We start from the raw sequence: 72,089 nt of genomic DNA, 5'->3' as shown, positions 1-72,089 counted from the left end.
ATCGAGTCATCATAATAATTGGACTGTGTACACTTGTAAATCGTGTTCTGCAAAGCGTCTTGGTTCCCGAGGAGCTAAAATGTATGTACGAGGCGAGTACAAAGGTCTCCGTCACGTACAGTCCACATAATAACCCGGTGTACGGCGCGGCAACAGAGCGGTGTAATAATGCACAGCCAAATAGCTGCAGCTTTCTTGGGTATTTTCAGACCTGATGTTCTTTTTCAGATGGTTTAACTCCTTAAAAACCTAGGAAAGAACTAAAAAAAGGGGGATATATATATATATATATATATATATATATATATATATATATATATATATATATATACATATGTAAAAAAGGGATCTGTGGAGCCTCAGTTGTGAGTGTCAAAACACGGGAATAGCCAGATATCCCTCTCTCCAGAAAAGGAAGCCTGTTCCCAGGGGCATAGCTAATGTCTCTTGGGCCCTGGTGCAAGAGGTCAACTTGGGCCCCCCTTTCCTTGACCAAGTGATGCTATTGGTATATCTCAAAACCTATATTACCAATAATACCAGTATATAGGAAATATTATCACCATACATATTACCGCCATACTTTTACTAACCAAATCCACTGCTACTGACTAACACCACCGCTGCTACTAAATAACGTCCACTATACACAGGTCACTATCACCTCATCCAGTCATATAGAGGCTCACCCAGCCCTACACAGGTTCTGTACACCATATACATTACAGTGCAGTAATATCAGGTGACTCACAGGGGACGTCTTCTCGGATCAGAGTTCTTCCCTTTTCATCTTCTTCTCCATCTGCCCAGGGCCGTTATGAGAACTTCGAGCCACAAATCCACAGAATCTGCCAGACAAACATATTAGGCTCCTCAATCTGGCACCATCCTTATATCTATACACACTCCACTGTATTGGCCCCTTTGTGCCCTCATTTAGTGGGTAGGCTGACTCTATGTGACCCCCTTATAGTACATACCAGTATAGTACATCTGTGTAGACTACTATAGTACATGCATCTCTCTGTGCATGCCCTATTGTATACGCCCCCCATGTATCCCCCTTATAGATTCCCCTCCTGTTATCCCCCTTTAGAGATGGCCCCCATGTATCCCCCTTATAGATGGCCCCCATGTATCTCCCTTATAGATGGCACTTCCCATGTATCCCCCTTATAGATGCCCCTCCAGTTATACCCCTTATAGATGCCCCCATGTTATCCCCTTATAGATGCTCCCCCATGTAACCCCCATATAGATAGCCCCCCATGTATCCATCTTATAGATGCCCCCCCGATGTATCTCCATTATAGATGGCACCCCCTTGTGCAAAGCAGATAAGAAAAAAAAAACACTCACCTGAAACTCGCTCCCCCACCGTGTCTCTCTTCTGTAGGCTCGGTCCCCTCCCCGGCTGACACGCGGCTCCCCGGCTCGGGATCGGTCCTGTCCCCCGCAGCCCACGCACCAGTGAGCTCTGTTTGCGCTTGGGATGTTACTACCGGCTCAGGGGCGCTTGTTATAGACGCCTTCTGCACCGGAAGTACACCAGACCACCCTGATATGTAGCCCTAAGACCAACTAAACACAATGTTTGTGTTTTGTAGTTTTTTTTTTTCATTGCCCCTGATAGCCAGAATCCTGCTCCACACTGACAAGGGGCAAATACCCCGAAACAGTGGATGAATGCCTAGCCTTGGTAACTCTTGTCTTATGTCATTACACTCGCAACAGAGTTAAACTTTGACCTATAGGGGCCCCCTGTTTTTTTCCTATTGAGGTCCCAATGCTCACAAAACTCCTTCCTCCCTGCCCAAGCCTCCCCTGCGCTTATTATAATAAAGTTCAGGACCTGTGTATGCAGCGTAAGTGTCACACACAGGGCCGGAGCCTGATTTGTGGCTGTAGGTGGGGGCTGTGCTTTCTGGGCGCTCTACTCCGGCTCCTGACATGTCAGGACGTTCCTCACAGTGCAGAGCTGGCTGCTGGTGTCCCCCTCCCCCTTACTGACCACACTGCTCCTGCTACTGTTGGTGTCCTCCTCCTCAGCTGCTGATGCTACTGATGTCATCCTCCTCTGGGCTGGTGCTGCCTCCGGACTGTGTGGTGAGTGATCATGATGGGGTCATGATCACTGCACATGAAACAGAAAGTGCAGATTCCCTGCTCTGCTCCTGGGACACAGTTTACACCCTGCAGCCCCATGACATTCATTTAGGCCCCCTTCACACGTCCGTGTCAGTTTTTACCCTGCCACTGCGCCCCCCATCGTGTACCCTGCCACTGCGCCCCCCTCGTGTAACCTGCCACTGCGTCCCCCTCGTGTAACCTGCCACTGCGTCCCCCTCGTGTACCCTGCCACTGCGTCCGCCTCGTGTACCCTGCCACTGTCTCCCCCTCGTCTACCCTGCCACTGCCTCTCCCCCTCATGCCAGGTCATCCTCTTATCTGTTGCAGAACTACAACTCCCATTATGTGCTGTGATGCATATTACCACACAATGATGGGAGATGTAGTTCTACTGTGCCCCTGCCTCCCCCCTCCTATACTGTGTCATTCTCTAATCTGTTGCAGTACTACATCTCCCATTATGAACTGCCAATAGGTCATGATAGGGGTTGTAGTTCTGTAACAGGGAGAACAACAGGTTGCAAAGCTACAATTCCCATTATGGCCTGTCAGCAGACCATGATGGGAGTAGTAGTTCTGCAACCTGAATGGCCACATGTTGCACAACTACAACTCCCATCATGGCCTGTCAGCAGGCCATGATGGGAGTAGTAGTTCTGCAACCTGAATGGCCACATGTTGCACAACTACAACTCCCATCATGGCCTGTCAGCAGGCCATGGTGGGAGTTCTAGTTCTGGGCTGGAGGTGGGTGATCTCACCTGTCCCGGTGTCCAGTCCCAGAGTGGTGGCGTCCAGGAGGGTTGGCCGGCAGGCTTGCAGCGGCGGCAGCAGGTGGTGAGTTGCAGGGCAGTCCCGGCGGACATCCGCTTCACAAAAAAATCCGGAAGGGTGTCCGTGTCTAATGTAATCTTATGGGTCCGGAAATCCGTCCGGATTTCCTGATAAGAAATCCGGGTGGATTTTCCGGACGTGTGAAGGGGGCCTTACTGTGTGTTCCCCTCTTCATACTGGGTCACCATTACTGGGAAGCTCAGACTGTGGTCAGGTACAAGTGAATAGAGCCATCATTTATTGTGAGACACTGTCCTGTCTCAGTAGGGCACTTAACCTGATTTTGTTGTCCCCCATGTAATATTATCATTTTCTTAGGGTCTAATGTATTTGGCATTACTAATGTGGGCACAGTAAATTTTACTGTTATACAACATGTGTGTGTTACAGTTCAGGGGGCACATTTTGTCTGGCACTATTATAATCAGAGGACATGGTATGTGGCAGCATTATATTCTGTGGGCACAGCATTTGTCACTATTATTTTCAGGGGATGTGGTAGGGGGCACAGCATACGGCCCTGTTCAGGGGACAAGTTGTATCTTACACTATTATAATCAGAGGGCATAGTATGTGGCAGCAGCGTATTCAGGGGTTACAGCATGTGGCACTATTCAGGGGGGACCATGTGTGGCAGCATTATATCCAGGAGTTGCAGTGTATGGTAGTATATTGAGTAGGCATAGTGTGTGGTGCTATTACATTTCCATAACTTACATTGAGGTGAGAGGAGCTGCATTGTAATACCGCATACAATCTGAGGACAGGGGTGGCGCTATTTTTGCAAGAAAGCAGCTGTGCCTAAATCTGGATAACACATTTAACTTCATGATGGTTACCCACACATTCCTTTTATATTGGAAAAATTGCAAGCAACATCCAACTAATGGCCACACAGAAACTGCTGCTGGCTGATAAACAAGAGGGGGGGGGGGGGGGGCGCCATCGGCCCTGATGGCTGTCTGGAAACATGTAAGGAGGCTGAATATCAAGTCTGACAGGATTACTGAGGTGATGCAGGGAGGTTAGATGTGAATCTGGCAAAGCCAATGTCAACTGTCAAGACCGCACAGCCCTCTGGGTAGAAGGTCGGTGGAGCCAGCTTTGCCCTGGCCAATCACTAGCGTCTGATAGGTTGCAGGGGAGGAGCACTGATCAAGCTCAACACTCGTTTCATTGGAGATTAATACATAACAACATATTAAATAAACATATGGCAGAAAACAATATCACTGCAAGAGAGCTAGGAAAGAGAAACAAATCCATAGGCCCCAATACAGACAGTCTAGGGTTGCCAACAATACATCTCCAGACGCCTGACAATAAATACCGTTCAGGGCCATTACAGATGTCGCTGCTCATATCCTTCTCTTACTTCATGTGATCTCTGGATGATGTTGAAATCAGGGCTCTGTGGAGGCCATATCATCAATCCCGGGACTCCTTTTTCTTCTTTATGCTACAGATAATTCTTACTGACATTGGCTGGATGTTTGAGGTCCTTCATTCAGAGATCTGCTGTCCTGCTCTCTAGATATCTTTTTTTTTTTTTTTTTGGTTTAAAGGGGAACTCCACATAAGAAAAATGTGTTTTCTGTTAAAAGTACATTGCATTAAAAGTTATATACAGTAGATGTGTCTATATAATGTATTACCATTAGGGATGGTCCGAACCAGCCATAGGCTGTATCCTAGTTTTCCAGGCGGTTCTCCCACTGTATCCACCCGCTCCACGGAGCGGGCAGACAGCGGGAATCTGATGCCGAGCGTTCGGGTTCGGACCATCCCTAATTACCATATCTTTACGGTTCAGCCACACTGGTGGCTGATAGAAATCCAGGACATAAAGAAAAATGGCCACTGTGCCAATTCACATTGTTTCCTGTTCCTTCTGCTATCCCCCCCCCCCAGGAGACAAATATTTCATGCCTCTGTCTCACATTGTGTGTGTGTTTGCTAATGATGCAGACAGGGGGAAGGGCGTGATGTCACAGGAGGCTTGAGAAGCAGGTGCAGCACTAATTTTACTGATTGTGATGGGTGGGTTACTGTGATGATCAGCTGAGAGAAAGCATTGCATTCTGGAACCAGTACTGCATTATGGGAACTACTCAACCAGGAAGTACAGAAACACAATACAGAACAAAACCCCCAAGACAAATGGATTATTGGTCGTTTCAAAACTGGGATAGATAGATAAGTAATGTGTCATGCTTCTGCAGGAGTATAATTTTTTTTTTTAACCTCTACCTGGAGCAAATTACCAAGGCTAATGCACTTGAGGCAGGCCCAGCGCCCCCAGTGCATCAATACCGCCTCCTATCGCTGTCGCACCTCACAATAATTGTAATGACCTTAAAAAAAAAAAAACTTCGCACTAGTAATTGCATACCAAAACCAGAAAAACTATTCAGTTTTGCAGAGCACGCTCTCTGGTTATTACTAACATGCATGATACAAAAGGAGGAGAGTGTATTATGTAAGCGATGTGATGTTTACCATTAAGTCTGATATAAAATCTTACAAAAAAAGAAAAACTGGAAGCGGTAAGCGTTAAAAATGAGTTAACAACTCTGTACCCTAAAATTGTACCAATTAAAAAAAAGCCATCCAGCCCAAAAAATAAAATAAAATATAAAATATAGCAACACAGAAGGTCATTAAAAGGTGTATTTATCTTGTGGCATAGTTGTAGCACATAAACTATATAAATGTGGTATAAACTTCATCATACTGACCTGCAGAATAAAGATATTGGGGAAGATTTACAAAGCTATCATATAGTAAGCAAGTCAATCGCACAACCAATCACAGCCCAGCTTCAAATATTGATACATTATGTAATGGTAAAATGAAAGTTGATCTTATAAGACAGGACCATATATCTCCCCCCCCCTCAACAGTGTCCTTCATACCGCCCAGTGAATGCCCAACTTTTTTACATGATCAGGTCAGATTTTAGCCATAGTATTGAGACTATTTCCAGTCATCAAGAGCAAATAGAGACTGTGAAAAGGATGAAAAATATCAACAGAAGATTACTGTAAATATATAGATCTCAGGCTTGAGGCTTTAGGCTATGTTCACACAAGGTATATTTTCAGTTATTCACGGCGTTGTACAACGTCCGTGATTACTTCAAAAATATACGTTACCTCTCCGTCTATGGGATCCCGCCCGGAGCGTATACACATAGTATACGCTCCAGCCGGGATCCCTAGCGGCGCTGCAAACAACTGATATGTCAGTTTTCTGCGGCCACTATTCAGCGAATAGAAGCCGTAGAAAAAGCTGTTAGTGCACACTGTGGAGCAAGCGGCTCCGGCCACTCGCTTCATAGCGTGCAGTGGAGAGTTCTGATGCAGGCACGCATGCAGGTCCCCGCATCAGAACACTGCAGCCGAAAAGATCATACGCCAGTGGGCACTTTTTCAACACCTTGCTTTACAGTAGCTCTTCTGTTTTACCAGGCCTGGCAGATTAGCCTTTTGTAACTCCATGTATCAATAAATCTTGACCATGCCACCAGTCCACATAATGCTTACACACCTCACAAAAACTTTCAAATTTTTCCTGCTTCCATAAAAATGAATTTCATTACATAATTTGGAACCACAGACTGCTGGAAGGTGAAGAAGATGCCGCTTATAACTTAATGCCCTACCAGAACACATACTGGCCACATGGTCATAGAGGCTCAAGTACAAGTTGCCCCTTTGCCCCTTCTATACTTCAATACTGATGACACTTATCTGTGCTTAAATCATAGAAAAAAATTTACATTGGGCTTCCCATGAGCACATTATGAATAAGTGTGAGCACTTTCTCCGCTAACAACACCGATGACCTTTAGAATCATTATTAACATTGTGGCTGTGAGAGCTTTATTACATTTTCATTTGCATACTCTTAAAGCTTTAAAATGATATACATTTGCCGGATACTTTTAACACTTGATATGTTGTGGTCATAAATAAATTTCTGTAATTCCCACATAGGATACATTTAGTTCTGTTTATTGCATCCAATGTCAACCAGTAAATAGGAGCAAGTTAGTATGTGAATAAATTGAGCGTCGTGATGTTCAGCTTGTTTGTCTTATGGAGTTTATTTTACATGTTATGGCCCATACAATGGCTATAAAGCTGTCTTCAGAAAGCCATATAAATGTTCTCCATGTCAATAAGCACTAATCTGGTCAAGTTGGCATTTTAAGGGCACTATATGGTGGTGCTTACTCTACTCTACATTAATGTATATAGACTTTTGTAGTGTATTGTGGTGGTAGCACTTCATACCTTTTTTTTTTTGCTCACATGAGACTCTATGGCAGGGACGGGAAAACTTCAGCCTTCAGGCTGTTGCAAAACTACAATTCCCAAAACAAAGCTTTGGCTGTCCAGGCATGATGGGAATTGTAGTTTTGAAACATCTGGAAGGCGAAGATTCCCCATCTTTGCTCTATGGTATGGTCATTTATATCCTCTTAGGCAGTGTTGTCAAGCTTGTTTCAAAACTATAATCCCCATCATGCGTGGACAATGTTTTTGATATCCCGGTCTAGGTATAATGGATATTGTAGTTTTGGCAACAGCTGGAGGGTTTGCTCTGGAATCATACATTTGGAGCAAACACCAGCAGAAGATATTATACAGGGCACCATCCAAAAACAAGGTACCCTGGGTCCAGTTAAGTATTGTCCAAATGTCCTTTCTGTCTGTCCTCTACTTATCTACTTATGAGTACAGCCGCATTTCGTACGCCGCCGTACATGTGCGGCTGAAACTACGGGCAAGGGAAAAATCAACATGCGGCCGGATGCTTACGAACCGCGAACATACGCCCGTAGTACAGTTATGCTTCCCTAGCTTGTTTCAAAGCGATCTGAAGCAGGTCATTTACTTGGAAATCTTCGCCCAGCCCCGTAAACCACACAGAACCTTTTGGATCGAAAAATCAAGTTCAATTTGGCTGAAATAAGTACTCCGTACGGGACCGCATGGAAATCCACGGCCGTGAGTTGGAACATTTCCGTCTTTAAACAATGGTCTTGTTCATTTTTCACGGCCCGTATACGATCCGGCAGTAAGCTCATACGTAGTGTGCATTGTGCCGGCGTATATCGCATACTTTCAAGTGAACGCATCAACCTCAAAACTACGTGCGTATATTCGCGGTTCGCACTACGGCTGGACTCATACGCAGTGTGAGCATAGCCATAGGTTGCAAATCATTGGAACGCTAACTGTGGTGGCCGCTTCACTTAATGGAGCACCATGGACCCTTTGGTGGATGCTTCAGCACCAACTAGACATTCTAGGTCTATTTACTCTATCTGCCCCATTTATGGTCATCATGCAAGCATGCCTTTAGGGTACGTTCACATGCACGGGAACCTCTGCGGATTTTCTGCTGCGGATCCGCAGCAGATTTCATCTAAATAACTGAACACCGCATCAAATCTGCACCATCAAATCTGCTGCGGATCCTGTACGTGGTAACACACCCTTAAAGAATATTAATGAGCAAACAGAAGAGAAATTAGGTGATTGTATGTGTTATACAAATGAAAGCAGCATTTGCAGCAGTGGGTTTTCAGTTCAGGTGCCATTGAAGCAGAAATGAATGTCTTTTAACCTATTTGGCTTAAGTACTCCATTGTCATGGTTGCCTTCCATCGCATTGAGCAAACTACTGTACTTAAAAATAGTAACCACAATGGGTGCAAAAACTCTTGTCAGTCAAACTCTTGTTCAGTCATCTGCTCTTCCTTCAGATTTCCTGTACATGTGTAGGAAATCTGGAGCTCACCTGAAGTATGTTCACCCAAGGCCGGCGTCAGCACAAGGCTTACCTGGGCAAGTACCGGGACCCACAGCATCTCTAGGGGCCCAGAGAGGGAAAGGGGCCCATTTTTTTTATGTTCGGCCTGCTCACTGTAGTGCAGGGTGAGAACTGAACATCAGAAGACACAGGAGACGGATCAGGACCTGCACAGAGAGAAAAAGGGATAAGGACCTGATCACATGACCTACAGGTCCTCAACCTTACAGTGTGGAGAGCACCCGACAGAGAGGAAGAGGGAGAAGACTGAGCTGTATCTCTGTGTCAGTGTCTGAATGTGTCAGTCAGTCAGTGTCTAAGTCAATAGTGTATGTTTGTACATGTTAGTGGTGTCTCATGTTACTGTGCATAGTGTGTAAATGAGGGGCCCGCTGAGGCTCTGTCGCCCAAGGGCCCACAAAAACCTGGAGCCGGCCCTGTGTTCACCTGAATGTGTTTGTTCAGCTGAATGTGTGTGTTCACCTGAATGAAAATGCAATTAAATCCTAAAAAGAAAAGTAAAACTGTCCATATGGATAAGATAGAGTTTTGCCAAATATTTGATTGACTGGCAGCTACATTCTCCTGCCCCCCCCCCCCCCTACATATGCATGCCTACCAGTGGCTAAGCTACCATAGAGGCAGGGTGGGCAGTTGCTATGGGGCCCGTGCTTAAAGGGGTAGTGCGGCGCTCAGAAATTATTCACAGAATAACACACATTACAAAGTTATACAACTTTGTAATGTATATTATGTCTGTGAATCTCCCCCTTCCCCGTGTCCCACCACCCCCACCCGTGTACCCGGAAGTGTGGTGCGCTATACATACCTGTCATGTGCCGACACCAGTCTTCTATCTTCATTCAGCGACGTCTTCTTCGGGCGGACGGCGAACAGCTCCGACTGTTCCGAATGCCGTCCGCCCTCTGCAGCATCATCCGATGCTCAGCCGCGATTGGCTGAGCATAACTGTGCTCAGCCAAGTGCGGCTGAGCACAGTTGTGACGCGGCGGAGGGGGGACGGGCGGCAGCGACTCGGCCGTCCGTCCGAAGATGACGTTTGGCACAAGATGACAGACAGCCCTCGACACGGATCAGGTAATGTATAATGCACCACACTTCCGGGTACACGGGTGGGGGTGGGGGGACACGGGGAGCGGGGCGATTCACAGACATAACATACATTACAAAGTTGTATAACTTTGTAATGTGTGTTATTCTGTGAATAATTTCTGAGCGCCACACTACCCCTTTAACCCCTTATGTACTGCAGTGTGTAAGTGACCCAATGTGAAGCAGAAGACAAAGAGATCTCTGCTTCACTGCACTGATAACCTCTGTTCTCCAGCTGCTCAATAAAGTAGGAAAAGAATATGTGCTGAGCTCCTGCAGAGGTTAGAGGTTATCAGTGCAGGAGAAGTAAAGCAGATATCTCATTGTCTTCTGAGCTTTGGGTCACTTACACACTCCAGTACATAAGGGGTTAAGCAGAAGGTAGTCTGCTCCTGCACCTATGTATTTAACCATAAGGGCTCCTAAAGGGTCCTTATAGGTAAAAACATTGGACTATCATAGCAAGCATCCATTGGCTCTCTGCCAGGATTCTGCACACACACACACACACACACACACACACATATATACTAACGTTCAAAAGTTTGGGGTCACCCAAACAATTTTGTGTTTTCCATGAAAAGTCACACTTATTCACCACCATACGTTGTGAAATGAATAGAAAATAGAGTCAAGACATTAACAAGGTTAGAAATAATGATTTGTATTTGAAATAACATTGTTCTTACATCACACTTTGCTTTCGTCAAACAATCCTCCTTTTGCAGCAATTCCAGCATTGCACACCTTTGGTATTCTAGCTATTAATCTGTTGAGGTAAGCTGGAGAAATTGCACCCCACGCTTCTAGAAGCAGCTCCCACAAGTTGGATTGGTTGGATGGGCACTTCTGGCGTACCATACGGTCAAGCTGCTCCCACAACAGCTCAAAGGGGTTCAGATCTGGTGACTGCGCTGGCCACTCCATTACCTATGATAGAATACCAGCTGCTGCTTCTGCTGTAAATAGTTCTTGCACAATTTGGAGGTGTGTTTAGGGTCATTGTCCTGTTGAAGGATGAAATTGGCTCCAATCAAGCGCTGTCCACTGGGTATGGCATGGCGTTGCAAAATTGAGTGATAGCCTTCCTTATTCACAATCCCTTTTACCCTGTACACATCTCCCACCTTACCAGCACCAAAGCAACCCCAGACCATCACATTACCTCCACCATGCTTAACAGATGGCGTCAGGAATTCTTCCAGCATCTTTTCATTTGTTCTGCGTCTCACAAACGTTCTTCTTCCAAACACCTCAAACTTGGATTCCTCCATCCACAACACTTTTTTCCAGTCTTCCTCTGTCCAATGTCTGTGTTCTTTTGCCCATCTTAATCTTTTTTTTTTATTGGCCAGTCTCAGATATGGCTTTTTTTTTTTCCACTCTGCCCTGAAGCCCAAAATCCTGCAGCCACCTCTTCACTGTAGATGTTGACACTGGTGTTTTGCGGGTACTATTTAATGAAGATGCAGTTGGAGACCTGTGAGGCGTCTGTTTCTCAAACTAGAGACTCTAATGTGCTTATCTTCTTGCTTAGTTGTGCAATGCGGCCTCCAACTTCTTTTTCTACTCTGGTTAGAGCCTGTTTGTGCTGTCCTCTGAAGGGAGTAGTACACACCGTTGTAGGAAATCTTCAATTTCTTAGCAATTTCTCGCATGGAATAGCCTTTATTTCTAAGAACAAGAATAGACTGTGGAGTTTCAGATGAAAGTTCTCTTTTTCTGGCCATTTTGAGCGTTTAATTGACCCCACAAATGTGATGCTCCAGAAACACAATCTGCTTAAAGGAAGGTCAGTTTTGTGGCTTCTGTAACGAGCTAGACTGTTTTCAGATGTGTGACTATGATTCCACAAGGGTTTTCTAATCATCAATTAGCCTTCTGAGCCAATGAGCAAACACATTGTACCATTAGAACACTGGAGTGATAGTTGCTGGAAATGGGCCTCTATACACCTATGTAGATATTGCACCAAAAACCAGACATTTGCAGCTAAAATAGTTATTTACCACATTAGCAATGTATAGAGTGTATTTGTTTAAAGTTAGGACTAGTTTAAAGTTATCTTCATTGAAAAGTACAGTGCTTTTTCTTCAAAAATAAGGACATTTTAATGTGACCCCAAACTTTTGAACGGTAGTGTGTGTGTATATATATATATATATATATATAATGTATGTTTGCTACACCCTACTCTGGATATTGGGAAGTATTGAGGAGTGTATACTCCTAGTGCACTACTATTCTGATGCTCCGGAGAAATGCAATGTGTAAATAGTACGTAGGCTCTCAAGGAGTAGGTCCTATATGTCTAACGTCTGTGGAAGGCGAATTGATTGCAGAGACGTATTTAACGTTTAAATAAAAAAATATATTTTAAACGTTAAATATCTCTGCAATCAATTCGCCTTCCACAGACGTTAGACAAATAGGACCTACTCCTTGAGAACCTACGTACTATATATGTGTATATATATATATATATATATATATATATATATATATATATATATATATGCGCAGTGCTTTGTGTTGTGCGTAGGGGAGGAGGGCCCCTTCAAATTTTTTGCTATAGAGCCCCGTGAATCCTAGCTGATGCTCATCTTGGTGTTGTGGTATGCCACTGTTGTGGTGGCGTGACCGGTCACTTGCCAGATGGTGAAGTGTGATTCCACTACAGTAGTGGTTGGACGGGGAATAGCTCAGCCAAATGTTAGGTTGTCGTGACTCCAGTGCCGGCTAGGCACACAGGTATGGGAGCACTGCTTTTAATTTTGGTAGGCTGGTTATACCCTGTCCACTGTGGTCGGTATCTGCCAGGTTGTTTGAGCGTCCCTTGGGCGCTTATCACGGTGGTCAGGAGTGAAGTTATGACCCACCCGGACTATTCGTACCGCCACCCACAGAAAGGGGAGATGACCCAAGGAATGTGCAATGGCTGTGTAGGTGCTTTGCGAATAACCACTGAGTCCAGTTAAAATAAATAAACTCTTCTTTACTGCGGGAAGGCTTTATACAGTGATATACAGTAGGATCTTGACTTGATAATATACTTTAATCTTTAATGACACGACCTGTGCTGAGAGCTTAAAGAGAGGTACAGTGGTGCAGACTGAGTTGCATGCTGAGAGGTAGAAGAGGTTCAGAGAAGCAGAGAGGAGGATGTAGAGAGAGTCCCAACCTAATGTTATAATGTGCTCTGCCGGGACTTTAGAAGGATAATATATAGAATACTTGAGAGTTGAGAGAATACTTGTGCCCATGTTTTGTTTCTTTGCACCAACTATTGCCCACTAGTGTCGGGCGACCCGTCCTAGAAGGTTATACAAGCCCCAGAACTTGATACCTGGGATGAGCAGAGTGGTCAGAGTTCTCTGATGCAAACTAGAGTACATAGACTTCTAGCAACTTTGCTTTATCCGGATCAGTTCCTCTTGCTTCAGGATAAGGCTGGTACGATACGCCATGTGAACATGGCCTAAGTGTGCGTTCAGCACTGCATAGTGTATAGAAGTGCTGCTTTCAAGAAACAAGTGCTAAGATGTCTCATGTGCATCCGTTCTCTACAGAGACCAAAGCAAGACTCCACAGAGGACCTGGCATAAGCCAGGGCCCTACTTGGCAACGACAGGGACCGTTCTGGCTTGCAACCTTCCTCTACTAAAGCCAGAGTAAAACTCACTTAAGGTGTGGCTACACTTCCTCTCCCCATGTGACTTCCTTCTACAGCATCTGTAATGTGTTCTGTGAGTGGGTGAGAAAAGACCCCCACCCCCACCCCCACCCATTCTACTATCATCTGTTGAAGGAGACTACCCATTCACATAGGATAGCCAGCTGGTCTTGCCAAAATTGGAGACTCTTCTCTAGTGTATATGATGGAATCTTTAGCGTAGATAGCATGTAAAACAGTGGTGCAAAACCTGTGGCCTTCCATCTATGGCAAAAATACTATTACTATGATGCCTGGAAGACCTAACAAGCTCTGATACCATAAAGATACATGATACAGTTAGGTGAATGACCCCCCCCCCCCCCCGTCCCCCCCAGAGCTCTTGCTCAATTTGCTCAAATGTTAAATCCTCCTCTGAAGAAAAGTTCTATAACATTTAAGTCACAAGAATTTATTCTAAGCCAAAGCCATATAAATAGAATGTAAACCACGATGACTCGCAATTGGCATTTCTCTACAGCAAGTTTGACGCTAGATATATTCACACTGAAAGCAATAAATGTGTACTTGCCGGTGGCGTATTACAGCTAATATTAGATAATTGCCTGCAAGCATGAGTGACATTAAACTAACCCAGATCTGAACTGACACTTCGTTCTTATCACTTTATGTCCAAAACACTTTGTTACTGGTTGTATTTCTAGTTTCTTTAGATGATTTTGTCTCCTTATTCCATCTGACTGTAAGTAATGTGACAGCTGAGGTTCAGACATGCTGTATATTTAGGAACGCAGTGGCCGAAGTTTGTTCCGACAACTTTAACGACGATACAGAACATTTTTAATTAGTTTAATCCTCCTAATATTTATCTTCTAGATCTATTTCAGTAAAGTACAGTACATACTGGCTAAGGAAATGATCACGAAATGTTAGACTTGAGGACAAGTAGATGGAGACTCATGGGACTATGGAATTAGATAAATATTTCGGATGATATGGCTATAGGCATATATGGGTCACTATATATAAAGTCACTATACCTTACTTTCTTGATGATTTGGTATATATATAGGGTAGATTGGAAGATGCTTTTCTTCAGCTATTCATAAATTCAGTGTATTTCTTTATATAGAGTGCAGATCAAGATTAAGGGCAGGTTTACATATATATGACGATCTAGCAGTGTTTCCCTTAGGCCCAGTAGCAGAGCGGATCTTTAAATTAATGTGAATTTATGTGAATGGGTCACTAACACTTTCGATTCATTCTCTATCTTTCCCTGTATCTATCTAGTTGTTTGGCTATCTGTCTATCTATCTATCTATCTATCTATCTATCTATCTATCTATCTATCTATCTCTTTTTCCTCTCAATCTGATACAGAGTTCCTCTCTCTCTGAAGTCCTGCAACACAATGAGAACCTGCCTGCGCGCTCAGGCACTTCCTGGTGCTGTGGGGTGATGTCACACATCTTGATTTTCACAGAAAACCAGGATACAAGGGATTATAGGAGTAATAATCCCTTGTATCCTGGTCTATTCTGTGAAAAAAGTACAGTTTTGCGTCACCGTTGTTGTTGTTTTAACCAGATTCGTAACAAACTTTTGCAAAGTTAGTAATAAATCTTGTTCGTAACAGTTCGGTTCGCTCATCCCTAGTTGTGATAGCTAGAGTGAATTCTCTGTACCTATGGCACCTGATCAACTTAGTCAGCAATGATAATAGTGTACTTTGAAGCACACCTTTATACAGTGCCCAGCCATTTCTACCTTGAAACACCCTGGTGCAGCAACTAATGGTGATCAGTAGGTCTGCATACTGGATATTCTGCCACTACCACAGGACATTTTCATAGGTCATTTAGAGTCCAGACGGCCTGGGTGGATTGATTACATATCAGGTGAGGATTTGATGATATGGCTGATGTATATTGGTGTGAGGCATGTATATTCTGCTTTAATGCCGCAGTAGTCATACATTTGCCTTTGAATAAAGAATCTATATTTAGGTTTGCTCACAATGTACACGTATATTTCCCACATATGAATAGGATCATACTATACATAATATAGAGATTGACCTTCTAGCAATCATTTTGCCTAAATGGATTTTATTGTATTTACTGTAATTAAATATAGAGATAATGGCAGTAAGTGTATATATATATACTTTTTTACAGTTGTGAAGCAGAGTCTCTATTCTTTGCTGACCTTTACACTTTTTCTAATGACTTGAACTCCATAAAATGTGGGATTAAAGCAATGTTTGATTTCAGGCCTCTTCAGAAAGCTTCTGCAGCTTATGGGTTTTAGCTCTTCTTTCTTATGTCCTAAAAAGCTTAGGAAAAGTTATATATATATAAATGATACTGCTGACAGCCATGTGGTTCTTTCATTGATAAATTAGCTGCTGACTGCTGCTCTCTGGAAACAGAAACATGTTACCGTGAGATAAGTGCCCATCCCAGTATCCAGCTGGAGAGTTGCTGGAAAGTGCACACATAACGGGGATAGAAAAATAATTTAAAAAAGAAAATCATAAAAATACAAATGCACAATGAAATTTATATCAGCCACACCACCCACTAATAACCAAGTACAGAAACATTTACTGAACAGTAGTAGTCATGACCAAGGACTAATTCACAAAAGTTACATTCTCTGAAAAATTAAAAAAAAAAAAAAAAAATTGGAGATGATTTTTGGATATGGAATGGACCCTCACTTTCCCTTAAAACTGTTTCAACTACAATTAACACATGAAATAAATGCACAAAATACTTTTTTGGGTGTCCAGATGGCTTTGTTTAAATCACAGAACTAAAAAAATTTAAGGAGTCAGGTGAAGTGCTAGAATATTAGGATTCTTGTATATTGTGAGACCTCAATCTTTTCAGTATACAGCATCTGGCTACACAGCAATAAAAGTACAATGCATTCTGTAATTTAGCAGAGTCAATACTATTTAAGTTCACCAACAACCCTACTCAAAATATCCTCATTTCTATGTTTAAAGGGGTATTCCGTTAAAAATATAAAAAACAAAATGCTCCCAAACCTAGCTGGTCTTACTCACCAAGTCTCCCTATGTATTTTGAGCCATCTTTCATTTTTCTAGCTGCCACCATTTCTGAGTTACAAGTTTTTCTAAAAGCCGGTCTATATCCAAGATGGCGCCGACAGGGAGACTACATTTCCCATCATGCAGTGCCTATTTCTGATTGGTCTATTCATATATTCACCCCCTTAGCTGCAATTGAAAGTAAACAGCCCTGACAGAGCAGACCAATCCCCAAATCATTGTAAAATATAGTATTATATACCTTCAAAGCCTTCAAAACCTTTCTGGCAATACTCCTGCAACACCTCCTTTACTTATTCCATTACTTATGCAACACCTCTTGCCATTACTCATACAACATCTCCTGTTATGTGGTTGGGGGTGGAAGTAGAGAAGGGGACAGAGGGGAAGGGGCAAAGCAATAAGAGGCACAGAAAGAAGCCCAGTGAAATGATAATCCATGTTGATCAAGTTTCTCATGCATTTACAATACAACCCAGAACACTGCAAAGACGGAGAATGTAGTCGCAAAAACACTCAACTCGTATTACTGCTTACTGGTGACACGGTCCATTGAAGGTGATGTCAGTGAGTCACATGTCCTTCGTCTCTTCAGTCAGCAGGGTTATAATGGCTAACCCAACCCCTTGAATAAACGGAGGACACATGATTCACATCTCGGAAGGTAGGGGCCAGGAGGAAGGAGCGAGATTTAGAGGACTCCATTTAGCTATTTTTTTTGCATCCAGAGGTGCTAAGTCAGCAGAAAAAGTGCCAAAAAGGCACAAAACACATAATTAATTGCTTTGAACAATATGTGAAGCTATGGGTGGGCTATTACACAATGTAAAAAGATTTTTGACATCTGACATCCATAAAGGGGAACTATCAGCAGGTTAGACAAATCTAATCTAATGCGCACAGGGCACAAAGGAGGGAGGTATGTCTGTTACCTTCCTCCTCTGCACCATTCCCATGCAGTTAGTAGTTGAATCGACAGCCCAGGACACCATTTGGAGCCCTGCTCCGCCCCATTGTGCCAATCCATCCCGTCCGTCCCATTGATATTTATTAAAAGAAGCTGGTCGACTTAGCGTGATGGGGCAGGGCCATGCTCCTAATGGTCCTGCAGACCATCAATTCAACTATTAAGTGCAAGAGAACTAAGCTTAGGAGGAAGGTAAGACATGTACCTTCCTCCTCAGTGTCCCAGTGTCCCCTTTAAAGATGTCCACTTCCAAGGCTCAGACTGTTTGCTAGCATGAAGTTTAACATCTTCTATTAGTAAAAATTAGTCCTTTATAACCTGCAGATAAACTTCACTGGATAGGTGATAAATGTTTCAGAAGGCAGTACTTCTGTAAGGGGTCAAGCATGACACAGAGATTTAATAGGACATAATAGTCTCATTTGATAGAACAATCTGTCCTTGTATAAACATTCCTCTTCCTAATAAGTGTAAAGAACTTATCCAAATACATTTTTCAGAGAGAAAACAGCAAAGCCAATAAATGTTGCAGGAGTACTCATGCCCTAGGATTGTGGACTGCCCTCCGTCCCTCTTCCCGCCCTCTTCACAGGGCCGTTTCTATGACCGGGTGGGCCAAGTCACCGCACGGGGTGCCGAAGGCTAGAGGGTGCCCAGTGGGGCCCGACAGCGCCTGGCCACCCGGACCCATGGCATCAACAGCACTCCCTTTTCCGGCGGAGGCCTCCCCCACCCCCTTCCCTGAGAGCTCTTCCTCTCCCCCCAAGCTCTTCCTCAACCCCCAAGCTCTTTCTAAACCCCCAAGCTCTTCCTCTCCCCCCCAAGCTCTTTCTCTCCCCCCCCAAGCTCTTTCTCTCCCCCCCAAGCTCTCCTTCCCCCCAAGCTCTCCCTCCCCCCAAGCTCTTCCTCTCCTTCTCCCCCCAGCTCTTTCTCTCCCCCTACCCCCCAGCTCTTCCTCTTCCCCAGCCTGCTCCAGTTCCCCTCCCAGCTCTCCCTCTGCCCCAGCTTGCTTCAGCCCCCCCAGCTCTCCCTCTGCCCCAGCCCACCCAGCTCTCCCTCTTCCCCAGTCACCCCCAGTCTGCCCCCAGCCTGCCACAGTCACCCCAAGCTGCCCCCAGCCTGTTCCATTCACCCCAGCCTGCCTCAGCTGCCCCCAGTTTGTCCCAGTCACCCCCAGCTGCCACCAGCCTGTCCCAGTCACCTCAAGCCTACCCCATTCCCCCACAGTCTAACCCACGCCTGCCCCAATCTAACCCAAGCCTGCCCCCTAGCTGCTCTTCCTCAGTCACCCCCAGCCCTAGTCTGCCAGTCACCCCCAGCTGTTCCTCTGCCTCAGTCACCCCCAGTCTGCCCAGTCAGCCTTGCTGCCCCAGTCTGTCCAAGTAACCCCCAGCCTGTCCCAGTCACTCTTAGTCTGCACCAGTCAGCCTAGCTGCCCCATCCTGTACCAATCATCCCCAGCCTGCCCCAGTCCCCCCAGCCTGCCTCAGCTGCCCTCAGTCTGTCCCAGTCCCCCCAGCCAGCCACAGTCCCCTGCATTCTATTTCAAGCCTTCCCCAATCACCCCCATCTTTCCCTCTGCCCCAGTCACCCCCAGATATATGACGGTACAAGCGGTTGGGGGAGGGGTCAGATTGTGGGTGCAGAGTCTCTTTGAAGTGTTAAAGAGTTTTTCCGAACTTAAAAAAAAAAACATGACCGCTTTCCTCCAGAAATAGCGCCACTCTTTTCTTTTCTTTTCAGGTATGGGGTGGGTTTTGCAGCTTAGCACCATTAATGTAAATGGTGCTGAATTGTAATGCCACACATAACCTGCGGACAGGGGTGGTGCTGTTTGTAAAATAAAAAAGCTTAAATCTACCAGAAAGGACATTGCTCTTATAAAAAAAATATTTCTACTCATGAAGGAGGTCCTGGGCACCCGCTCCTTTTTCTTAATTTGGGTGTATAAACAGAGATCTAGATTTATATGCCACACTTTTTAGTGTTGCATATTAAAATACAAAAATAAAGCACTGATATAAATAGAGGAGACCATCCTGTTATTCTGTTTTCTATTATTTTGGGGCAGTTGCTATGTAACTGCCTAACAGCAGACTGATTACTCTGGATCAGCTGGTCATGACACAATTCCGTGCTAGTTTACAAATGGAGTTCTTGATTGGTCAGCCTTTATTTAAAGAGACCCAATCACCTAAAATTAACTGTCCCTATAATAAAAGTTTCTCTCTCCCTAAGTCTATTCCTGAAGATACAGACTGCATTTACAGTCTGTATCTTATACTGTACCCAATCCTGTATAGTAGTAAAAGTATTGCTGGGCGCCGCCATCTTGATGACGTCACTTGCGTTCCAGCGGTGCGTTCCAGCAGTGGAACGCAACTGACGTCATGAAGATGGCGGTGCCCGGGAATACTGCACCGCTATACAGGATTAGGTAAAGTATAAGATACAGACTGCAAAGGCAGTCTGTATCTCCATAAGGTCTACTTATAAAGATACAGACTGCCTGTGCAGTCTGTATCTTATACTTTACCTAATCCTATGTAGCAGTGTAGTGAGCCGGGCGCCATCTTGATGACTGGAACGCACCGCTGGAACGCAAATGACGTCATCAAGATGGCGCCCGGCATTACTGCACCGCTACAAAGGAGTAGGTAAAGTATAAGATACAGACTGCAAAGGCAGTCTGTATCTTTATAAGTAGACCTTATGGAGATACAGACTGCCTTTGCAGTCTGTATCTTATACTTTACCTACTCCTATGTAGCGGTGCAGTAATGCCGGGCGCCATCTTGATGACGTCATTTGCGTTCCAGCTGTGCGTTCCAGTCATCAAGATGGCGCCCGGCTTACTACACTGCTACATAGGATTAGGTAAAGTATGTAAATGCAGTCTGTATCTTCATGAGAAAACTAATAGGTTTAATTAGGACAGATATACACAGCGATCTCGCGCTGTATAGCGCGAGATCGCTGTGTATTTACAGAGCGGCGGGCAAAGGCTCATGGGAGCTCTTCCTGCCGCTCTGCATGCCGGGAGCTTCCTGTCACGCGCCGGCTCTTTTGAAAAGAGCCGGCGCGTGACAGTGAAGAGAGACATGAATAAATTAAAAACGCGGACAGAAAATTCCTTAATTCTATTTACAAATATTAATAAAAAAGTAATTTAAATAGAATTAAGGAATAAAAAAAAAAAAAAAATCTTCCGTGATTGGTTCTCTTTAAAGATCTCTGGCTTTTGGAGTACAGTATAGATAATAGCATTTGCACTGTGTTTGTTGCCAGCATGCTTTGTATTTTCTATTTCCTTCCTTGTAGGGATGGTCCAAAACTGCCGAGGTTCAGGTTCGTATGAACCCGAACCCTCGGCATCAGATTCCCGCTGTCTGCCCGCTCCGTGCAGCGGGTGGATACAGCGGGTGGACCGCCTGGAAAACTGGGATACAGCCTATGGCTATGGCTGTGTCCCAGTTTTCCAGGCAGTCCTTCCGCTGTATCCACCCTCTCCACGGAGCGGTCAGACAGCGGGAATCATTGCCGAGTGTTCGGGTTCGTACGAACCCGAACCGAACTCTGTTCGGACCATCCCTACTTCCTTTGTCTATTTTTTTCCTAGTATCTTTAGCTGGTTCCTGCTTCTTTCTTGTTTAGCTGTTGTGTTTTGAAGTTGCTGCTGTGATACTGAATTTAGGATATTTGGTTCCTGTAATCAAATTTTCAGCTCAATCTTGCATTTGACTTTGAGTCCTAGTGCCTGCTTTCTGTTCTGCTAGGGAAACTTTGTATATCTAATTTAAAATATGGATACTTACAGGGACAGTGAAGCCTATGGTGTCTGATTAGGTAAAGTCCAGGGAAAGATTTAGGGAAAGACTAGGGATAATTGTGTTGTTGTTTTTTTTTTGCATTGTCTGTTTGTCATGAATGTGCCTGTACCGAACTCCGTGCGCCCCTTGGCTCGTGCTGCGCGCCTGAGATGGCGCTGATATTCAGTGTTTTTGTATGTTTGTGCAGTGTCCTGAACCTTGTCTGAACACTGCTCTATTTCCTTCTGTGTTTGTTCAGCCACACCCGCTTTGCCTGAGATACTCCTGGCCACTCCGGAGTTAACTCTGATGCTGGTTAGCTAGTCTGATAGACTGTTCTCTCTGCCAGTCAGGTTGCTCTTGCCCCAGGTGTTCTGAGGAGATTAGGGCTCTGGTCCTATCAGCTCCTGCACTGGACCTCTGGTCTCCTATATAGTGTCTGCCAGCCTGCCTCTCACTGCCGGATATTGAGCTTGTCTCTGCCTGGTTCTGTTTCTCTCGCTCTGTTTATTCTGACTCTTCTGCTTTGTATTTCTGACCATCCCTGCTAGCTGCCTGCCCTGACCATATTGCCTGTTTATATACCTTGCCTTTGGATTGTGATTTTGTACTTTGCTGCCCGATTGTTGTGACCCGGACTGTCGACCATTCTTTATTGTGTTTTGTCTGTCTGTCTTGTCTTTGTTTCCCACCTAGCCAGTACAGGGACTGCCGCCCAGTTGCTGCCCTGGGGTTTAGCCTAGGGGGGCAAGTAGGTAGAGGACAGTGGGCGGGTCTGAGCTTAGGGCTCACTGTCTCTGTGTGTCTGGTGTCATCGGTTCCTGACACTGTTCATCAATTCTTGCTTCATTCCCAAATTCCATTATCATTATTTGTTTGTGCCATCATCCATTCTTGCCCCTGTCCCCTATTGGTGAATTGCTATTCTTTATATCACCTGCCATCACTGATACTTATTTTTATGCTTTTTCTTGCTTCTATCAGATTTGAATACAGTTCAGCTTTGGAGTAATGGGAGACATTGGTTGGACCCAGAAAAGGCTATTTCTATAGATGACGAGCAACTCCGCCTTCTAGTGACCATAAAGTTTTCTTAATAGATCAAGGAATATTTTTTAAGGTTTAAAAAATAATACTTTCTGCATATTTGGATGTATAATATCATAGTACAATTATATTATGTATAGAACATATATGTTATAAAGTGTGCATCATAAAGTAGTGTGTACAGACATTTCAGGCTCAAAGGTGTTAAACATTTTACAAAAAGTTTAGTGAGTGTTCAGTGGGTGTATGCGCCCTATGGTGTGTCACGCCATGTCCACAATAAAATGATTTCTCATGCTGGATCAAAGATTAGGATCATCTAAGTAGGCTTATGTTATGATCTTCACAGGAGAACACTTTAAGAGAAGAAAAGAGGAACACTCTGATTTTAATCTAAATGAAGAATTGTCTCTCCAGGGAGGGAAGATATGCTGACTCTATTTCATGCTCATCAAAAACGCTCTTGGATGTCCGCCTGGTATTACTGCACATGTCGCTTCCAGTGGGAGAAACCACATTACCTCTGGAAAAAAATAAATTAATAAATAAGGAACAAAAAGGTTCATAATGCAGTACAAAAGAATAATTATAAAATAAACATAAAAAACTATAATTGCAGCATAGGTAAAAAAGAGTGCAGTCTGCACCAGACACACCCTGGTCATTCATTTACAGGATATAATGGAATTATCTCTTTGTGTGATATTTTTCAGTAGATTATATGGGTGGTAAAATGGACGTTTTATCGGTTCTCGCACTTCCTTTCTAAGGATTTTTTATATCATTCTTTTGGTGGCATAATGTGTCCTGATTGATAGGAAAAATTAAAGGGACTGTACTGGTTAGAAACACTTTATTATTTCAATTTTTGTTTACATTTTTGTGTAGTTTATTTTTATAATTTTTACATGTTACACATCATACCCATTTCCAAAATGCTTAAACTCCTGCCAAAGGTCTCCTTTATTCTTCTAATCTTGACCTCCCTAGACTGTAACATGGCTTTCATCTTTTCAAATCCCCTGATGGAAATTAAATAGTCTTTTTTTTTCTCATTATTGTATCATTTTTAAGGCTTTGTTCACACACAGTATTTTTGCTCAGTATTTTGCAACCAAAACCGGAAGTGGATTGCAAACACAGAAAGGCTATGTTCACACACTGTTAAAATTGAGTTGATGGCCGTCATTTAATAGCAAATAATTACTGTTATTTTAAAACAATGCCCAATATTTGCCATTAAATGATGGACACTCAATTTCCACAGTGTGAGATCATAGCCTTTCTGTGTTCTCAATCCACTCCTGGTTTTGGTTGCAAAATACTGACCAAAATAGTATTGCATTTCCATCAGGGGATTCAAACCAGAGAATTAACTGCTGGCAGGTCTCTAGACAGGTGAGTTACCCCTAGACCACAGCTCCAACACATTAGGGAGAAGAGATTCAATTATACCGGAGTGTTTCTTTCAGACATAAACTGCCTATAGAGGACTGATCTGTAATCTGACAGCTGAGCGAGCAGGAGGCCGGACAGCATTGATTATTCATGAAGAGGGAGGAGGATGCATGCCAGAGTGTGGCACGAACAACTGGTCTATGACTCTTTAGTACAATAGGATACATAAGATTGTACATAATGTGCTGCACGGAAAATTACCAAAAAGGCACCATGCTCACTGGGGGACTGCCAGCTACAGCACACTGTCAGCACCTTAGGTAGGGATCAGGAGCTGACAGATTCCCTTTAAACTGCTCATGACTTTATTACATTTCTCTGTTGTCCTCCATGCTGCTTCTAGCTCTTATGGTATGCTATGGAGAAATAGAGGAACAGGATCCCCTCTTCTATTTGTGCATGGTAGATAGAAGACACCTTAGCAGCTAGTCTATACTCATTAGCTAAGGCACAACTTAAAACGAGCTGTAGAGTGAAAAGTGATGCAAATTTCATACACAGGCTACCAGAAATAATTCTTAAAATACACAGGTCAATTAATACTAAATAACCTGAAATGACTGGTATGTTTTAAAAGAGTAAACAAGAAAAGATAAAATTGTTTTTTTAAATCAACTGCTGTCAGAAAGTTATACAGATATGTAAATGATTTAAAAAAAAAAAAAAAAAAAACTCAAGCCTTCCAGTACTTGTCACCTGCTGTATGTCTTGCAGGAAGTGGTTTATTATTTCCAGTCTAACACAGTGCTCTCTGCTGCCACCTGTGTCCATGTCAGGAACTGTCCAGAGCAGCAGCACATCCCCGTAGAAAACCATTCATGGACAGGGGTGGCACTAGAGAGCACGAGGTCAAACTGGAAAGAATACACAACTTCCCGCAGGACATACAGCAGCTAATAAGTAGTGGAAGACTTAAGATAAAACAAAACAAAAACAAAAAAAAAAGTAATTTCAATCTGTAGTATAACTTTCTGACACCAGTTGATTTGAAAACATTTTTTCCCTCTGGAGTGCCTTTTAAAGTGGAAAGTGCAGCATTATCCATTTACTGTAGCTAAATTTCCAGTCTGAGGTAAATTAACTTTTTACTAACAAAATACATATATAAAAATATATAAATGTTGTACTTTGTGAGCAGTTCTAAGACATCCCTTCCCTTGGGCCAAGTCTTCTCAATAAATCTGTAAGACCCCATGATGTGCATGAAATAGAGGAATATTATGTATTTATAAGGTTGAAAGTGAACTTCTGAGAACCTTTCCACTCTGTTTGTTTATTCAGACCTCACGGATGATACGATCTGTAGTCAATGAACAGGGCTGCGCCTCGGTCTCACACTGTTTGAATATATATCTGTCAGAATTTCGCAGTCCACCCAGGCCTACCTATAAATGTTCCTGCATACCCACAGGCTCTGCTTGGTGGATGAAAACAAATGAAAGGGCTTTGAAACTCCTAAAAGCCAAATTCCCAAAATATTAATTCACCCGAGTTGAATATTTGCTGAATAATTGTCAAATCTAAATAAATAATATATCAGAAAAATATATTTCTCTCAAAAAAAAAAAAAAAAGACAAAAAACGACAAACAGTAATAAAATACAAAAGTGAATGCAAAACATAAATCCTATTAAATTTCAAATTTAATAACATTAAAGGATATGGCCGCCTTTCAATTTTTTTTTTTTTATTTTATTTACTTATATAACTAATCTACATAAAAGTTTACATAAAGTTTATATAAAGTTACAAACTTTCTAAACACATTAGATTTTATATCTGGAATAATGTTGAGTGAGTGTGCTTGGTCAAGCAGAATGCTCGATCGAGCATCCGGGTGCTTTTAAAATATTCATGCTACTGTACTGACACAGTGTGTCAGTGCAGTAGCGCACATATTTAGACATTTTCGAAGCTCTCAGCATCATTATTCATGATGATGCCGGGAGCTGTGAAACCGGTTAAGGGTATAGAAGAAACAAAAAAGCAACCATACTATCCTGTCTTTGCTTTTCCCGATGCCCATAGGTTTTGGCTCCCGGTGCATTGACAGTCTGCTCAGTCTTCTCAGTTTGCTCAGTCATGCGTATAGGCCCCGTCCCCTCAATAGCCATTGGTGTGGGCCGACCTGGAGGGGCTGGGGCCTATACCTTTAGTCCCCCAGCTCCAATGGCTGTTGAGGGACGGGGCCTACGGTGGTGATGTGGGAGGGGATAAGTGGCACTGTGACCATTAACTTTTTACTTGAACAAGCACCATGGCGTATGATATAAAATAAGGTATGAAAACTGTAAAATTTACTCTTTACACCTGTGTAGGGAAGTGATAATGCTAAAAGGGGGTCACAGTGTCACTTTAAGTGCTCGCTCAACACTAATCGTGAACTGATCCTCAGTTACAGCCTATCCAAAACTTTATTTACAAATCTGCAGGTTTTGGAGCTGAGTGCTCCCAGCATTCTTGCTTTACACATTGTACTGTTAGGCTTGCTTTATTTGCTAGGGTTTTTGGCAATCCTTCTGACTTTTGACAATCCTCCTGTTTTTATTGTAAGCCTACAGAATTGTGAATGCAGCTCTGGAATAGTAGGTAGTCTAGCCTGGATAACCCATTGCATGTACCTTCCACATCCAGTGGAAACATGGCCTGGCACCGTTAGCTAGAGAGTAACTTTTCTCAACTTTATTCAACATTTTATGTAGATTTATACCTAAAGGACAACTCCAGCGGGACCTAAAAAAATAACAAAAAAAAAACACAGACACACATGCTTCAGACTCACCATCCCACCAGTGATGATCGCCACTTGAATTGCCCGCCATCCGCGTCTCCATCACGTCCGGCCGGTGTCTATGGGACTTGGAAATCAAGATTCAACCACTAGGAGGTCACCAAGTGCCCAATGAAACAGAGTTATATATTGCCCAGCCAGTGATATGAATTGCACATATGAATATATATATATATATATATATATATATATATATATATATATATATATATACACACTTTCAGTATTACACCACTATCACAGACTCAGACAGAGTCAGACTCAGACAGAGTCAACTATAGACTCCAAACACAATATAACCGCTTTGTATAATGGAAAAAATATTCAGACAACTTATTTCCTCTACATTAGCGTGGACAGAAAGCTAAATATTGAGCAAAAGAAGATTTATCATGCAGCCATTTAAATCACAAAAAGAAAAGTTAGTGTGGGGATTACTTTAAACAGCAATAGAGTCTCTCTCCCCATGCTGTTTAGCCAAACAGTAGTCCTTTTATTTTTTGAGGCAATGGAAAAGCATGCAATACGTGGGAGCAGTCGTCCCAGCCGTCACTTTGACTGCTCCAGTAAATCCGGACCCGTATCTGTCCTCTAAAATGGCAAATCGTATCTTCTCAGGCCTATGAGTTGAGCTCTCGAAAAATTAGCTTGAGGCCCATGAGGTTAGCCATCTAAAAATTAGCTTGAGGCCTATGAGGTTAGCCCTCGAAAACTAGCTTGAGGCCTATGAGGTTAGCCCTCGAAAAATTAGCTTGTGACCCATGAGGTTAGCCCTCGAAAAATTAGCTTGACGCCCATGAGGTAAGCCCTCCAAAAATTGTATAGAGGCCTATGAACTTTGGCCCATGTAGTGAGCCCTCAAAAAAATTATATAGAGGCCTATGAACTTTGGCCCATGAGGTGAGCCCTCAAAAACATTGTATAGAGGCCTATGAAGTCAGCCCTCAAAAATAGAGACCTATTAAGTGAGCCTTCAAAAAATTGTATAGAGGCGTATGAAATTAGGCCCACGAGGTGAGCCCTTAAAAATTTTGTGAACATGGTCCTTCAGGTGAGCCTTGTTAACTTTTTTTTTTAAATGGCCCATTTCTATGGCAGTGGAGGAAATGACCTTGAGCTAAAACATGCAACTTTTCTTCTCAAGGCTTTCAACTGGTGGAGAAGCAACGTTTGGGTCTATCCACTGGGCGTTCATTTTGATGAGCGTCAGCCGGTCAGCACTGTCAGTTGACAGGCGGCTGTGCTTATCTGTGATGATGCCCCCAGCTGTGCTAAAGACTCTTTCGGACAGAACACTGGTGGTAGGGCAGGCCAGCACCTCCAAGGTGTATAGTGAGAGTCCTAGCCACGTGTCCAACTTGGAGACAGAATACGTGTAGGGTGCCGAGGGGTCGGGAAGGACAGGGTTGTGGTCGGCCATGTAATTCCACAACATCCGCCGATACTTGTCTCTCCTGCTCATACTAGGCCCTACACTGATGGTACTTTGGCGAGGGGGTGCCATGAACGTGTCCCATACTTTGGAGAGTGTTCCCCTGGGGACCTGATGGATGTTGTCCGGTTTTGGGAGGAACTCTCTTCTCTGCTGCCAACAATGGAAGGTGGGAATATCTCCATCATATTCTGCAGCAGTTATCTCTGATACTCCAGTAGTCTGGTGGTCCTCTCCTCTACTGGAATGAATGAGTAGACATTATCTTTATATCGGGGGTCCAGTATTGTGAAAATCCAGTATTTTTTGCTCCCCATTATGTGGACAACGCGTTTGTCTCTCGCAAAGAAGCCCAACATAAATTCAGCCATGTGTGCAAAGCTGTGAATTGGCAACACATCGCTGCTCCCAGCAGAAGTATCACTCAACATTTCCTCTTCCTCCTCTCCCTCCTCTTCGCTCCTCTTCACTCCATCCTCGCTGGACCAATGGGACGCACACAACTGCACCACTAGCCTCACCGACAGTGTGGCTAACAGCCTCCTCTTCCTCCTCCTCCAGTAATCGATCCTGAGAAGCTGACAGTAGTGTGGTGTGACTGTCTAGCTCCTTCACATCTCCTCCTATCCCGGCCTCCGGTGCATGCAAGGCATTCTCCCTAATGGTGATAAGGAATTCTTTAACAACGCATAGGAGTGGAATGGTTACGCTCACTATGGCATCATCACAGCTGTCCCTCTTGGTGGACTCCTTGAATACCCTTAAAACTTCACATAAGTCTGCCATCCATGGCCACTCATGGTTGGCAAACTGAGGGAGCTGAGTTGAAGGCACCCATGGGTTTTGTAGCTGGTATTCCATGAGAGCTCTCTGCTGCTCACACACCCTGGACAACATATGATATGTGGAATTCCAGCAAATGGTGACATCACACAACATCCAGTGTTCTAGCAAATGTAGGTGTTTTTGGAGCTTTTTTAGGCTAGCAGCTGCCACAGTGGACTTCCGAAAGTGGGCGCACTTTCACCAGTAGCTCCGGCAGGTCGGGGTAAGTCTTTAAAAAGCGCTGCACCACCAAATTAAAAACATGGGCCAGGCATGGAACGTGTTGGAGTTCTCCAAGCTCCAGAGCTGCCACCAAGTTACAGCCATTATCACATACAACCACGCCTGGTCCCAGCTGCAGCGGTGACAGCCAAATTTCTGCCTGCTGCAAGATGGCATCCTTGACCTCTGGGGCGCTGTGCTTCTTATCACCCAGGCTGATAAACTTGAGCACGGACTGCTGACGTCTCCCCACGCCAGTGCCGCAGCGTTTCCAGCTGACCGATGAGGGCGATTTTATGGAGGAGTAGGAGAGGGAGGGGTTGTCAGAGCCCGTGCTGGCAATCTTAGGCGGGGGGAGGAGGGAGGCTGTCCCTGCCTGAGACCCTGTACCCGTCTCCACAACATTCACCCAGTGTGCAGTGAGTGATATATAGCGTCCCTTGCCGCAAGCACTTGTCCATGCGCCGGTGGGCAAATGGATCATCGAGCTAAACGCGTAACTCAGGGCCCGCTTGATGTTACGGGACACGTGCTGGTGCAAGGCGGGGACGATACACCTGGAAAAGTAGTGGTGGCTAGAGGCGGAATACCGAGGTGCAGCAATCAAATGCCTGACTGAGAGACAATTGCACTGAAGAGGCGCATGACGGAGCAGGCGAAGGAGCAGACGCCGGCGAAGGGGAAGGTGAAGAAGGCACCAAAGGGGCCGAAGCACGGGCAGAAAGCAAAGTGTCCTGGCTGGTGGTGGTCTGGACTGTAGCTCTAGCAAAGAGAACAGGCCAAGAGTCAGAAGTAGCAATGCCGGGGGAAGGTTCTCCTGCGCTTTTATATTCCCACTGAGCCCAGTGATTTGCTTCCAGGTGACGCTGCATGGCCGAGGTGGTCAAGTTGCTCTTCTCCGAGCCTCTACTCAGTTTGGAGTGACATAGCATGCATACCGCGCTCAGCTTGTCATCCGCGCAAACATTAAAAAACCTCAACACCAAAGAATTGTGTGACCTCAAGTGGGGAGCTTGACAGGACTGGCTGCTTCGGGGGAAAGCTTTGGCCCTGGTGACTCTGGCCTGCCTCCGCTGACTCGTCTGTCCTCTACCTCTGGACATCCCTCTGCCTCCTTGCGCCTTTTTTGGTGGGCACGGGGCTCCACACCTCCACTACTTTCCCCCCTGGACATCAACCCTTGCCAGGTGGGTGTCGTTCGCTTCATCATCCAGCACGAAAATTGGGCAAGGGTGGGATGACTATGGACTAATTGTGCAGGTTTGGAGACATGAGTGTCAGACTCATGGCTAGCCTCGAGACTGGAGTGAGTGGATAAATGACTGGAAGCACTCTCCGCTATCCATCGTAACACTTGGTCAGGCTGATTGGGCCTCAACAGTTGTGTACCCTGCCTCTTGCCCAACTGTCCTATAAAGCTGCACTCCCTCTGAAGTACGCGCTGTATCCCCAATTACTTCACCGCGGCTTGAAACCACAGCAGCATTTCCGCGTCCCTGTTCTTTTCGCTTTGCCCTGCGCATTGTAGGAGCCGTTTAACTCTTTTCACTAGTATACAGTTTAGCTGTACCCGATAGTTTTTAATTTATCCCACACACTGTATACAGCCGTATACTTGGTATAGAATTGTTTTTACAACAATAGAAAAAAAAAGGACTGAACGGTGCCTTTAGTGGACTCAGACTTTGCTAATTTGGGGTAGCAAGATAAAAGGTATTATCCCAGAGTTACTGTATATAGCCGTATCCACTATCAGTGGGTCTACACACTGTGTATACACACTGCCTGTCTCACAACAGCTTATACAGTGTAGACACACTGCCTGTCTCACAACTGCTTATACAGTGTAGACACACTACCTGTCTCACAACAGCTTATACAGTGTAGACTCACTGCCTGTGTCACAACAGCTTGTAAATGTCTTTTTTACATAGTTTCAGCCCTAACAAGAGCTTTTGAGGGTCCCTTTCCTACCTAACTTCACCTAAAACATTCCTCTCCCTGCCTTACAGCCTGTCCCTCTCTAGTACCAACCAGCAAGGGACATGAATCTGAAATCACTATTCTTTTATTCAGGAGGTCACATGGTTTAGTCAGCCAATCACAGTGTTTTTTTAAAGTTCTGCCTACTCCTAGTAACTGTCCCTACCCCCTGCATGTTTATTGGCTGAAAAAAACACCAGGGGATGTGGGAGGGCAAATCTAATTTTTACTGCGTTTTAGCACGAATGTTCAACTGAGACCTGTTCAATCGAATAGTATTCGCTCATCTCTAATCTCAGTAGGAGCTTGAGTGGCTGAGAATACAGGCACTTTAAGTCAGCTTTGCCGCTAAACCATGCACATAGCTCTGTCCTTTGTATATATAGGGTCAAAGGGATACTAGTTCTTCTTAAAGAGAGTCCATCATAAAGACATGTGGAGACTTACAGGCCATTCCTGCTCTACTGGGAATACTGGGAAAAAATATATGCAAAAATATCTCTCATACCTCTTGGGCAAAGACATGTCCCTTCAAGTCAAGTCTTTATGATGGACTCTCCTTAAGGAGATCTAGTATTTCTTTGACCCACGTTGATAGGCCTCTAACTAGACAGCCAAACCCCTGCTCTGCACTTAAGAGGGGCAACAACCCTGAAACAGCTGTCTGCAAATAGGAGGTCTTTCCTTTTGGAGATATTGTTTGGCTTGGCATAAAGTCCCCAGTCAATGTTCTAAGCCTAGATAGAGTGAGACTTGACTTGAAGGAATATCTCTTTGCCTAAGAGGTGTGAGAGCTATTTTGCATATCCTTTCTTCTTTGTTTATATATATATATATATATATATATATATATATATATATATATATATATATATGTTCCATAGCTCTTGAAACAGCCAACTGGTGGTGTTCAACAACAATCATTTTTAGTATTAAATAACGGCCGCGGTTTAGCTAGAAGATTATTCTCATTCTCGGAACAGATGGCCCTTTTGGGTATGTCTTTAATTGAAAAGTCCATTGACTTTAATACAAAGGATAGTGAAAAAATTCAAAGTGTATTCAATGTACTGTGTGGGAACTATAAAAAAATAATGGCCGCTGTTCATGCAATAACGACCATGAATAAGGAGCATTAACAACAGCCGTTATTCAATACACTATCTATATTGGTCGGCCATCATTACATTAACTTCAACAGAGATAATTATAAATAGGTAATAACGGACGTCCTTTAAAAAAAAGGAAATAGCGGTAGTAGTTCTCCTTTTTTTTTTTTTTTTTTTTTTTTGCATAGTGTGAACATAGCCATTTACTGCTATTATTATATATAACATCTCCAAATACTTAGTAGTAGTTATTATTATTATTATTATTATTATTATTAGTAGTAGTAGTAGTAGTAGTAGTAGTAGTAGTAGTAGTAGTAGTAGTAGTAGTAGTATTTAAACCCCTACTCTCATTTCTGGTGATGTCTCCTTAGTCATTGTCACACATACCCATGCCGCCATTGCCTCCAATATACTTTATAGCTACTTCTATATGATTTCTAAGCAAGGACATAGATTTATGGTAAATATTTATTCATGACTGTGGTGAATGTTTTCCTCCAGAACGGACATTAATCTCAGCTTTATGAGGGCAGAGTTACTTAATACCCAGGAATGAAGTTCTACAGTAGGAGTCAATGGTGATAAAGCATATTAATCACCACGACTCAGCAGATATGCCTGAGTTAATAGATATGAAATTACTAATAAGAGATCACTTAGCCTTTTAAAATATCTGATATCAATAACACAGCACAAAAAGTGAAAAAAATCTGCCCGAATCATCATTTATGTTATAGAAAAAAAAAAAAAAAACTTGCAGATTTAATTTTATCCACAATATCCCCAAAATTTTGGAAAGCTAAATATAATGAAAAACTTTGATAACTGCTGCAAATAAAGTTTGTATTCACACAGGCCCAATCTCTGCATTATAAATTGCACATTGTTTTATGCCAATTGCCGTTTTTTTATGCTTTTTTTTTACGTTACCTGCAAAACAGAATCCCAAAGTGCAAACCTAAACTACTTCATTGTAGACCTTTGGGCTTTTTGACTTCTATGTATGACACTCTTTTGGTGCACACAGAGGGGAGTAATTAATCAATGGTTTTTGTGTAGATTTTGGCGAAAACTTTTGGGAATTTCCGCCCGTACTACAGCATTGTACTACAGAGTATGAGCATGTGCAGTGTACAGGAACAGATGTGTCACTGCTAGGTAACTATATTTTGCCAGTCAGCACCAAGGTATTTTTGGTAAATGCTCTTTTGTTGCCCTGTTATTTGTTTCAGACCTGTAGTATTCACTTTTGGCCACAAGTTGCCACTAGAGATTCAATAGGGAATATTGTATTTTATATGTTGTCTATTGGTGCAATTACAGTATATAATTGCCAGCCATGTACCACTGCCCTGGCCTACCAGAGGCCCCTTCTAGAAAGTTCCCACCAATGGGACATCTACAAAGTTGTCTCACAGTTCCTCCATCAGTGGGGGTTTAGTCTCAGCTTCAGCCCTTACATATAAAGAGTAGTGTTTAGTTCTGTAGTGTAGCTTAGTGTAGAGTGTTCCTGAAAAGTCTTATGCACAAGAGAGAGTTACCTCAGGACCCGGCCCTTGTGGGCAGGTGCTTGTTCCTGCCAGAGACTGTTTCCTGTCTTTGATAGGATTGTGGCCTGCTAAAACTCTAAAGAGGGGCAACTGCCATTAAGGGGTTTCTACAGTCATTCTACAGCTGGGTTGACTGAACGTTCTCTTCAATTATTCTCAGGACATCCTTCAACTGTCCAGGACTGTCCCCAGCATGTTGGTTAAGTTGCACTTAAAGCCAAAGTACCCCATTGTCTACTGCTTGATCGTCTTGGGTTATCTCGAGCGATTAGTTCCACCAGGTTGTTTAAGCCCTCGATCTGGCTTACCGTAATCTCTTCTGGCAATAGATGGTATTCTCCACACCTTGAGTACAGATATTCTTCTATCAAGCCCCAATCCTTGATGTCACCCTTACAGAGTTCTGACAGGTCACCCTGGTAGCCCCCTATCTACTCTGCAAGCCTCCTACTTAAAGCCTACTAAAGAGACTTTTTCAAGTTAAGCCAATCATGTCCAAAACTATTCTTAAGTGTTCCAAGTGGCAATCATATTAAAGTACAAGCTGCTGTATTCAAACTTGCTCTTAATGGTTACTTTGTACTGTCACTTTAAGAACTGTTCAGTAAATCATTCAAGTGGTTACAATAACCTAGACTCCGTGGTTCATCTACACTACACCTACAACCCTTTTAAACAGCGTGTTTTTGGGACCCAGGGAAAGCATGCACAACTTAGGCCCTGCGACAGTACTTAGCAGTACACCAACACCTGCCCTTGCAAGATCCAACTGGCAACCCCTGGTTACCACACATGGGCTGCAATATGGTTCCCCCATGCAGTATTTTTATAATCCCCTCCTAGGAGGTGCCCAGTGTGTTGTTTGCTAATACTACAGTGTATGCCATAATTGTATGTATTTTACAGGATCACTATCTCAATGGCTCTGCAAGGCTTTTATATGGCCATTAGTATGATTAGGGATGGTTCAAACCTGCCGAGGTCCGAGTTCGTACGAACCTGAACTCTCTGCAATGATTCCTGCTGTCTGCCCGCTCCGTAAAGAGGGTGGATACAGCGGGAGGACCGCCTGGAGAACGGGGATACAGCCATAGCCATAGGCTGTTTCCCAGTTTTCCAGGCGGTCCTCCCGCTGTATCCACTCTCTCCACGGAGCGGGCAGACAGCGGGAATCATTGCTGATAGTTCAGGTTCGTATGAACCTGAACCTCGGCAGGTTCGGACCATCCCTAGGTATGATGCAAAAGGCTATTTTCATCTGTGCTTTTTATGTATTTTTCCAGCTTATGTATGATATTTGATAAGATAAGGGGCCCCAGCTCCATCCCTTTTGCTGGCTACCACACCTTTATGCAGAATGCCTGAATGCAGAGGCAGCTAGAATTCCAGAAACAGACAAGCTGTTGGGTTCTAGCATTACCATAACTCTCAAAGAAGTGACTAGAAGTTATTGAAACAGAGGAACATGGTAAGGTCATCTATTCCTGTAATCTGTGCCATTGCCATTTACATATCTGCCACCAGTGGGCATAGCACTAGCTGGGAAGGTTTTGGGGGAGCACCATTACAGAGAGATAGGACCCACATCTAACTGACCTTTATGACATACTGTGGATTAAAAAAAAAAATCAACAATTTTCCTGTCTTTGTTATTAAATCACACAGGTATAATGGCCCATAGGAAACCAACAATAGAGCAGAAACACTTGTGAGCCCCACATAAAAACCTATAATATGGCCTCCCACCAAGTATGCATCCTTTATTAAACTGGTTCCCTTGTTATAGAAGAACTGCTCCTCCACATGGGGGACGTATGACTGGCTGTGTGGAAATCCTGTTAAATTGCTCTTGGGAAACTTTAACATATTGCACCCTGGGAAAAGTATGCAAAACGTCTCTCTACTGCCACCTATAGGCGGTTACCCTGTATGTCAATCTCTATAAGAGCCATGGCCTGGCTTATAAGTCTAACTAGAGACACCTATCTATAGCCAACCTAAACATCCTAGTAAAGCCCCTATAACATGGGGCAATTCAGAGGAGCAAGCCAGTGCTGGCAGCGCTGTTACATGCACCAACAGCGAGTGGGTAAGCGCTGGGGGGGCCACGGGGAGCTGCGGGATGTGGAGGTGTGTGTGTGGGGGGGGGGGGGTGAGGAATGCCCATAGAACATAGTGGCCGTCTCCTGCCGCCGCTCCTATTGTGCTATTGTCTATAAATAGTTGTATTTGCTTTACCTGCATTATGTTCACAGCTCTTTAAATACGATTTATCAATATAACTGTAACAACCTATTGAATTACACTTTATAGATCTCAATAGCTTTGCTTTGTATTAAATATTTTATACTTAGAATTCCCCCATTTTTTCCCTTGGCAGCTTAGAACAATTAACTAAGTAGAATAATGTCTTTACATAATAAGCATTGTCTCATAATAACAGACCTAAAGTCCTGAAGCATTGAGTATACAGCAGCTAGCTGACAGTTTTCTATGCCTAATTTAGAATGCAAAATCTTTACAAAATTGTTTCCTAATGTTTCCTCTAGGTATGAGTTTAACATAATCCATCTATAGCTGTCAGTCAGGGAGCAGAAACATATAATTGACCATTACAAATTAAAATGTAAAAAAAAAATTATAATCCTCCGAGCAATAAAGTTTGACGACCCAGTCTAAATAAGTAGCTTACAAATACAGGGGGAAATATAATATATATATATTCTGATTGTTTTCCAGATAACCACCATTAGTTTCTATAAAAGAAGCTTCCTACTTGCTGAAGCTGATACATCTGGAACTAGGGACGGTCCGAACCTGCCCACTCCGTGGAGAGGGGGATAAAGCCGGAGGAACGCCTGGAAAGCTGGGATACAGCCATAGCTAGCCATAGGCTGTATCCCAGTTTTCCAGGCAGTCCTCCGGCTGTGTCCACCCTCTCCACGGAGCGGGCAGACAGCAGGAATCATTGCCGAGAGTTCAGATTCGTACAAACCCGAACCTCGGCAGGTTCGGACCGTCCCTATCTGGAACCCTTCTTCTTTAAGCCTATCAGGGCTTTGCAAAAGTCACCTCACTCCCCTGAGCCAACTTGTTACCTTAGGTTGCCTCCACCAATGGAATGCAAATAGAAAGAGGAAAAAACAAGGGCACCGACGCCTCGTGTCTTACCGAGATGACACTAAAATAGGGGGAGTGGGTGATTCCACTCACCTTTGTGCTCCTTGGGCTGTAGGCATATCACCCCTCTGGGGTAGCTGTAAATCCGTAAGGATATAGTAATAGGCAGGTGGCTGGGATCCAGGACTGCAAAGCCGAAAATACCGAGGACGGGATACTCCCAACAACAGGGCCTGTAAAGTAACAGCAAAACACAAGAAAAAAATGATACTAAATACATCGCTGTCCCAAAAGGAATCCAAATGTGCACCTTAAAAAACTTTAAATATATCTAATTTATTAACAAAGCACAAAGTTTATGCGTTTCAGGAGGTAAGTGGGTCTCCCTTCATCTGAATAGTGCACTGTTCTGATGAAGGGAGACCCACTTACCTCCTGAAACGCGTAAACTTTATGCTTTGTTAATAAATTAGATATATTTAAAGTTTTTCAAGGTGCACATTTGGATTACTTTTGGGACAGCGCTGTATTTCGTACCATTTTTTCTTGTGTTTTGCTCCAGCAATGGAAAACATTCCCTGAAGTACATAGGAGGTGGTCAGCCTAGAGTTCTTTCTGTTGTACTCGTCAATTTTTCAGCTTCTAGTTTGTTCCAGTTTCTACTTCAGAGAGAGTCCACTTCCAGAGGCCTCGCTGGTGGCAAGTGCCTGCCCTGTACTTTTTCTTTACTGAGACTGTTTCTTGTGTTCCTGAGATCCTGTAGCATGGTTGCTAAAACAACATAGGTGCAACTACCACTGAGGGCCACAGCCTAGCCACACTGTGAGGGTCATCATCTCTACAGAAGTCCTCTAATCCACAGAGGTACTACAAAGTTTAGTCGGGGGGGGGGGGGGGGGGCACTGTGTTTCTTGCTGAAGGCCCTGCCCTGTTCCACCAAGTTGTGTTACTGGCTGATGCCAAGGTCAGCTCCAATAAGCTTATGAGTTGGTGCCAAGTACCCTTGAATGTGCTACACGGGATTGTTTCACAGCAAGATCTGATTCTAAGTTAGCATCGGTTTTCCACCACTGCAGCGCTACAAACCTGTAAAGACCATTGACAGTAGAGTCTAATATCTAATAGAGAGTGCCCATAAAGTAGTGTACCACTAGGGCCCTGTGACAACTGCCACAACAATACCACACCACCTGTTAGCCTGTGCTGTAACCCCTGCCACAGACCCCTCATTCACCACACCAACAAGATCAAGAACTTGCTGCTATGATTTAGGCATGCTCTCAGGTGTAGTTTATGAGAAATCAGGCACAGGATGAGACCATGCTTCCTCCCTGCCTTTGCCGCACCCCATGTCTGCCTGCTCCCATCTCTCATCCAATCTCTCTGGGCCTAAAGAAACTTTGTTATCATAATCTATAAGGTTCCCAGTGGTAAGACCTCTACCGATCACTAAGTTATTTCCTATTCTGCAGAATGACGGGGTTACATTTAATCTTCGGATATCTTCTTTAAAGGGTATCTGTCACATAGTTAATATTTTCCAATCAGCATGCAGACATAGATGCTGCCAGAAGTTGCTGCGGATATATTTCCCGCTTGGCTGAGTTTTGTACATGAGCCCTATTAATTTAAATAGTCAGGGAGTAACTATAGGGGTGCAGAGTGTGCGGTTGCACCAGGGCCCAGGAGTGAGGGGTATAAATGAAGCCTTATGGATGAGGAGCCCTGTGACAGACTTTGCTTTAGGACCAACCATACACAAGATGCACCTCTGGCACTAGGTCGAGTGTGCAGAAGTGGGCTGGCATGGGATGTATAGACAGTAGAGATAAGCGAACCTCAAGCATGCTCGAGTCCATCCGAACCCGATCATTCTGCATTTGATTAGCGGTGGCTGCTGAAGTTGGATAAAGCCCTAAGGCTATGTGGAAAACATTGAAATAGTCATTGGCTGTATCCATGTTTTCCAGACAACCTTAGAGCTTTATCCAACTTCAGCAGCCCCAGCTAATCAAATGCCGAACATTCGGGTTCGGATCGACTAGAGCATGCTCCAGGTTCGCTCATCTCTGATACACAGCAATCAATTTTCCGATGATTGATGTGTCTACATGCTGATAGGGAGATAGTTTTAACAGGGTTATCCAGGATTAGAAAAACATGGCCACTATCTTTCAGAAACAGCACCACTTTTTTCTTCAGGTTGTGTGTGATTTTCTATTCACTTCAATGGCGTTGCAAACCACACCCAAACTGGAGATGAGAGTGGAAAAAAAGCAGCCATGTTTTTCTCAATATATCACTTAAACCCCTCTCAGGTGTGAAAGATAGTCAATGACAGACAGCTTATACTCATTTTGTAATGACAATGAATCGGTAGACTGTGAAACAAAATGCCATATACAGTATTTATTTGCGCATCAGGAATGTATCAGACAGATGTCAGCATCCATGTACACTACTCTGGCACAATGGCACTGTCTAAAACTCCAGACACAATAATGCAGCTGGTAAAATTCCATATACCATGATGGCCTTGTTAGTGTCTATCATGTAGGGCGCAAAACAATGAAAATGACAATACACATATAAACAAAGCCTTATAATTCATTATAAAATCTACATGTTTCATAGGCTAGGACATACCTAGAAGAAAGTAAAGATAAGACATGGGATTTTGATGGTGTTTTCCAATAATAGACATTTTTTGCTTACTCACAAGTTATGCCAATAAAGATATCTTAACTAGTGATGAGCGAACATGCTCGTCCGAGCTTGGTACTAAATGATACTTGTTACTCGGACGAGCATCTCGCGATACTCGAGAAAATCTCATCATCCGTTCCCTGTAAGTTTTGGCGCTTTTTCTCAGCCAGTAAACATAAAGGACACTCTTTGGTACATCCTGCGATCACGTGGGACCCATACATGTCGATAGCAGCGATTGGTTGGCCAGATCAGATGACCCTGCCATATAAAAATCTTGGCCGCTGAGGCTCGGCTCACATGCATGCTGGAAGAGATCAGGGACAGAGCAGCTGCTGGTCAGGGAGAGTGTTAGGGAGGGAATTAGAGTTCCAGTAGGCAGTGAATGCTAGTGAAACAACCAAACAGCCCTTGTAAGGGCTTCAAATCATTTTTAAATTGTATTACTACAGACCGCTGACTGGGACTTGCAGTGCAGCTATCACCATTTCAGCAGCACACTCTGGTGATCGGCTGCTGGCAGAAAGGGGACATTAGGTGTTGCATACAGACCCCTAAGAAGTGCTCAGTTCTATTTTATTGGGCCCTCTACTATATTTCCTGATTTCTGTATTTCTTACACAAGGCATATCTAAGTTCACTACTGCTTCCACAGTGTAAAGGGGGTGTCACAGAGTGTATATAGGTGCAGCCACCAACAGATTGTATCCCAAAGCCCCCCAAAAAACTAGTGGGCCCTCTACTATAGTTCCTGATTTCCGTACTTCTTACGCAAGGCATATCTAAGTTCACTACTGCTTCCACAGTGTTAAGGGGGTGTCACAGAGTGTGTACAGGTGCAGCCACCAACAGATTGTATGCCACAGCTGTTGCCCAGAATTTGGCATAATGGTGCGATTAGGCAGCCTCAGAGGCATCCATGCATACATGCTGCCCCTGCTCTTTCCTGTCCATTTTTGTGGTGTTTCCATAAATTTCTGAGGTTGACAGGTTTTCACACGACCTTCCCTCTACTGAACTTGGGTCTCCTGCAAAAATGTTCGAGTTTCTCATTGAGTTCAATGGGGTTTGTTACTCGAAACAAGCACTCGAGTATTAGGAGATATTTGTCTCGAGTGACGAGCACCCCAGCATTTTAGTACTCGCTCATCAATAATCTTAACCCATCAAAGGATGAGATGTGATCAATACCTGGGTTGGTTTTCTGTCTCTAAATGAAAAATTGGCAACTCATGTAATTCTATGAGGGTTATGGATACAAATGAGCGGAGCTGTTTCCCATCTCCATAGACTTGATTGGAGGAGTCCAGAAACATGAGCAATGTTACGAATAGCAGGAAACATTTCCTCTATTAGTATGTTACGGGCAATTGCTATGGGACTGATCATCTCAGGATCAGCAGGTCTTGCTGCTCAGCACAGGACTAGTTAAGAGATTAATCCTTGATTAGTTAGTATTTCTTTAAAGAACCCTGGCATTTCCAGTATGATGCAGAATAAAATACATGTTCTGTGTTGTTATTTCTACCAATCGCTGTGTTTTTTTTTTTTTTTTTTGTATTTTTGGTTCATTTGGTTCTCCTCAATCAGTCAGTATTCAATAGATGCTGCTTTTGTCTCAGTTACATAAAAGTTTAGTTTCTTGTGTTTTTTAATCTGTAATAAAACTCTATGGACTCTACGTACCATACAGTATCTCTAGTTCACCATTTATGGACACTGCACAGTATGGAACTTAGATAAGCCTTGCGTATGAAATACAGAAATCAGGAAAAATACTTGTGGTCCCACTAGTTTTGGGGGGCTGTATGGTACAATCTGGTAGTGGCTATACCTACACACACTCTGTGACACACCCTTACAATGAGCAGTTAAGTTCTATGCAGGTGTACTACAAATCCCAGCAATACAATGTAGTACAGCAGAACCACCAGTCACAAAATAAAAAAGCGTACTAAGCACTTCTTAGGGGTGTGTATGCAACACCTAATGCCCCCTTTCTCCCAGCAGCTTGTTACCACAGTGTGCTGGTTAAATCTTGGTAGCAGCACTGCAACTCCCAGCCAGCAGTCTGTAGTAATAGTATTAATAAAAGCTGTTAAGCCCTGAAAAGGGCTGTTTATTTATATTGCTAGTATATACCCTGCCTACTGGAACGCTAAATCCTACACTGACACTCTCCCTGACCAGCAGCAGCTTTGTCCCTGATCTCTCACAGCATGCGTCTGAAGCGAGCACTGTCGGCGCCGAGTTTTATATGGCAGGGTCATCTGATCTGGCCAACCAATCGCTGCTATCGACATGTATGGGTCCCACGTCATCGCAGGATGTACCAAAGAGTCTCCTGCATGTTTATTGGCTGCGAAAAAGCGCGCAAACTTACAGGAAACGGATGATGAGATTTCCTCGAGTATCGCGAGATGCTCGTCCGAGTAACGAGTACCATCAAGTACCATAATGCTCGATCAAGTACCAAGCTCGGACGAGCATGCTCGCTTATCACTAATCTCTGCACATGGATCAAGTAAAAATAAAATGATCTCACACAGCATCTGACTAAAACTAATAGGACAATGTAACAGACTGAATCGGCAGTAAAATTGCTCATCCTCTAAGAATGAGATATAAAATTTATGATGTGACTTTATCTCTGTTGTCAACAGAAAAGAATATTTGTATCAAGTTGTTGCTAGGCTGAATGTGAACAGGATATAATTGTGGTTAAAGCTCATTATCATGTTCTGTGCATTAGATAAGCATATGTCTGCTGTAATATATTGGATGTACTGGTTTCATTGCATTCCAATCAGCATAAACTGGTCCATTGGGAATATGAGCCCATCAGGGTAGTTAGTGAGGAAATCTTTGATAATCCTTCCTGTCCATCTGCTTTATCTTAAAGGGCTACACACATTTTAAGCTATAGAATTAAACAAATAAGTATTTTAGAATCTAGTTTTAGTTAAAGAAAAAATGTATAGCCTAGCCTTTAATTCTGTGCTTCAGGTGTCTACAGAATATGAAGGCAACCTGCAATTGCAGCCATACCACCGTAGATCTAATGTTCATCCTAATTTTTTGCATATTTCATTTAAAAATTTCTTCAAGAGACAAAATATACAAAAATTATAATGAAACATTCAATAGATTGCTTGAAGATGAACAAGACACCCTCCGCTCTATCGATTAGGGGGCACCTGGTTAAATGCTCAAGCCTTCCGTTGATTTCATTGGGGTTTGTCACTTGAGTTGAGCACTCAAGCATTTTATGCCTCACTAAACACTAATGACCATACATGTGAATGGCTGCCATGAAACACTACTTGCCCCTGCAGGGGAAATGCCTGACTAGATATAGTTTTCCTCCACACCTTCATACATCTGCCCCATACTCTATTGAGAGAACCACACATGTACAAACCATCCGTTCACCTTTTCTACATCTCACAAATACATGGTGGTTCGAACCAAAAACCGAAGACCAAAGTACAGATTTCAACTGGTCTAAATTCCATATCTTGTGTTTCTTGTCTCAATACATTCTCTCTCTTTTTTTTTTTTTTTTGTTTCTCAGCGGTGGCTTTTTTGCACCAATTGAACCATAAAGACTTGTTTCTCGCAGTCTCCTCCCAAAAGTTGCTATTGAGATGCCTGATGCTTTGTGAAGCATTTGTGTGGGCTCTATTCTGAGCTGCTGTTATTTGTGTCTGGTAGCTTTAATGAACATATCCTCTGGGGCAGATGCAATTCTTCGTCTTCTTTTCCCGAGTGGTCCTCATGAGAGCCAGTTTTATCATTGCGTTTCGTAGTTTTCATGACTGCCCTCAAATACAGATTACAAATTTGTGCAATTTTCCATAATTAATTTATCTTTACTTTACATAGCCACTGATTGGCTGAACAGGCATTACTCACAATGACCCCCAACCACAGAGGGGTTGTCCACCAAACTGGTCTCAGGCTTCAGAGGTGGGGCAAGCATGGAATTTAAGTATGCACTTTTTTTTTTCATTCCCCTCCCAGGCTCAGCCTTTTAACAAAAATAAAGAGAAACATAAATTGACCCTTTTAATTCTTGACAAGGTTAATTAAAAAACCATTCCAGGTGACTACCTCATGATTGAGAGAATGCCAAGAGAGTGCAAAGCCGTCATCAAATCAAAGTGAGCTACTTTGAAGAAAGAGGAAAGATGTTCAGCAATGGCCACTGCCTTTGTCCTAATGAAGGTCCTAGTGAGGGTTCTAAAGGTTGGACCTGCATCTTTTACACTTTTTTACACTCTGAGGATGGGATAAAAATGACTAAAATGGGCTTCTAAGCCTTTAAGAATTACAGCATGACCATAAAACCAATACCTATGGTACAATAAAATGTTGTACTATGTAAAGTGTAAATGCTGTACTATGTGCAAAGCGGATGACTAATGGTATCAAATATATAACAATAAAAAATAGCTAATAAAACCAGGGGTCAGAGTTTACCATGCCTTTGAAATGGCAACTCTAAAAGGAATAATTTAAGCAAAGTCAAAATAAATCCAACTCCACCTTTTTCAGCAAATGCAAAATATAAAAGATGAAAGAAAAGATAATTATTTTCCCAGCAAACAGATGTGCATGAATCTCCCCATATATTAATATCTTTTATTATTGCAATATTTTCTGTAACCCGCATCCTATATCCAAAGAGAGCCCCGTTTAAGTGTCATAAATTTCAGCTATAAAATGATAAGATCACATAAATTGTGCTGTGCAGTAAAATAAATAGTCAGGCTCTGTGTTCCTGCATAGCAAGCTGGGTGTAAAAACACTGCAACATCTGGAACAATAGTATGCTATATGACACATCTGAAGAAACATGACCTGCCATCTCTCCTATATATATAGTGAACTGTGTATATGTATAGTGAAAGGTAGAGATATACTGAACAGTTCTACTGGCATAGTCTGTGCAATCATATATACTATATGGTATAGTGCACATGTTAAGTCTTATAGAAGCCCCTAAAAATCGATTTTCTATGCATGTGGTATTGCTTGACCTGGTTGGGGTGTCATTTTTTGTGCCATGATCTCTAATTTTAATTAATATCATATTGGTGTAACAGAAAATTTTTGATTGCTTTTTATTAATTTTTTTGTGATATATAATTTAATTAAAATCAGCTATCCTGGTGCGTTCCCCCCCCGTTTACGTTGTTCACCGTGCGGGAACAATAATGTTATATTTTAATAGATCAGACAATTCCGCACGCTACGATATGTAATATGTTTATTTATATTTTTATTCTTATAATGAGCAAGGGGGTCTTTTAAACTTTTATTGGGGCGGGGGGGCAGGTTATAAGGTTTTTTTTTAATACTTGAATAAAACTTTTTTATTACACTTTTTTTTTTTACACTTTTTTTCACTGTAAAATATGCAATCATAGCATAGCATAGATCAGTTTTATCGGCGATCTATGTATAGATCCTGCCTAAGGCAGACTCTATTCATGGATCGCCGAACCAACAGGACGGAGGTAAGGAGCTTACCCCCGCCTGTCGGCACATGTGATCGGGACCCCCGCAGCACAAACGTATATATATGTTCCTACTGCATGGGGTATGTGCAGTAGGAATGTATATATACAGATTGCTCACATGAAGGGGTTAATTATATTTATTGAACTCTGGAATGTAGGTCTTTATTCAATGGCTACTCGGTGTATTTACTCAAGTCTTTTGTATTCATACATGGGATTGTCTCTGATAATTGTCCAACAGTAATCTGCAAGCATTGATGGGTTCCATTTATCCCGATACCTTTTTTCCATTGTTGCAATTTCCCAGTGAAATTGATCACCATGTTCATCGCTCACCGCTCCACAGTTTGGTGCAAAATAGTCTAGATGAGAGAGCAAGAAATATACCTTTAAAGACACGTTACATCCCAGGTTGCCATGGGAAACTAAGACAGTTTTACTGTTAGACAATTTTTGATTATCTCCCACATGGTCTTTTATATCCTTCTATTGGTCATTCTAATGGTGTGTTTATACAGACAGATTTATCTGACAGATCTTTGAAGCCCAAACCAGGAACAGACTATAAATAGGGATCAGGTCATAAAGGAAAGACTGGGATCTATCCTCTTTTCAAATCCATTCCTGGCTTTGGCTTCCAAAATCTGTCAGATAAATCTCTGTGTGTAAACGCACCATATGATGATGCAATATACCAGTTGATGATGCAATACTGATGATGCAAACTTTTCCCAGTATTGCATCACAGGCTGTGAGAAATATAGAAAGTACGTCAGTATCTTGAACATTAGAGCCAATTTCAAAATTTGAACATCATTTTCGATCTCAGCACCCCAAAATTAGTTCAACTGTTTTCATGTCGTAATCTTTTTGGCTGTTGACCAGTGTTATCTCTCCCACCTGGCCCCCATCCTCCTCTTATGCAGGAATATTCAGCACAGCCAAGCAATCATGTTTTCTATGGGGAGAGAAGGATTAAGAGCTCTCTGACTGCAGCTTCTTTTTCCCATAACAAAGGGGTAAGGCAGTGATTTTCCATCATGTCTGTCCCCTATCACCACCAAAAGAAGGTCGGGAGAGCTCCAAACACCTTATACTGACAGCCGTATCCATAAGATCTGCGGGCTATGAGATGTATGAGGATCTTGAGTGTCGAATAGCTGGTTAGTGGGTGTGGTGGGTGTCAGTACACTACCAACATAGTACCATGCATAGATATAAGGGACAGGGAGCACAGGCAATGGCTGTTCCATACAAATATTTTACAAGTTTAATTTGAAATTAATTTTGAAAAATGGTTATTGTGCATAGTACTGCACTGTAATCATTTTTCATTTAATTTTACAGGTATGTTTGAAATAACATTAACAATAGCAGTCATGAGAAAATAATGAGATATTGTTGAAAAACTGAATTAAAAAAACAATGAATAAAATTGTACCTTGAAAATAGAATCTAATACATAATTAGATTTACATAATAAAAGCAAATAATAGTAATATATTGGAATTTCATTCAATTCGACACATGCATGATACATCTCTCCCATATTAATGGTCAATTTCAGGTTTTCAATTACAGTAATTTTGAAATGACTCAACGTGAAGAAAGAATACTGACTTACAGAGGGAAATGTTATAGTAGACGCACAAGATATCAAGACCAGTCACACAAGAAAGACCCTAAAAAGCTATTTTTTTTTTTATAAGCAAAAGCTTGCAGATGTGGATTTAGAGCAAGCACCCATGCAGAGAGAGTCAAACATACAACATACAAAATAATCGTATCCCTCTAAGCTCCTAGAGATTGAAAAACTTCAATGCTGGTTAATATTTATGAAGGTCGAGTCCTTAAAGAGAGACCCCAGTCAGATATAACAACTACTGTGCCTATTCAGAACCACGTTCTATCACACATGTAAAAATGTAATAGTCACAAGAGCTGATAAAGTTATCCTGTTGTAGTTTTCGGGCCAATGGATAAATTGACTTGGAAAGTAGCAGAGAGAAAGATAAGTCTTGGTCGGTGGAATGAAGCAAAGAGGCATCATGGGAAAATGCCTGACAACAGATAGACTCAGACCTTTATGTTTTATTCCCACACTTTTCTGTCATCTTACGTTTTTTACAGGAATCGTGATGCTGTGATCTGTTTGATAGATGCGTCATGGTCTATTATCATTCAAATGTTCTGTTGCTCCTTTTTACTCTGTTGACTTATAATGGGTTTGACAAGTTGTTTTTCACCAGGTATCTGTTTTTAGTATTTAGGCAGAATAATATAGCATCATGCTACATTAGATCATCAAATGCAAAAATTTATAATGGTCAAAAAGCATGTGCCTTTCTGTAAATAAATAATAAATAAAAATAAATAAATAACTAAAAAATAATATATGAAGAGACAAAAAAATATATACATGTTCATACGTGTTCATTTGGGTAACAAATATTTTCCTTGACCCCCATAAACATGCATGCTCGCATTCGGTCAAGCATATATTTCTTCCAGATGGGAATATGAGAAACTAACAGGCCCAATCCTGCTTATCCCCAACATCTGTTAACAGAAGAGAGTTAGGAGGCCCTTATGCACATTAGTTTCTCCATAAGCATTGGTCTCCCCATAGAAATTAAATAGTTGTCCAATCCTATAGCATTATCTAATGTGTATGGCCATCTTATAGAGTAACTTTTGACATATCATTTTTGATCAGTCCTTCCAGAAAAATGTTACTCATGTTCCAAAGCTTCTAACTAAAGTTAAGCACTGACTTCCAAGGAAAGCTACTAGAGATGAGCAAATCACTCGGAAATTCGCTTCTCAAAATTTCATTAAAAATAGTGGCGAGCCAACATGTTTGTAACTGTTGGTATGTTTGTACGAACATGCCACTAATTGTTTGTGTTCGCCGATTAGAACAACTTGTTTGACAATTGGAATGGTAATAACAATTATTTTCAAACATGCGAACATTTATCTCGTGATGTACGCAACTGTGTAATATTTGCAACTGCGTAATGTACGCAACTGTGTAAGTGTAAGTTAAGATGTGCGGTCTCTATTGCGGCTGACACATTTAGCAAATTTGCGAAGCGAATGGGGCAAACTTGCAGAAAGCAATCAGGCGCATTAAACGCCCTATTCGCTGAGAATCGGAATTCGGCAGATTCGCTTTGCTCATCTCTCAAAGCTGCCTTCATATGGAGATTTGCTTTGCATATTCTTCTTTCCAGAATCCTTAGTGGAGCATACATGGCCTATAAGCCTTCACATGTCCTAATGGTCAACAGTTTGATAAAAACTGATTTAAAAAAAAAACTGATTAAATAACATTGATTTTTTTCCAAAATGAAATGTTTATTATTCATAAAGTCCGACTCTTAAAGGCAGCCTGTCATCTCTTGCTTCTTGGTCCACAGTAATCAGAGCAATCCCTAATAGCTTCTCCTAGCCCCATTGGTCTCAATGAATTGATCTTATCTCATATCTATTTAAGGACACCTATCAATTAAGGCCAGTGGGGCGAGGAGAAGCCGCCCTGTTGACTCTTGTTATAAGCAACATAAAAAAGATGACAGGTTACTTTTAAATGAATGAACTAATATTTTTAGACATACTGAGACAAGATAAGACACATTTAAACCTTCCTTGCTTAAAGGGGTTATCCAGCGCCGCTATAAAAACATGGACACTTTCCTCCAGAGACCGTAACACTCTTTTCTCCAGTTTGGATGCAGGTCTTGTAACTCAGTTCCATTGAAGTGAATAATGCTTAATTGCAAACCACACCTAAACGGAAAACAAGAGTGGTGCTGTCTCTGGAAGAAAGTGGGCCTTGTTTTGTAGTACTGGAGAACCCCTTTACCATCCTGAAGCTTGAAATGGTTATAGAAACTGTGACACATATCTTCCTGTTACTTATGTATCTGTATCTAAACCTTAAATAACTTGCTGTTGCTTCTATATATATTTATATAAAAAACCTTAAATAACTTAGGCACAACTGACAAGTCCATCTGGTGATGTTTCAGTACCTGTCACTCACGGGGATAAAAATCTTCCAGACTAACTGCGGTATACGACATGGATGAATGCTTCTGTAAACATAGAAAGTTCTCTCACTACTTGGACAAATTTAAGCTGGCTTCTTGTTTGCATCTTGTTTGTTTCCTGTCAGAATGTGATATGTATATGTCCTCAAAGAGATGTTACCCAACCTGGACTTTCTTCATGTAGAAATGTAAATAAATTTGAGCTGACATTGTGGTGAAACTGAAGTAAATGCAAGTCACTTGAACAGACATGTAATGTGTCTTTCATCAGAGCTGCTGCGGAATCTGATTTCATATCCAAATCATATTGTTAGTGTTACAGCTTTTGTCAGGAAGAGAATCGGAAAGGGCCTTTATTCCATGGATATATATATAAAAAAAAAAATCTGTATGATCAGGAGGGAAGGCTGTCTATGATCCACCTATTCTTAAATGCTTTAAAATATTTGAAAAGGGGGGGGGGGAAATAATAATAATATATATATATATATATATATATATATTATTTTTGTGTTTTGTTGGTATATATATATATATATATATATATATATATATATATACCAACAAAACACAACAATCACTGAACTCAGGGAGAACAGTGAAAAATTCCAATGGAGTACTCATTTACGAGTCTCCATTGATTGTCCCATACAAAATTTGAATATGCAAAAAAAGGCTCCGCCTCAGTTACGAGTCTCAAAACACGGGAATAGCCAGACAGACTGTTCAAGGCAGAGTACACTACATTGGACAAGGCCCCTCTGGCAACCCCTCTCCTCTACTCTCTCTACTGCAAAGCTCTTCCTTCTAGAAAGCACCTTATCTCTACCTCAACTACAAGCACCTAAGTAACTTGCAAGATTGTATTTTTCTGTATTACACTGGACTGTATTACTACCAAAGCACCTTTTTTGTATTGCACTACTTTAGTAAACTGTTCTGTTTTCTAAAGCATTGGACTTTGAGGCACCAAATTGTCCGGATTGGGTCCTACACCACTCCAGGCTACTGTGACAAGTGCCAAAGTGACCCTAAACCCACTCACCTACCAGACCCCCATACCAGCTCACCTGGCAGGGAGACCACAAAACATAACTCTCCCTGTGCCTCACCCCGATCTCCGCACAACAGCCTGCTCAGCCAATCACTCTATTATTCTATCTGTTGGTGAGAGTCAGGGCACTGCAACTGAAATTGGCTTGCAATGTGTATTGTATTCTCCTGACTGATCTATTGGGCATGTTAAATTTCAATCAGCTATTTCTTTTCCTTTTTTCTTGCATGTCTGTAGGGGGAAAGGGGGTCAACAATCTATGTATTATGTGTATGGCCAGCCTATGAACAAGAATGAAATTGAAATAAAAAAGCAAACCTTTTTTTTTCCTCATCCTGGAGCATCTCTTTAAATGAAACATATTCTTTGAATAACAATTGAGAATTTCTTAACATATATCAAACTAGGACTGATGATAACTTCACAGCGTATATACCTTTGTATCCCCTGCTGACATTCTTATCACTGTTGGATATTTCCCAAACATGTCACCAGATCCTGGAAATAACTAATGCTGATTGTGGCTTCTAAATGCCAAAGCCATCCATCTTCCAATGTATGATAGCAGCAGTCACACATCTGATTGCTCTCCTGCTAAAATATACAGGTTTTCCTTTTTTGTTTAAACAATCCTTGTTTATTTGCTGTCTTTCCGGGACTATTACATGGTACAATAGTATAAGCGCTAAAATAACATTAGTGATAGTGGATGCACAGAATGTATCCGTCGGTATCGTATGCCCGCTGTACTGATTGTTTATAGACCACTGTTTATGTTACAGTTAACTTCATTTACCGCGCTTCCCATGAGATTTCTAGATAATGAAAACGACATACAACAAATGCGCCGCAGCGCGGGAGAGGGGGGGATACTAAATGAATATTTATTTTGAAAGCTGGGCAGAGATGGATTAATATTGATAAAATGTTTCTTTCTCAGTTTCAGATTGCTAACAATAATAACATAATAATGTCATGGCAGAAAATGTATCCTGACCTATGATCCAAAGTTTACTTTACACAAGCTCGTTTCCCTGTCAGAAGTAGTAGTTGCCTAGCAATAGTTGTTACTGACTGAGATGTAACAGTTGACTTCTTATACCTGGTAAATGTTTTCTTCACTTAAACTTGGAAATTAATCCCAAAATACGACTCGTCCCCACCCACCCCATGCGGTAAGTAGTGTAGAATTAGGATTTCTAACATAGCATATTAAATAAATATTTGGGGAGATTTATTAAACATGGTGTAAAGTGAAACTGTCTCAGTTGCCCCTAGCAACCAATCAGATTCAACCTTTCATTTTCCAAAAGATCTGTGAGATAAGAAAAGTGGAAGCTGATTGGTTGCTAGGGGCAACTGAGCCAGTTCTACTTTACACCAGTTTGAGAACGGAAGTGGGAAGTCCGAGCTCCTTCTGGCATCGGCTACTTAGCAACACACAGCAAGTGGTATTTACCCAAAAGAACACCCGGAGAAAAACTTTTCGGCTTGCCAAATAAAAGGCGGCCTTTCTCCGGAGAAAGGCCGCCTTTGATTTGGCAGGCCAAAACATGTTGCTTTACAATAAAAACGTTATAGCTTGGATTTTACCCTGCGGATCGTGGCTACCTTACTATGCCCCACGGCGGATGACCCATACGTGAGATTCATCAAGTGGTACCTGCGCTCACTCTACTACTGGGAGTTTTCATGGACGGTGATCCCCTATGGTTCACAATATTATCTACAAATATATTAGGAATCACAATCACATGTAGTTGTTTCATGTGACAATGATCTTTTAAAGATTCCAATTTCTCATTTAACCAATATTAACACACTATTAGGACATGCTATCAGTATACTAAGAAGTCTTCATTTATTTAACAATCACTGGCTGCCACAAATACATATACTTAGGACGCCATTAATGTACATGCAGTGGCTGATGAGGCTAATATTTCCCTGTGCAATAGGCCTAGTGATAAACCAATGAGCAATGGCTTGTTCATCAGTTAACCCCTAGACGACCCTGGACGTACAATTACGCCATGGAAGTCTGTCACTAGACGACCCAGGGCGTAACTGTACGTCCTGGGTGTTTCTCCTGCTATGAAGCTTCATAGGAGGTGGGGGCCAGCTGCAGTGAGCAGCGTGTCATTAACTCCTTAAGCGCCGCGGCCGCTGCATCTAAGTGTAAGTGACAGGGGGAGTCCCCTGTCACTTACCAATCGGGACCCCCGCAGTGTGACTGCGTGGGTCCCAATTGTTAAAACGGACCGCCAGAGGTCTCTCACCTGCCTCCATGCGGTCCGATCAGTGATCTGTTCACTGAGCGTGCACATACAGGCTCAATGAGCAGATCGCCTATCACACTGATCAATGCTGTGCCTATAGCATAGCAGTGATCAGTGTGTGTAATTAAACTAATGAATGTAAAAGTCCCCCAAATCTGTAAAGAACAAAAGTAAAAATCACTAATACACTACCCCAAAGCCCCTCCCCCAATAAAAGTTTAAATCACCCACCTTTCCCATTATATAAATAACACATATAAAAAAAAAAAAATAAACATATAGGGGGAGATTTATCAAAGGGTGTAAAATTTAGACTGGTGCAAACTGCCCACAGCAACAATCACAGCTCAGCTTTAGGCAGTGCTGAAAGGAAAGAGGAGCTGTGATTGGTTACTGTGGGCAGTTTGCACCAGTCTAAATTTTACACCCTTTGATAAATCTCCCCCATAATATACCGTAGCGTGCGTAGTTACCAATCTATTAAAATATAACAAGCGTCATTACGAACGGCATACACGAAAAAAAGGAAAAAAAAATTGGGAATTGCCGATTTTATGTAACATTATATGTATAAAAAAAATTATAAAAAGTGATCAAAACGTCTGATCTTCACAAACATGAAATTAATAAAAACTAGAGATCATGGCGGACAAAATGACACCCCATAGAGCCCCATAGGTGAAAAAATAAAACCGTTATAAGTGTCACAATAGGGCTATTTTATTAATAATTAATTGCCAAAAAAATGATTTCATAAAAAAAAAAAAAATATATATATATATATATATATATATATATATATATATAACATTAGAGAATCTGTGTAACCTGCATACGGTTGTGTTCGGGCTGACCTATAGAATAATGGTATCATGTCGCTTTTACCATATAGTGCATTACGTAGACAAAGGAACCCCCCAAAAGTTACCATATTGCATTCTTTTTTATGATTTCACCAATTTATATCTTCATAAATAATAATTTTGGAATTCCATCATACATGTTATGGTAGAATGAAAGACGCCATTACAAAGTACAACTATTCCTGTAAAAAATAAGCCATTACATGGCCTTGTAGATAGAAAACTGAAAGTGCTAGAGCTCTTAGAAGGGGAGCAGGAAAAAATGAAAACACTAAGATCAAAATTTGCGCGGTCCACCGGGTCATTTTGGGCCTGGTCCTCAAAGGGTTAACTACATAGTTTTAGCAGACAAAAAATAATTGATATTACGCCATACATAAATAAGAAATGTGCAGCCAACAAACAATGGAAGTGTTGGTACTCCAGTGATCGTTCCTGCAGCCTTACCTACATGATAGCAGAGCCATGTACAGGCTGTTTAAAAATCACCGTTCTACAAAATTGACTCTCATTGAGTTATGCTATACACATACTGACCTGTGCAATCATGAGGCATAAAGTGAACATGGCCTGAAAATGGTATCTCAAGTTATGCGGTAAATGAATATCCAGACGACTTAAAAGGAATTTCCATTACTTTCATGAAATATTCTATTTCCTTCATCTCTGCAATACGAGATAATTACTTTTCAGGCCAAAATGTTTAAACTGCAGCAAATGTTAAAAATAAAGAAAATATTCAACCTTCCCATAAACCATTAGAGACTATTTATTATGATCACAGTGGGCAATTTTAGGATGATTTCAGTCTGCTGATGAGGTGACAGATGTATGCATTAAACATATACATCAGTACACATCATCCGCAGGAGGGCGAGGCTTTTTATCCTTTATTTTTTTTATGGCCGCTGTGTTTAAGTAGATAAAAAACAATCATAACAATGAAACCACAAAATTACAATTTATGACTTTTTTTTTAAAGGGGCTCTGCGTGTATAACTGTATCTGCTTGGTGAATGACACACCATAGGACGTTTTTAAGATGTAGTATTCAAACATTAAATCGTAAAGGTAATACATTTTTAAGGTAATAAAGGGAAAAAAATTAACAAAATAATAAATAAATAAAATAATTAAATGAAATTAAATAATAAGTAAATAAATAAAATTATAAATAAGTTAATAAAAAGGAAAAAAAAAACATAAAAAAGGAATCTAATTTTACCACTTTGTTTTAGTATATAGCACCACTGTGGAAAAATAAAAATAAAAATTAGACCTCCTATGTGAAATCAGTATATCCCTATGGATAAAAAACATGCATGACAGTCATAATCCCATTCATGTGATCATTACAAGTTGCCTGTGACTTTCCCACTTATTGAAGTAATGCAAGAGTTGTAGTAATCTTGCAAGTTTAGCAGGACTCGCTGTGCCATAGATACCGTATTACCGAGTGATAATCAAAGGAGATTCCTTTTTTCTTTTTTTCTTCTGTCTTTTGATTTTAGGATAATGCAAAGTTTTAAGGTGAAAATGTGTTTTTTATTATCAGGATTCTGAATGTGTCAAACTGAATGAATTCCACTGCGGCTGACATTGCATAACAATAACAGTACAGGGAATAAGATAATAACATAGGGATTTCATATCTGGTGTTAAATAAACTATTACTAATTACAACTTTTTTTTCTGTTATAAGGGTTCATGACTATTAGGAAGTTAGCTATAGCTAAGTTAGCTATAAGGAAAGTTCACATTTATTAACTAACCTACAATTATGGTCTGTATTGGCACACCAGCAAAATGGTCGATGGCTGTGGTATATGTTACCAGGAGTCCCACAAAGTAATAATACTTTTTGTGCACATTAGTTGAATACTTTACCCTTTACCATGACACTTGAAATGTATCTTTGGAGTCTCCAATTTCTCTTGGTCATCTTTTAGATTTTTGGTTGTGGTAAATTGAGCTGATTGAATATGACAGAGAGATCCACCCTTTCAATATAAGGTTTCACTGCTGACAATGTATATAAGAGCAAACACATAACCATGAGGAGGAAAGAGCTGACTGTACAGCTCAGAGACAGGATTGTGATCTGGAGAAGGGGGGCAAAAAGTAGGTGGAATACAATAGAAAAGGAATTGGAAGACACAGATAGTGATCCCTAACCTGGTATCAACCAAGCTGACCCTGCCTACTTGCATCAAACAGCCTCAGGCAGCTGCTGACAACCACTTTGACAGTCCCTTAGGTCCCTAAGGCCACAATGATAACAAAGAACAGAGACAAGACAGACAAACACCAAGGTAAAGTCATACAGGCTGGGATCAAAAGAAATGGACCATGCAGTACAAAATCAGGATCCAAAAGAGTAGTCTAGTCAGGGAACCAAGGGCCGGGGTAAAAAAAAAAAAAAGGATGTAGAAAATGCCTGCATGCTAGTGAAACTAGTCTAGTACCAAGAAAGTACTAGGAGAACGAGGGGACGTTATATAAAAGGTCCAGAACCGGCCTCCTGATCCTCTTAATAATGGCTTGTACAAAGCTATGCTGACTGGCAGGAAGACTGCCAGTCACAGACACCTAACCACGGCACAACTGTGGGATTTAAACCTTCCTGCTAGGTGATGTAGACCCGTAGTGCCCTGGTTGCTGAGGACACCATTGGGTATCCTTGATGCACCTTATGGTCCATTTTCCTACAGTATGCTCATTGAGCACCTACCAGAGCATGGTCCTGGAGGTCCGTGGCTGATCTTCAGCTGATGAAGAACATGTCACTAGAGTACTGGAAGGTAAGGATATACCATTGCTTCACTGAAAGTAATCAAGATCACAATGGGCTCCATAATTCTGAAATAGAAGAATAGACTCTTCCTAAAGCTGGTCACCCCACAAAACTCAGAAAAATACAGAGATATTCTAGATAACACCTGATCCAGAGTGTTCTGGACCTCAGATTGTGCCAAATATTAGCCTTCCAAAAAGATAATGATCCTAAGCACACAGCCAGGACAACTTAGGAGCAGCTTAGGGACAACTCTATGAATGTCCTTGAATGGCCCAGGCAGAGCCCTGATCTGAAACCAACCAAATATCTCTGGAGAGACCTTCAAGTAGTGTGCAAAGATGATCCCCATCCAACTTGACAGGGCTTGTGAGGATCTGTAGAGAAGAATGCAAGAATATCCCAAAATTCAAGTGTAAACCTTATGGCATCATAGCCTAGAAAACTGGAAGCCATAACCACTGCCAAAGGGGCTTCAACTAAATACTGACTGCGTGAAGGCTCTGAACACTTTGCAATGCAAGATTTCAGTTTTTTCCTTTTTAGTGAAATAGCAATGATTTCTAACATTTTGCTCTTACTTTGTCATTATGGTACATCGAGGCCAGAATTAAATGAAAGTATCTGAACACTTTCTGAAAATTCTATATGTAATGTGTTAGGCTCTCCAGGGATATCCATTACCATTCCATAGTCATGCTCTAATATGGCGGCTAGAGAGCTGATGATTGCGAGAGTCCCGTCGATAATGCATGGTAATGTATCCATTTTGTCGCAGACCGTATTTTAGCATTTGAAAGGAAATGCGATTGTTACCTTGTATTTTGTTACAATGTTACACATACAGTGATCTTAATAAAGCAAATATACATCTGCTTAACTGTAACAGGTTGTCACTCATTGCGGCATGAACACAAAGCTGAGAGAAATATCAGATTTTTCACTTATTCTCTGTTTACAATGGTTAAGCTGTTAATTGATACTCCCATTCACTGTATTTGTAATTAAAATTTATTTTTAAAGCTCTTTAAACAAAAACCGTAAGTGTGATTCACAAATACGATTATCAGCCGGCAGGAAAAAGAGCGGCACAATGTTTAATTAACGGATGATGGCTTCTGCCATGTGATGAATATGCAAAACTTGTAAAATCTCGAGTTCTTTAGGGAAATTTAGATTGTCAGCAAGAGGTGTAAGGGGATTGAACTATATATATTCTTTCTAAACTTTTATAAACTTTAAATTGTTGCTGTTCATCTTTTGTTTATTCTACATGTTGCACTAATGGTAGTGATGAGCGAGTACTAAAATGCTCGGGTGCTCGTTACTCGGGCCGAGTATTTGCCGATACTCGAGTGCTCGTTTCGAGTAACAAACCCCATTAAAGTCAATGGGAGACTCGAGCATTTTTTTAGGGGACCCAAGTTCGGTAGAGGGAAGGTCGTGTGAAAACCTGTCAACCTCAGAAATTGATGGAAACACAACGGAAATAGACAGGAAACAGCAGGGGCAGCACGTATGCATGCCTTTGAGGCTGCCTAATGGCACCACTATGCCTAATTCTGTGCAACACCCTGGTTAAAACAGAGGTAGGCATAGGGACCACCCAAAAACTCAGCCTGACACAGCATGGCATTGAGAACACAGGGAACCATTAAAACAGAGGTAGCTTTACATGAACTACCCAAAAATTCAGCCTGACACAGCATAGCGGTGAGGTCAGAGTGAACAAGGTAGAAGCGGTAGCCAGTCAGCCTTCCAAAAATATACCAGACCTAGCATGGAAGTTAGCTCACAGAGAACCATTAAAAGTGAGTGAGGAAGAAAGTGAGCCTCCCCAAAATAAGGCAAAACACTGCATGGCATTGAGCACACAGAGAACTTCCGGGATCAGCAGTAGCCAACATGGAGGCCAGGCAGAAGCAACAGTAACCAACATGGAGGCCAGGCAGGAGCAACAGTAACCAACATGGAGGCCAGACAGGAGCAACGATAGTTAACATGGAGGCCAGGCAGGATCCGCAGTAGCCAACATGGAGGCAAGGGCAGGCACACCAGTAGTCAGCAGTTGTCAACATGGATGCCAGTTAAGGCCCAGCAGTAGCCAACATGGATGCCAGTAAAGGCCCAGCAATAGTCAACATGGATGCCAGTTAAGGCCCAGCAAAAAGGAGGAAAGGGCAGGCCCACCAGTAGTCAACATAGATGCCATGAATGGCCCAGCAGTAGTCAACATGAATGCCAGTTAAGGCCCAGCAAAAAGGAGGCAAGGGCAGGCACACCTAATGAGGCACCCCAAAACTAGGCCAGACACAGCATGGCATTCAGCACACAGAGAACCATTACAAGTGAGTGAGGAAGCTAGTGAGGCTCCCCAAAACTAGGTCAGACAGTGCAGGGCCTTGAACACACAGAGAACCATTTCAAGTGAGTGAGGAAGCTAGTGAGCCTCCCAAAAATTAGGCAGACACTGCATGACATTCAGCACACAGAGAGCTATTACAAGTGAGTGAGGAATCAAGTGAGTCCACCCAAAAATTGGAGTGAGTCCAGGGGCTGGGATATGTAGTGGATATGAAGCCTGGTGCTGACAGCTAACTGGCTAGGCCAGTTGTCAGTCAGCACTCACCATCAAGGGTACACTTGATGCCTCTCGACCGGGGGTGGTGAGGCCCCGGCCACAGCTACACAAAAAATAAAAAAAGATAAAACAGCAGGCTGGTTGGTGGGGGCGCGATCGACGGGCCCCCGGCAACCAGTCCCGCTCCTCCGCAGGCGTAGTGTAACGTCAGAGCATGGCAGTAAGGACACAGAGAACCATTAGGAGTGAGGAAGCAATTGAGCCTCCCAATAATTAGGCCAGACCCTGCATGGCGGAAGAAGACTTGGCAGTTGGCTGAGAATTGTAGGAGGAGGAGGAGAAGAGGAGATACCAAGAATCTTCATGTTCAGCAGCTTTCTCAGGGTGGACAGTTGAATTCAGATGAAATCCAGGCTTTGTTCATTTTTATAAACGTCAGCCTGTCAGCACTGTCAGTGGACAGGCGGGTGCGCTTATCAGTGATGATGGCACCAGCTGCACTGAAGACACGCTCTAACAACACGCTAGCGGCCGGGCAGGCCAGCACCTCCAAGGCGTAAAGCGCCAGTTGGGGCCACGTATCCAGCTTTAAAAACCCAGTAGTTGTAGGTAGCAGAGTGATCGGGAAGGATGGTGGTATGGTCAGCAAGGTACTCCCTCACCATCTTCCTGAAGGCTTCCCCCCCTACTTTGTCTAGACTGGGGACGGTTGACATAGTCTTGCTGGGGTGCCATGAGACTGTCAAAGGCCTTGGAGAGTGTTCCTGTGCCCCTTGACAAGCTGCCTGCTCCACCGCTCCTCTACCCCGATCTTTGGCCCACAGAACTACGTCTTCTGGCGCTAGTGGTGTCAGATGGGAAGTACATTTTCAGCTTCTGTACCAGGGCCTGTTGATATTGATTCACTCTCATTCTGTGTTCTTCAACAGGAATGACATTGGAAAAGTTTGTTTTCTACCAGGAGAGTAAACACCCAGTAATCTGTGTTGTCCAAAACCAGTAGTCAACATGGATGCCAGTTAAGGCCCAGCAGTAGTCAACATGGATGCCAGTTAAGGCCCAGCAACAAGGATGCAAGGGCAGGCCTAGCAGTAGTCAACATGGATGCCAGTTAAGGCCCAGCAGTAGCCAACATGGATGTTAGTTAAGGCCCAGCAGTAGTCAACATGGATGCCAGTTAAGGCCCAGCAACAAGGATGCAAGGGCAGGCACCCCAGTAGTCAACATGGATGGCAGAGGTAGGCATATGGACCACAAATCATTTGGTTTGAAATAGACAAAACCGAGGTTGACATCTGGCATTCCACAATGGCTCTGCGTTGCTGGTAAACCCTGGCTACCATCTGAAACCTGGAATTCCACCTCGTAGGCACGTCGCACGGCAGTCTGTGAGCCGGCAGTTGCAAGCGCCTTTGCACTGCCCTAAGGGTGACAGCATCCGTGGATGACTTGCGGAAATGCGCACAGATGCGCCGCACCTTGGTCAGCAAGTCAGCCAAATTGGGGTAGGTCTTAAGAAACAGCTGCGGGGGCGTGGTGTCGCTACTGAGGAGAGCGGTTGTGCCCTGGCCGAGCTCCCGCTACAAACTGCGAGTATTGCGGCTACACTGCACGGATAGACTTTATTTTACACCCGATTCTTCCCTGGACTGTCAGCGACTGGCTGAGATGAGAACCACATCCAGGCGAGCGGTGGCGGCACCAAGGAGGAAGCTTGAAGCCTCTCTCCCCTCTGCACGGGTAAAACAACATGGCGCCGGAGTCCCAGCAGCTCCCCCTCCTTCCTGCTCTTATGCCGGCGGCGGAGCGGCAGACTGCTCCGCCACGTACAGCATCCGTGGGGACACAAAGGGAGCCCATTGCAGCCCGTACTGTTATCTCAGCTGACAAAGGTAATAGCCGAAATAGCCTGCCTGCAAACACTGGCTCCCCCGGTCCCGTGCCGGGCTTAGCTGCAGAGCCGCAACGTCAATCCGCCTCCGCCTCCATTAGAGCTCCCCCTCCCCCCGGACTGCTGATAGCTCCACTAAACAGCGGTGCCCTGCCTCTCCTATGACCTTGCAGCAACAGAGTCTGAGTGCACACGCTCCCGCATTTCTGCCTGCATCTGCTCCAATTAAGTCTGTGCCTCTGAGTGACCCATTTGACAGTCTATGCATCCCTGATACTCAGCTCACTACAACCCTGCTGAGAGAGATGCTGCTTGCTTTCAGAGACTCTATACAGATCAAACTAGACAATACAATTGAGACTCTCCAGGATTCTGTGTTAAAAATTGAGCAGCGTGTTCAGCATGTGGAAGACAAGATGGTGGACATGGTACAGGAATAAAATGTACTGGTTGAATCTCACTGGCAATTACATGAAGAAGTGGCTCAGATGCGCGAAACTTTGACCAAGGTGGATGATAGATCTGCAACTATTAATAAAAGCTTTTAAGCCCTGAAAAGGGCTGTTTGTTTGTATTGCTAGTATATACCCTGCCTACTGGAATGCTAAATCCTACACTGACACTCTCCCTGACCAGCAGCAGCTCTGTCCCTGATCTCTCACAGCATGCGTCTGAAGCGAGCACTGCCGGCGCCGAGTTTTATATGGCAGGGTCATCTGATCTGGCCAACCAATGGCTGCTATCGACATGTATGGGTCCCACGTCATCGCAGGATGTACCAAAGAGTCTCCGGTATGTTTATTGGCTGCGAAAAAGCGCGCAAACTTACAGGAAATGGATGATGAGATTCCCTCGAGTATCGCGAGATGCTCGTCCGAGTAATGAGTACCATCGAGTACCCTAATACTCGATCGAGTACCAAGCTCGGACGAGCACGTTCGCTCATCTCTAACTAATATGAATGTAAATGGGATAAGGACACCTGGACAGCATCCAATGATACCCACAGCACTGCTTACTAATGATGAGCGAGTGATGTTCTTATGTTTGTACGCTAATTATAGTGCTTGAAAAGCACTATAATGTAATCCGTATTCTTCTTCCATTTCCGTTTCTTCCAGCCATTTTTCTGCGATTAATACAGCCCGAACCGCTTTGCGCAAAGACTCCATTCAAACTGCCCTTTTAAGCCCTCAGCGGTGTGAGGTGTGCTATCAATTTTTAGTTTCGATTAGAATTGTCGTTTTTAAGAAATTTACGTTTAAAGACCCCAAATTTCCCATAGAAAATAATGGCCAATTGGAAATAATGGCCACACACTAAACACTAACAGCCAATCACAGCACATATGCAAATAGCTGAAATATAGCAGCCAATAGGAACTCTAAGGTCCTGTCAGTCAGTGCCTCCCAACATCCACACAGTCACATGTCCACTATTAGCCAATAGAAGATGTAATATATGGAAGGTCCTTAATGATTTTGCCTCACTGACATGAGTAAGATTGTCATGGTAACCGAGCAATGATCTTTACCATTATAAGTAGCAGAGCCGCTCTTTAAGGGATCCAAGTCGCTCTTAAAGGGACCCAAGTCGCTCTTAAAGGGACGGGAGCCATGTCGCTCTTAAAGGGACCCAGGTCAGTCTTAAAGGGATCCAAGTCGCTCATAAAGGGACGGGACCCATGTCGCTATTAAAGGGACCCATTTGGCTCTCAAAGGTATCCATGTCGCTCTTAAAGGGACCCAAGTCGCTCGAAAAGGTACGGGACCCATGTCGCTCTTAAAGGGACCCATGTCGCTCTCAAAGCGACCCAGGTCGTTCTTAAAGGGACCTATGTCACTTTTAAAGGGACAGGACCCAATTTGCTCTTAAAGGGACCCAGATCGTTCTTAAAGGGACCAAGGTCGCTCTTAAGGGGACCCAGGCTGCTCTTAAACTGTCTAACGAGCGACCTGGGTCCCTTTGAGATCGACCTGGGTCCCCTTGAGAGCGACCTGGGTCCCTTTGAGAGCAACCTGGGTCCCTTTGAGAGCGACTTAGGTCCCTTTAAGAGCGATTTGGGTCCCTTTAACCCTTAGCGGACCGGGCCAATTTCAATTTTTGCGTTTTTGTTTTTCCCTTTGCATTTTTTCACCTAGAAACCCACATGAGCCCTTATTTTTTGCGCCACTAATTGTACTTTGCAATGACAGGCTGAATTTTTTCATAAAGTACACTGTGAAACCAGAAAAAAATCAATGTGTGGTGAAATTGAGAAAAAAAACACATTTCTTTATTTGTTTTTGTTTTTTTTTCCGTTTTTACGCCGTTCGGCCTGGGGTAAAACTGACTTGATGTTATATATGTTCCTCAAGTTGTTACGATTACAACGATATGTAACATGTATAACTTTTATTGTATCTGATGGCCTGTAAAAAATTAAAACCATTGTTAACAAATATATGTTTCTTAAAATCGCTCCATTCCCAGGCTTATAGTGCTTTTATTCTTTGGTCTATGGGGCTGTGTGAGGTGTCATTTTTTGTGCCATGATGTGTTCTTTCTATCAATACCTTGATTGCACATATCCGACTTTTTGATCACTTTTTATTACAATTTTTCTGGATTTGATGCAACCAAAAATGTGCAATTTTGGACTTTGGGATTTTTTTGTGCTTACGCCATTTACCGTGCGAGATCAGGAATGTGATTAATTAATATTTTTGGCGATTACGCACGCGGCTATACCAAACATGTTTATTTATTTATTTTTATTTATAACATGGGAAAATTGGGTTATTCTGACTTTTATTAGGGGAGGGGGCTTTTTTATTGATAACACTTTTTTTTCTTTTACACCTATACTAGAAGCCCCCTGGGGGACTTCTAGTATAGGTACACTGATCTCTCATTGAGATCTATGCTACATAGTTATGCAGCATAGATCGATGAGATAGGCACATTGATTGCTTCCGGCTGCTGGGTCCCTTTAAGAGCTAAATGGGTCCCTTTAGGAGCGACCTGGGTCCCTTTAAGAGCGACCTGGGTCCCTTTAAGGGACCTAGATCGCTCTTAAAGGGATCCAAGTCGCTCTTAAAGGGACAGGACCCAAGTCGCTCTCAAAGGAACGGGACCCAAGTCACTCTTAAAAGGACCCAGGTTGCTCTTAATGGGTCAGTACCCAAGCCGCGCTTAAAGGGACGGTACCCAAGCCTCTCCTAAAGGGGCGGCACCCAAGTCGCTCTTAAAGGAACAGTACCCAAGTCGCTGTACCCAAGTGGCTCTTAAGGGGACGATAACCAAGTGGCTCTTAAAGGGGCATTTCATAAGTCATTCTTAAAGGGAAAGCACTAAAGTTGGTCTTCAAAAAGTGGCACCTAAATCACTTTTAAAAGGACAGTACATAAGCTGGTCTTAAAGGTAGAGTATATAGGTCACTCTTAAAGGGTTGGCACCAAAGGCACTCATCAAGGGACTGTACCAAAGTCACTCTTAAAGAGAGGGTATCAAGGGTTAAAGTTTGTCTTAAAGGGAAGTCACTTAAAGGGGCGCTCTTTTCAAGCACTATGTATTTCCATGGAAATGCTAATCTAGTTGTTCATGTTCGCCGATCACATACAATTTATTCATTGATCAGAATGGTTATAACGATCATTTTTTAACATATTCGAATGTGCGAACATACACAACTGCATAATTTACTCTTTGTACCTAATAATCTGTACGCATGTACATACGCTTCTACTGCATGTTCATTATTTGTTCCTGAATGTTCGGCAAACACAGACCGATCACGATAATTTTTTTTTTCTGTTCGTATTTGGGATTTGAATTGAATATCGGGATGTTCGCTCATCACTATTCTTTTTAGTTGCTGTGGATGACAACAGGATGTGGGTCTGCTGGATTGGTAACCACAGGCATTGGCATAAGATTTGAAAGGACACACATGTTTATTTTATTATATCACTAGACAGAGTGGGAGGGGCCTTCAAGGGAATTATAATGGTAGAGTTTAGTACCAATAGAGGAAGGGGGTTGTCTCAGCCCATTAGAGTTGCAGTGGCCTGTGTAAAAACCTAGTAGGAAGATAAGGAGGTCTAATGGTAAAGGAGTGGGCTGTTGATACTTCATGAGCCACCATTAATGCAATATGCACAGAGGGGGAGATTTATCAAGACCAGCGTACTGGTATGCTGGTCTTAAATAAAAAAACATCACCATGATGGATTTACCAAAAGCCATCTGGAGCAGATGTAAATCATTATAAATGTAACGTGTGAGGAGGCCTTTCATGCATGCATCAGGTGAGCTGAGCATACACCACAGAAAAGGTGCAGATTTTTGTGCAAACTGGGTGGCTTGCACAAAAATCTGTGCCTTTTCCCTGATGTACGCTAGGGGCGCAATTGATGAAATTCCCCCAAAGTGTACTGTCTCATTTATTTTTGGAATTTTTTATGTTGTTTTTATTTATTCTAATTATTTAACTGTGTATTATGTAACTCTGTACTGTACGCATGGAAAAAGTGCCGCAGAATCTGTTGGCGCTATACAAATAAAATTATTATTATTATTATTATTATTATTATTATTATTATTATTACTTTCAGCCTGGGAGTAATTGGTTCTGTAGAGCCCATTGGGTCTGTGGAGGGTGTCAGCCTGATATGAGGAACCTATAGAGAATAAGAAGTGGTATAATTGAACCCCAAATACCTATGAGCATCCACTCTTTGACAAGCAGGATATTACACAACCATTTACTGCCCTCATGTAACTTTATAAATGACGGTTTTGTCTCCGATACCACAAACCAAGGTCCGTTAGAGACTATAGATCAATTCATGATCAAGCCGAGGCAGACTGCAGTGACACGTCAGTTTGGAACCTTACAAGATGAACACACAAGAGACAGAATAGAGCTGGGATCAAGAGATATTAATGCGTAGAAGTGAAGGCTCAGTGCACCAGACCTGAACCTACAGAGAGCTATCGACATGTGTACAAGTCAGGAACTTACAGAAATAAAAATGAAAGTACAAGCAATGCAATGGAAAGTGAAGCTGTAAATCTTTCAGCAAAAACAGCAAAAGAGTAAGGGGGGGGGCAGGGTCAAAACAAGCATACAAATACTACTTACATCAGATATAGAGATTGTGGAGCAGAAAGCTCTGGGGGAAATTTATCAAATTGGTGTAGAGTAGAATTGTTATAGTTGCCCCTAGCAACCAATCAGATTTCAAAAAACCTGTGAGAGATGAAAGGTGGAATCTGATTGGTTTCTAGGGGCAACTAAGACAGTTCTAGTTTACACCAGTTTGATAACTCTCCCCAGAGTTTCATAATGTAGTAACTTGGGTCATCCAGATACTAAATAAAATGTTCAGAGAAGAAATCAGGATGAGATCAAATCTAAAAAGATGCAAGTGATTTTACTTAAAAACAGCATAATTGTACTCCTTTACATATATTTATGTAAACAACCCCTTTGTTTTTCTGTAACAACCCCTTTAAAAAAAAAGAAATGGTTCACCCAACAACGTAAAGACAAGTCTTGCAATTACAATACCTGTTCTTGCAGAAGGACCAAATCAAAATTTCAGGGGCTATTGGGGCTTTAGAGATTAAATAAGTCAACATAATAGAATTCATTTTTTCCATTAATTTTATTGGTTTAAAAAAAAAAACAAAACAAAACAGAATTCAGTACAAAGAGCACAAGGTCATCATACCAACAGAGACGTGACCAGAAGTAATAGCAAGCTTCATTGTAATCACTTCGGAATAAAAGCATTCTATTCAAGGCCAGCTATGTGATTTTTTTTTTTTTTGCTCCATATAGGACTTTAGATAATAGAAGTAATAAAGCACTGACATGCTTGCAATGAGTACATGGGCAAACAACAAGAAACCATTGGTGACTCACTTATTATCCACATTGCCCTGCAGAAAAGTAGGTATGGACTTTTTATACCAGGACAAGATTGTTTACAGATGTGGGAAATTGATGCAGTTGCTTTCACCTCCACTAAGACCAATATACAGCAGAATACGGCAGGGCACATTGAAGTAGACCCTAAACCCAATGAGAATACACATTGGGGGAGATTTATCAAAGGGTGTAAAATTTAGACTGGTGCAAACTGCCCACAGCAGCCAATCACAGCTCAGCTTTCCTTTCAGCACTGCCTAAAGCTGAGCTGTGATTGGCTGCTGTGTGTAGTTTGCACCAGTCTAAATTTTACACCCTTTGATAAATCTCCCCCATTGTTTTCTAGAGTATGGATATCTAAACACAAGGGAAGATTTATCAAACATGGTGTAAAGTAAAACTGGCTCAGTTGCCCCTAGCAGCCAATCAGATTCCACCTTTCATTTTCCAAAGAGTCTGTGAGGAATGAAAGGTGGAATCTGATTGGTTGCTAGGGGAAACTGAGCCAGTTTCACTATACACCATGTTTGATAAATCTTCCCCACTGTATAATCACACCCAATTCAATGACTTATTTAATAGACTGCTACTATAAGACAATTACAACCAATAATACCACAAAGTGGTCAGACACCACTATACTAGACTATCATCACAGCTTATAAAAAAAAGTTAAGAGTGGCAGATCCCTGTGACTCACAGGTGACACCTTCTATGCCTGGAAACATTTCTTTATTTCTTCTTCATTTAGTGCAGAACACTGTGAAGACCTCTCCTGATGGCTGCAGTTTATTGTTGTGACATCTTTTATGCTTCTTTTCTCTATCCCTATTTTCTATAGCAAACCGTTAATTTAATCCAAACTCTTGATCGGACCCTTAAGGTATGGTCACACAACATTTTTTTAGGTGAAAATACAGCTGTATTTTTGCATTAAAAATGTTGTATGAACATACCCTTAAATTGAAAGGGTCTTCCCACAAAGCAACAAAGTTGGTATATTTAGGTTTGTACCATATACAGTACATACATAAGTATTTTGTTGTACAAAGGTCAATACACAGTTGAACTGAGCATGCTTGATCCCCTCAGTAAATGCCCTAAGATAGTTATAACTTAGGGCACAAAGGGCAAGAAAGCACATGGGGGATTAGTAAAGATATATTTAAGGTATAGAGGGTTTTTCCTTGACAATGGGGAAGCCGAAATCTCCAGTGCATGCCGCCACTTCATTATTTTCTATGGAGCAGTCAAAGATAGTCTAAAGCTACATTATTGCATCTTTGTCAGTTTCATAGAGAATAAACATATCCAAATGGGATTTTGAGGTCCCTGTTGTGGAGATAACGGTTGCGTAGTTATGTTCTATCCCATAGATACTGTTTGGACCTGTAAATCTTTGTAGAAAAAAAAAACCCCTCTAATTCAGACTTCAGATAAGACGCCTACATTATTCAGACTCCAGATCAGACCCTTAAAGTTTTACTATCATAAAAAAAAAACTTTTTAATGTCTCACAGACATGTCAAATATTATGATTGATCAGAGTCTTGATAATCAATAATCCACGATCTTTAGATATTGCCGAAAGAACGCACATCTGTGTGGTTTATTTCCTGGCTCGTGTGTCTTTGCCAAGAGACTTGGGGGGAGATTTATCAAAGGGTGTAAAATTTAGACTTGTGCAAACTGCCCAAAGCAACCAATCACAGCTCAGCTTCCAGCTCTGGTGAAAGAAAAGCTGAGCTGTGATTGGCTGCTGTTGGCAGTTTGCACCAGTCTAAACTGTACACTCTTTGATAAATTTCCCCCTTTGTGTCTCTTGGCAATGGCAAGATCAGTGGATGTTTCCAACTTATCAAAACTTTTGACACGTCTGTGTGGCAGTAATTTTTTGAATTTATTCAGACCTTGCCTAGACCTTTGAGTTTATTTAGAACCCCTACCCAAAAAGGAATCATTTTTCTGTAGGGCTTTACGATGTTTCTGTACTCTTTTAGTAGCTGTTACATGCAGGTTTATGGTAATTGTAGATTTTCCTGTGACATTGCTCTGTCAATTAGATCTCACATTGCTTCGTTTCCCCTCTGATCATTACAATGAGTGTCATGACAACACCCCCCCCCCCCCCCTTCCGCACACCATACAAGGCTTTGATTGAAAGCTTCGGGTTATCTCTTCATTCAAGAACATTGCAGTTTCATGCTGGTTTATACTCAATAGACAATATTATGTTGAATAGTTGATGAATGCATAATAAACGTATAATCCCTTATTGAGGTGGTGATGCGTGTCTTATCTGTATATTACAGTCACATTTCAACATCAAACGTCTCTTATTTTCTTGTCTGTATTATAATTTTATTGTGGCTCATAATATCATTGTTGCCTATAAGCAGCTGATAACAGATACTGTAGATGTATTCTTTCTTATAATGAGCTTCTATGAATGCCATACAATCAAGGGACGCTGTGTCCTACATCCATATGCAAGTTTATTACAGAGTGAACTATACCAGTCCCTACTTTTAGTCATTGAATTGTACATATAGTGACTCATATTGATCAAAACTTGTCCCACATTAAAGTCAGTAGGGGTATGGTTAAACTGGTTGTCTGGGACTTTATTTTTTTATAAGCAAATGTGCTCAATCTCAATACTCATCTGTCCTGATCCCCTACTACTGCTATAAGAATAGTGCCCAGACTTGTTGATACACATTTCCTGATGTCAGTCTCAAAGGAAGTGTCCACTCAAATAGTCACTAGCCGAGGCAAGTCACTGCAGCAGCCATGGATTGGCTGGACAGGCACTTCCGTCAAGACCAACCGTAGGAAGTGCTAAGCACTAGGACCAGGCACCGCCATAATAGTCCCAAAAAAGAATTAAAGCAGGCACAGCAAAAGAGAACAGTTTTTTTTTTAAACCATAATAAAATAGTCCCCACTTTAACCTCAGCATTAAGCTCCACTCCCACCCCCCTCTTAAGCAGAAGGAAAGGTGCCTGGTCCACCTGAAAACTTCAGAAAGTGATGATGGGAATATGACTGAAATGAAATGGTAACAGAAGGGGGAGAATTCATGGATGCAACAAAGACTACCGGGTGTATACTGTACCAGTATACTGTACTGTATGAAGTAGATCATCTAATACTGATATACTATATTGTATGTAAGATGCTTTTTTCTCTGTAATTTTGAGTAGTTGTGGATTAATGCTAGCCATCCTACTGGTACCACTGGTACCACTATCAGTATGATTTGGGTATATTGTATGTAATATTGGGTCTATATACATCCAGGTCCCCTGATGTGGCTGGCCAATCACTTCTAGACCATCAGTCAACATAGCTGCGGCATATCCAGATATGCCAGCCCCTTCCCTGCATGTTTATTGGTTAATTTAAGTCGCCAAACATGTGGGGAAGAGACTTGCTATTTTACAAAAGTACCACACGGTACTTGTTAGAGTATCAAGTACTTTCGAGCACCCTAATAGCCTAATGAATAGTATACTCAAATGAGTATACACACTCATCTCTATTGGTCATGTGAAATTTGTAGCTGAGCTTCCGTGAGTGGTAATATGTAATTTTGTATCCTTTCTTGTGTGGGGCAATATTACTCTATGAAGCTCTCTGCATTTTTTCTGCTTCTTTCGCTACATAAGTCAGTAGGCCAGGGAAGACTGTGTTCTTTTCCAACTGTAAAAAGTTAAAAGGTCTGGCCAGGTGGGAGTTGCTAAAAAAGCAAGAAGCAAATAGGCTCTATTGTAAACAAAACAGGTACAATACAGACCATCAAAGAGACAATCAAAGAGTACTGGGATCACTTTGACCCTATTTCTTCTGGCACATGAAGATTGGGAAAGAGTCCTTCTGAAGTCTGTGACAACTGGACACTAGTGCATGATGACACGTCAAGAACCCAAGGTAAATGCGGGCATAAATGGTAGACAGAAGCACAAAAACGAGAAGGGCCATAGTGGAGGCCACAACCCTGTTGGGATGCTCAGTATACCAGATACAGAGGATTTCTCTATGCAAAGAAAAGCCTGTTGGCTGCCCTGAGGTGAGTGGAAAATGACATCACTAGAACATATGGTCCTTTTTTTCTTCTACAGAATAATTGCTCATTACAACTTAGTCAACATCTTACAAAATTTAGAGGGAAAAAAAAAAGAAAATTTTTGAGAAACCTTGTGGACAATTGCAACATATATATATATATATATATATATATATATATATATATATATATATATATATATATATATAATTTTCACATCTCATTTCTGTAGATAAAGCTCAAACATCATAAACACCATAGTGGTTACTAAAGGATATAAAACTTTAAAATTGAATTTCTTGGTCTTGAAGGAGAGAGGTGTGAAGTAAAGTTCATTATAAATAATAAAAAGTCCGGCTAAGTTCACTCCGAGAGCAGATTTCAAAATTAAAGTATTCTAGGAAGCAAAGGCCATAAGAATGGGGAAAACTCATGGACCAGTGAAAGAAACACTGCTAAGTCTTAGTGAAAATGGTATAACATTACAATATAAGATGATAAAAGTACAAATCAGTTAGAAATGAGATAAGAAAAAATTCTGTAAGAAAGTAAGTGGTCATCAAATATGTAAATCCTTTGTGATTTAGGGATTTCAAATTGTAAATGAGACCAAAAAGAAACAAATTTATATCTATGCATTTTTAACAAGATTGAATTTCCAGGCAAAACAGACCGATGGGCTATCCACAGGATAGGTCATCCGTCACTGTTCATCAAGGGCCAACACCTAGCTGCCCTTCTGATCAGGTTAAAAGAGATTTTTTTTTATGATATAACAATAATAGCCTATCTGCAGGTTGATCAACAGTTGATCAACAGGGTGCCGATACCTGAATCTTAGTGTTTGGTATCTGCACTCAACTGAGAACAAAGTCTGAAGCGGTTGGCCCCATTCCCTGTGTAGAAGCTACTTTGGGAGCAAAGTCTGCAGTAAAATCACTTGTTTTATGGTGGACAACCCACATAATGTATTTTGGGCTGCAAAACCTCGGTATCCATGCATGCTCAGGCGGTTATGTTCAAACAGTTAGGTTATTCCATGTATTGCCAGATCCACTGTGTCCCTAGCTTACCTTAGATGTTTTTTGCCGAAGAACATGAGCTCAGCAACTTCTAACAACTTCATTTGGAACTCCTCCACATGCCACAGAACTTTTTTTTCTCTCGGCACCCCCCTCCCCTCCCGTTGTTTATCGTAGCTTTGCCCTCCAGCACATATTTCACATCTTTTACCACTTCTTGTTATCTCGCTTTCCTACAAATGTTTTTGAAATGTTTTTAAGACTTTCCACAAAGTATTCAGCTCCAGTGGTGAATGTTTCTTTTGATCAACCACAGCTCGAATACCAAAAAAAATCTATTCTTATAATGTTTAACAATTTTT

The sequence above is a fragment of the Dendropsophus ebraccatus genome, chromosome 11 (genome assembly GCF_027789765.1).
Source record: "Dendropsophus ebraccatus isolate aDenEbr1 chromosome 11, aDenEbr1.pat, whole genome shotgun sequence".
Classification (NCBI taxonomy): Eukaryota; Metazoa; Chordata; class Amphibia; order Anura; family Hylidae; genus Dendropsophus; species Dendropsophus ebraccatus.
The sequence above is the reverse complement of the archived record's forward strand: the minus strand, read 5'-3'. Positions refer to the sequence as shown.